The following is a 63,981-nucleotide window of genomic DNA, read 5'->3' as shown; positions in this document are numbered from 1 at the left end:
TGGAGGAGGAGGGAGGGGGAGGGTAGGAGGAGCAGGCATGGAGGAGGGAGGGAGGGGGAGGAGGAGGAAGGGGAAGGAGGGAGTGAGGAGGGGGAGGGCAGGAGAGGGGAGGGGGAGGAGGGAGGGAGGGAGGGGGAGGAGGAGGGAGGGGGAGGAGGGAGTGAGGAAGGGGAGGGAGGAGGGGGAGGGAGGGAGGGAGGAGAGAGGAGGAGGGAGTGAATTCAAAATTTGAATTTTTGAATTTTGAATTTTTTGGTTCCAACCTAGGAGTAAGAGGTGAGGGGGGGTTAGGACTTTTTGGGACCTACCTTGGCCCTTTCATTAGGACTAATCCATTTCTTAATCCATTCCTTATGAGGCCCTTTTGAGATCCCAATTCTCCCCTAATGGAAAGAGGCAAAGAAAAAGTAGTCTCAAGGTGAGGGATCGAGATCTAGTGCTTAGACTGTTGAGCGGCAAGGTAGATGGAAAATCTGTAGATTGTGCAGGCACCTAGAGATTAGAGCACAAGCATGAAAACTCACATCATGAGGGTGTCCCTCTGTTCTTTGAAAAGATGTTATTTTGGCACTTTGTGAAAGGACTCCTCGTAGATTTCTCCTCATATAATGACAAACGTGCAAGGCCTTGCATGGACGTTGTGATAACACAAGAGATGCTCTTAGATGCATTGGTCGGAGAATGAGAGACAATGGAGGAGTAGTTACAGAAGCTTCATAATGAAAATGTAGAGATGAAGTATGTTTTTAGGAGATTTTGCAATTGAAGACCACAATGATAGATGTAGAGGTACGAAAATTGGTCATGGCTCAATTATCAAATTAAACCCGCAGTTAGGGCAAGAATGCATGGACCAAAGAGCTGCATTGCAAGGGGTGCAACCACATGAAATAGAGAGTACAATATGTCACCACATTGCTTCCAAAGGTAGTGAAGGCACATTTTTGTGCCCAGTTTGTCAGACAATTTTTGATACATCTACCAGATTTTATATCACACCTTGTATGCATAGATTTCATCTTATTTTCTTAATACAAACCATGTGAGCAAGAAGGTTGTGCCCAATTTATGTGGTTGAGTTCCATCCTTCTTTGTATATGAGTTTTGGGCTTGGTGATGTGATGCCTCCATAGTAGCTTTAAGCTCTTTAGTCTTGCAAACTAAAAACTTTGTATAATTTTGCATTTGCCATTTATTTGAATATATGACATCCATATGTTTTTTGGGTTCTTAATATCGTCTTTGGAGATTTTAAATATTGAAATGTTTACACAACATATTCAAGTTCTTAATATTAAAATTTCCATACAATGTGTGCGTACTTAACACTCAAAATACTATTTTCAAATTATATATATAGTTGTAATTTGTGCAATAAACAAACCCATTGTTGCAACAACCTACCAAAGCAAACCTATTGGATAAACCTAGTCAAGATTTTGAAAGTTATTCAAATCACAATATGGTTAAAGTATGTGTGTCTCTAGAATTGGATTCTTGGTTCTATATTTGCATGGGAAGCTCCTCGCATAATGAATGCAACTCTCTTGGGTACTGGCCCCCTACACTTTTGGTATTGGTTCTGCTCATCACCTAAGAAGTGCATACTAATTCTTATGATTGGTCCCCTATACTCTTCTCTATAGATGTTACACCTCCACTTTCCCCCGACTAATATTGTAATAAAATCCTATGGCTTTGTATGATTTTGAACTCATCCATGAGCCTTATCCTTGGATTATGGATGTGTTATTCCATCATCTGGGGTGGCTCTTTGCAGAATGGATTCACTCTCTCAGTCCCTGGTTCCCTACACATTTAGATTCACATTTTCTCATTGCCTAAGAATTATTTACTTATTCTCGCCATTGGTCTGTAAAAATCTTGGTTGCAAATATTACATCTCTAATTTCCATTGACTAACATCGTTACATGATCTCATGCCTTTCTAGGATCTCGACCTTGTCCCTCTAAATCCATGATTACTGAAAGAGAAACATAAACAATTCACTCCTACTATTCTATGTAGTTAAAGTGCTATAGATTTTCAAAGAAAAAATCTCAAAGCATAGACACACATTAATACAATCTCTTCAAATATATACAATTAGCACCTCACATGTCATACAAATATAAAGGTAGGATTCCAATCCAAAAAACTATGCAAAAACTACCACTCTTGAAAATCTTAATATCTCGCAAAAACCCCTTTGCATTCATTTGAATTGTTGTTGTGGTTACAATATCCCAATACACAAGATGTTGGAGCAGTTGACCACTTCATCAATCATAATGAGCATTTTCTCTCTCACTACTCATGGCTCCATGGTGGTGCTGCACCTTAACCCAATACACTATAGGAGCTATGGACTATAATCTTGCCAAATGAAGAGTGCTTGTGGCTCTCACAAGCTTTCTATAAATATAAAATGGGCAAGAAAGGCAATGAAATTTACCGCCAATATGAACACTAATACCATTGGTATGTGTACTTATTTTGCCAATAACATAATAACATATACTATTAGACTAGTTGGACGAGAGATTTGCATCAAAGTGCCATTACACAAGTGCCAATGAATGATGCACAATGGACTAAAACACAAATGCTTAGACTAGTTGGAGGAGAGATTTGCATCAAAGTGCCATTACATAAGGAATGATGGAGGATGGACTAGAACACAAATGTTTAGATGAGTTGGAGGATAGCCACTCCTAGGATAGGCACACAACATCATGTAGGATTACCTTCTACAATAGAATAAAAACAAAGCACTAGAGGATGATATAGTGAAAGACACCAAGAGAGGATCTTTTTCATTATTTTAGCTTTACATTTACTTCTACCTGTGTGCAATCAGTGATGGCATGAGATAAAACAGACAAGATGACTCTGTCTTTGAAGTCACAAGGAAATTTTTGCTCTAATTGTACATTGTGCCGAATGGTGATGCCAAAAAAAGATGAACAACAGGTAAGAAGAAAAAATAAAGATGAAATGAAGGCTGAACATATGGCTACAATCAGCAAATTATCATAAGTGCATCGTATGGGAAGCAATCGTAGGCACATAAATTTCTATTTTGATTGTAGAATAGAGGCTAAGGGTACGATCAACATTCATAAGTAGAATGCAAAATTTGGCACACGCTTCTAAAATACATTGATTTATATTTTGATACAGAAAGATAAGACGGCTTGTAAAGTTATGTGTCATCAAGCCTTAGCAATGGAGCTGGAAAATTTGAAATCTATGGTGAAAGCACATGCAAAGAGGATTGTAGCATAGGAGGCAAAGATCATAGCACAAGAGGAGAAGATCCCAAAACTCAAAATGATGTTACAAGCCCAATGTCACACCATATAGTAAAGTTTTTATCACAAGTTATCTTGTCTTTACAAGTCAACCAACTCCACTATATTATCCTCCATTGCTTTTTTTTCCTTTCTAGTATATATGGTAATCTCACACAAATGTTGTGCACATATCCTAGGAGACTTCATTCTCCAACTAGTCTTAACATTTGTATTTTGGTCTATTCTCCATCACATTCATGTAATGGCACTTTGATGCAAATCTCTCCTCTAACTAGTCTAAACATTTGTGTCTTGGTTTGTCATTCATCATTTGTTCATGTAATGGAACTTGGATTGATGTATTCTGCCATGATATATGTTGTATGGAATGTTCATACATGCAACTTGGACAGGTTTGATTGTTGAGTGAAATACATATTTGTTAGCTTTTTCAAGATGAAGATGCTGAACTCTTGTGACAAGCAACTCACTATGTGAGGGCCTGTGAGATATTGAAACAATTTGTAATAAGTGGGAATGTCATGAAACTATTTCTTCAACTTCCTTTTTTTGGTCTGGTTCTCAAGTTCTCCTGCTCGTGCTATAATGAAATTCTATGTTTCATTGTTTAATGTCTTCTGAGACACTTTCACCAAGCTCACCAACTGCTACTGCTAATCCCTTGTGATGAAAACATCACTACATAGTGCGATGTTAAGCTTTTGTAATTGTGTTTCTAGCTCTATGATCTTCTCCTCTTATGTTGTGATCTCCTCCTCCTGTGCAATGATCCTTGTTGCATGTGCTTTCACCATAACTTTCAAAACTTTTCGTTCGATTGCAAGATCTAATTTTGCATTATTTGAAGGTAGAGGGGAGTTAGAAACTAGAGAGAATGTTTGCATCTCTTTTGGAGGGATCACATCAATTTTTGATGCTTAGTTATTTCTTCCTAACCTCAAACACTTTCGCAACTATGCTTCATGTCCAACGGATGTTGTCCTGAGTGGTCTCGTCAAGAGTTCCCTTCATCATGTATGCTGAATCTCTTACGGGTACCATCGCAATGATGTAGTAGAAAAGTGGAATAATTTTTAGTAGAAAGTTATCAAAAGCGTGGAAGAGACTAAAGAAAGCTAGTAGAAGAAAGCATGGATTGCAAAAAGCTAATGCTAGCATGAAAAAGCAAAAAAAGCTTTCATACACCATAAGGCAATTTCCCCCATTTGTTTACTATATATAAATTCACATTAAAAAAAAAACATCCATATTATAGTCGTTAATATATTTTAGTCCATTTCACAAGGCTAAGAAGTATGAGTAATAAATGCTCATAAGTAAGGCAAAAAATTTGTAACTGTATTGATGGAAGAGCATATCTAGATATGGAAAAGAAATCCAGCATTAGTGGATGTGGTGCAATGGGGTGAAATACTTGATTAACCACCAAATCTTGCCCTATCAACGAAAATTTTGTAGAACTCTAGTAAAGGAATCTGACACTGACACTCTCTAGGACCATAGTGAGCTACTTTCTTGCTAAAATATGAATCCCAACCTAGCAGCCAAGACATCTTGTGGCTTCTCTTAGAATCCAAAAAAAAAAAGAGAGTCTTCCCCCTAGATAGATCTTCCTTTGTACTCGTTATAAGCTACAAACTTGTGCCAATTGATCTTTGCCATGGAAGCCTAGCAATAAAGGTGCCTCACTCTTTCTAGCAAGTCAACTTCCCTCTCTAAAAGTAAAGATGTGTCATTTGCAAACTCTGTGTCTAGGAGCTCATCTTTATAAATGGGGAGGTGTTAACCAACCCATATTTCTTTTATCAGAGAGGATAATGCCCTAGAGTGCTACCGATAATGGGAGAAGAAAGGGAGCTAAAGGGAAACATTGGTTTACCAAGCATGTGAAGGATACGGCCTCTCTAATGTTGCAAACAACTAGCTAGAGTTCCACGCATGTAAATCAAAGATACCACGCTCCACTATGATGAAAAACCTATTCATTGTCCTAGGAGAGGGGTCCCAGCTCTCCTAAATGATTCAACTTTTATCGCATCCATCAAACAATTTATCTTTCCATTGTTGGGTTGGGCTTCTCATTTTGATGGTAGAATTGCTATTGGACTGTGATGGCTACCATGTTGATCATTTTTTTCTAGATCTACTAACAAGAAAGTCATGATTATTCCTATGCTCTATTGGTTTCTAAGTTTATGATTACCTTGGATGATTGGATAACCAAAGTCAAATTGGAATATCTTGGGTTCGTTGGCCTCAGGAGGATTTGAATTAAATTAGAGATAGCATAGTTATTGCTATGGTAGGATGTTTAGCCACAATTTCCTATCGATTGTCCCTCAGACCACTTGCAAAATGGTAGTGGGTCATTTGTTGACCTAACAAACCCCTATGATGGAGTTTCCTTGGCTAATTGGGAAAGGTAATCTCTTCTCATGTTTTGGCACCTTTGGGGTCTCAACATAGCCAGAGGGGAGTGTTTAAGTTTGGAAGGTAGTCACTTATTGATCTGATGAACCCCTATGATGGAGTTTCCTCTCGGCTAATTGGGAAGGTAATATCTCCTCATGTTTAAGCACCTTTGCGGTCTCATCATAGCCAGAGGGGCAAGTTGAAGTTGAAAGATAGTCACTTTAGAGTAGAGTTAGAAGTGGTTCAATTATGGCTATAAAAGAAGGACATCCGAATGTGCACCCTTCTTGCATGCATTGTGTTCCATTCCAATAGTTGCACAAGGCATGTGTCTAACACTATATTTCATTGAAGAAAAGGATAATCAAAAGAGTATATTATTGAGGGCCATGTACCCAACATGAGAGTTTGAGTAGTTGCTAGTTGACTAGGCACATTGCACAATTACTGTTATTGTATTCGCTACGTTGGCTTGAGAGATTTTTAGTGTGTACTTTGTGGTGAGCTTTAGTAGAAGATTGGTAGAAGTCCATTGGAGGATCTAAAGTCTTAGCTCATGGATTGGCTATGGTAGAAACTGGTCAGCCAATTTAAGAGTTTTCCGTGATACAGAACAACGAATTTGAGTGGTATGAGTGCTTATCTCACTATTGGAAATTGTACGCTATTGAAGCATTGAATTGTTATGTAATTCATTATGTTAGGATTGATCACCAACTTAAACAAGTAATTGTTTTGCTATCAATTCCAATTGTGGTATCAGTGCTTATCACCATTGGAAATTGTACACTATTGAAGTATTGAATTGTTCTGAATTCACTACATTAGGGTTGTATGACCAGTTGATCACCAACTTTGCCCCATTTATACAAGCTTGCATCCACAATGATTTATACATTTATAAGGGAGTGGGGAGCAAGAAACTACTTTACCAAGAGAGCCAGAAAAAAGGCTCATTAGATTGTCAAAGAGAAGTCAAAGGAGGGGGATATTGACATGCAAGAAAAGGGTCAGGATTTAGACAAAGTGCAAGTTGGACAAGGGAGTAGAATTAAAGGCAGAGGCACCCTAGCCTTGGGGGAAGATCTAACAAAATTCCCAAACTTGTTTGATCTCCTTCAACACCAAAATTTGGATTCCAGATCTGAAGAAGGTTCTATTGAGATAGTTCATAACATGCAGGCCTTCAAGGAACAACTCAAGATGGTAGTAGGAACTTTGTAGAGCAAGAAGAGGAAGAACCCTTTACATTTAGGTCAAAATTAGGAAGGGTAGAAGGAGAAAGACCTACCTTGCAAGAGCTAAAGGACCTGGAGGAGAAGGAGAGAAAGAAAATTTCCCAAGGTTTCCTTCTAGCTCCTAAACAAGGCCTTGGACATTTTAAGAAGAAGGAAAATAAATCTAGTTAGCTTATGGGGAACAACCAAATAGAATTTATTTTTTTGAGTGTCAATGTCCAAGGATTGTTAGATGAATTCAAGCCAACAATTTTAAGAAGATGGTTAAGATCCACAAATATAAACCAAAATTTCTAGGTTTATAGGAAGTGAAGGTAGAAGCGACCCACTTACATTGGTAGCTATAGATAGTAGACAAATAAAGGACATGGTTCATTATAGATGATGACATAGAAAAAATAGCCCTAGGAGTCAGTAAAAAACTACTAGGTTTTATACGAAAATCCTACCCATTTTTGGCAAAAAATGTAGGCACAATAGTTTGAAATGTGATGTTTTCTCCCTTATTCCCCAAACACTGTAAGGGAAAGAACATACTTTGGGGCTCTTTTCTACATTTGGGGGATTCTCTTCTGATGGGGTTTTTCAATATCAAAGATTTTCGCATGGACAAGTGGAAGACCAAGGGCTTTAAGAGGCTCAAGGAATAGGTAGGGTTGGTACACATGTTTAAGGAGTCTTCCTTTACCTGGAACAAAAACCAAGTAGGAGTCAACCAAAGAAAAGAAAGACTTGATAGGTTTTATGTGTCTAAAGTAAGATGACAATCTTAAGTGGGAAAGCAAACACTCCCTTCCTTTCTTGGATCACCTCCTAGTAGGTTTCTCAATCTTGAGAGAGGCTCAGAACAAAGTGAAGAGGTCTTGTTTAATGCGAACCCTTTTTCATTCCATCTATCTTATGTGCAAGAAAAGGTAAGAAGGATCTGGTTTGCACCTTTGGAGGCACCGCTTCCTATCTGTATGGGAAGATAGATCAGCAATAGACCAAGAAATTCTAGGAGAGGCATCCAATCATTACAGTAAAATTCTAGGGGGACAAGAGGTGGTTCACACAGATAAGATGAGAGAAAGAGGTAGATGTAGTTTAGTGAGACCAAAGGTAGTCCCCCCCTTTGATTCCAACTTCTTAAATAGGGTCCTAATGTGTGAAGAGCTCAAAGAGGTTGCTCTACAATGGCAAAAGGGAAGATCCCTGGAGAGGGTGGATTGCTAATACACAAGTTTCTGGGAAACGTTAGGTCCTAGACTATTCGAATTATGGGAGGAATTCATGGGCCAAGGGGATCTTGATCAAAGTATCAATACCAAGATGTTCAAACTCATACCTACAGGAAGACCCAAGGATACTATAAGCAAACTAGAGAGCCTTGACGATGCTCAATACAAGCTACAACATTATATCCAAGGTACTAGCCTTAACGCTCAGATAAAAGATGTAGCTACGGGTACATAAGAGAAAAGGGCTTTGTTAAAAGAATGAACATGCCATCATCACGCTTTGGGAGGGCTGGAGTTAGCTGAGAGGACGTTTGCAACATATGCTTCACAAAAGTGGACTTTAACAAAGCATATAGCAAGATGGAATTGGGCTTCATAATATAGGCATCATAAGACATGGGAGGGGTCAATGTGACCAAGATTCTAGAGGTTTGTTTTACACCCATTGTGTTTGGTTTTTATAGTAAATCGATATCGTGAGCAATCTTGCCCATCCATGAGACACTTGTCACAAATTCAAGGGCAAAGGTTGATCTAAATGGGTTGACCTTGTAGCCCTTCACAATGAAAATATCAATTGGACAAGTTTGCCCTCTATACCCACTCCTTTGCTGTTGTTACAGATGTCCTAAGTTGGCTTATCTGAGAGAAAGTTGATAAAGAAGACGTAAGAGAGATTCAATTGGGAAATGGGACACAGGTTCTCTGTCAATAATTTGTAGACAATTCCTATCTTACACCCCATAATGATGTGGTTTTAGTGGTTCTATGCTCGATTGTTTTAACTTTTTTTGCAAAGCCTTGTGTTCGAATATTAATGATAACAAAACAATGGTACATGGAACTAAAGGATCGGCGGTCCCTAGGATGTAAAGGAATACCAAAATGGATACCCTTTAGGCTCTTGGGAATTCCCACAGACTTTCATTGCTCCATGAATGCCCCATGAATGATAAGTGGGAATGGTTCCATACAAAATTTTAAAAAGGGTACAAGCGTGGAAAGGGCTCTAGCCTTCCTTGGCAAGGAGGAAATCTCTTCTTTACCATTTCCTTTACCCCTCAATGATTTACTTCATCCCTTGCTAGTCCCATCTAGAGCAGGGATTAATAACCTAATCACAATGTTCAAGACTTTTTAGTGGGGAGGTGATGAAGATCACTTGAGTGGATCCTTAGTGCAATTCAAAGTAGGGACACTTGCAAAGTCAACGAGATATTTTGTGCAACTTTAAAGCAGGACCTTGGGCTTAACAAGAAGGGAATTAGAACGTGGGAGATGTTTGGAACCAAATGGAGTAGGACCAAGAGGTGAGGGAAAACTTTAGACTAAACCAGTTTGATGTCTTAAGAGTTCGAGTAGAATTCAGATCTGGGACAGATACTCCCTTTCTTGGACAGCGGGTTACGTAGCTTCATCAAAGGAATTCCATTGGCCAGGGCAAAGGAGCCTAAACACCAATCCCCATTTTCTTTTTTCAATGTAGGGTGGGCTACAAAGGTTTTCAGTAGGAAAGGTTGAGAAGGGACTCCCCTAAAACCTAGAAGGTACGATTTGCAAGATATGGGACAAGAACATTCCTAAAAAACAATCTTTCCTCCTTTGGTTAGGATATTATACATTTGTTTTTGAATTCAAGGTTCTCTAATTATGTGTGGGAAAGTGTTTGCTAGCAAGGAATGATTGTTCCTTTCAACTTCACAGCGATTTTATTAGGGGATGTCCCATCGAGGTACAAGAGCAACTAGACTAAGCTAAGGAGTAATGTGCTATGGTTTATATGGCTACAAAGAATCTCTATGGTGTTTAATAGAACATTCTTAGATGCAATGCTACTCACCACACAAAGATTGTTGTCTATAGGAAAGATAGCAGGTCACTAGAGAGTGCGACAAGGACTTGCAAAAGCTGGTGAAGGGACTTAAGAAGACATTGTTCTGGCCAAAGAGCATGTCACTGCGACCAAGGCTATATGTAACTAATTGTGTGATGTTGCTCAAGACCTCCTGCGTTAGAGGATCTGAAACTTGCTGTCAATTGTTCTTGTGTTATGAAACTACTTCTCTTCGGAGATTATCTACAATTTGTTCTCATGTCATGATGCTACCACTATGTTTCTTACAAATAAATAATAATCCACGTTCTCCCAAAAAGAATGGGAGCAAGCGAAGCAAATGGCTTAGAAGACTATTATCAAAGACACCGTCTTTTGATGAGACAAAGCCAACCAGAATATAATAAGATAATCAATCAAGTTAAGCACTAGCAAAGAATCTTGTATATTATTTAAGGACAAAGCGTATTGATGTTCATTTGAGAAACAGTGCTACTTCGTGAATCTCAACATCATGTGCAAATGTAAATACACACTAACACTCCTTTACTTGTCAAGTATATATATTCAACTAATCTAGTGTATTAGCGCTGCCCTTCCTCCTCCTCCCACACTCTCTTATCCCTCTACTTTGTCAAGGCATTGGATGATTTACAATTTCAATTTATAGCGAAAAATGTTTTGGACTATGAAATTTTGTTGTAATGACCATACACAAAGGGGATTTTTTCTAGTGGAAAAAATGTTCTCTTACTATGCCTATATAATATGTACATAGTCATACCTCTTTGTAGACATTTGAGTCCTCTTCTCCTTGGAGGCTTTTTATTATAGTGTTGCTCCAATATTCATGTGTAAGTGGTCATCATCATGTCGTACTAGAGCTAGACAACCGTAACTCACCATTCACTCGTACATGCAATACCATGTATCTTGTATGTGACCAATTCACTAGTGTGTGTGGCATTGAAAGGTGGACAAATTTACAAGTTCCACAAACAAAAAATGATGTGATAATATGAGGAGTACTTTTTAGTTTGCTAGTAACAATCAACATCATTGCTTCAACAATTTCGAAGAAACCATTTGTGATTGGTTGGTGATATTTTGTAGTACACTTTTGAACAGAACTACAAGATTCTCCAAGATGAAATTTTTTTTTGGTGAAAGTTCTTTCCGCGACTAAGTAATATAGAACTTGGGCAACTAAGAACCAACAGATACCAAATACATCAAACATTATTCTTGGTGATGTAAGATTTAAGACATATGAGCAAATGCAATAGAAGAAGATTGAGGAGCACCTAGTTTACATATTAGCAAATACATTAGTGAATAAAGAAATGCACAAATAGTTTGAAAGTCAGCGGTGCAAGATAAGGAGTAATCAAAGGATGGCATAAAACTTTTATTTACCACTCAATTCCATATTTAGGCTCCTGTCACCTGACGAAACGACCCTCTTGTTCTTTATCACAATAGCTTTTTGCAAGGTTTTTTAGGCAAACGAATTAGGCCTTGTACGAGCATATAATTTCGCCTTGTATAAGCATAACATTACCCCTTCTTCAGGTACATATACCAGGCCAGTTGATCAGGTTCAGTATTTCAAACAGCCTTCATAATAGAATAATGGAAAAGACAACTTAGTCATCACGATGACAAGGAAACATGCATGATAGCAATGTAAACAAAACAGCCTTATTAGGGTACCAATCATTCTGTGCAAACAGAGGGCGTACATAACCTATCCAAACACAAAATTGCCCAAAAAATGTCCTACACTACTGACCATGCAGCTAAATATTTCCAAAGCTGAGTTGTTTATTTAAGTGAACAATATAAGAACCCAAGAAAAAAACTTCTAGAGGAAAGAGATTTCAAATATATTTATAACAATGACAAGGCACGTCAAGAAAGGTATTAAAACAAGCAGAAACAAAGAAACTTACTTGGCAAAGCAACATACCCAATCTCTTTGGTACCGAAGCATGGGCCAATTATTTATTCCGTTAGTATGTAAAAAGATTGCTCCACTAGGCAGAGGGGCTGCTGTATGTAAAATGTATTTTTACAGTGCCCATTCTATATGCCTGGAACTATCTCCATTATACTTGAAGAAGGCCCAAGGATATAATTCCCCTTTTACAATGCCCTTTTTATTCATCAATACCTCGATAAGGCTCACTATTAGGAGTTTATACTGAACTCTGAGCTACTCCGCAATATTTGTTCCACCACCAAACGTGCTTGCTGGTTGAAAGAAAGAGTACCAAATAAATCACGGGAGATGGTTTTGATGTCATGATCACTTGACCTTGAAACGTATAACAAGGCACTATTAGCATTAGATATTTGATCATTCAAAAGTCATCCAGTCAACTTATTTTTATAAATGTCACAAAACAAATTGCTACTTACTTCATCAAAGCTACCAAATCTTTTACTGCACCATCTGTGTTAGCCAGTTCACACTGTCCATCAGCACTGCCAACATGGCACAGAGAAACTCTCAGCCAGCCATTGTCAATGGTCAAAAATTCCCACCAGGCTTTCACAAGACAAAGTTAAACGTCATCAGAGGAGAAACTCTAGAACACCTTGATCCGCACAACATGCCGAGTGCCAATAAAACTCTGACACAAACTTCAGAAGAACTCGTCCCTAAATGCCGCGCCAACTTGGACACTGCCCCCTACAGTCAAAGGCTGAATAAGTATATGCTGGTTGTCAGAAACAGACTTGCAAACGGCATAATCAAGGACCTTTTTTTGCAATTGTTCCTACGAGGAGTACCTTCAGCTACCCTCTACAACTAGAGAGCAATATCAGCAAGCCACAACATGGAAGAAAACTTCACAAGGTGAAATTTGCATGTCCGCTAATACGGTGGGAACATAAATCTAGATCCAAGAACATGCCCAACTCGTCCTCTAAAACCAAAGCACACAGTGCAGTTTTAATATCATGACAAGCACTCATAATGTTGAAACCCATAAACTGCATCACACATAGTGTTTGTTTTTCTTTGCCTTATAAAACATTAATCTTACTCCTTCAGAATCCAGCGTCCTCCATGGAAAGAATCTTAATGCTTATTTTGTAAGATAAAGAGAAAGGAACAAAGAGGGTCCACCTTTTGAAGGAGAATTGGAAGCATTTGTTCATGAACAGCTAATGCACAAACTGTGTCGACCACTTCCTCTTCTAGTCTAGCTGCAATATGACTGGAGCATTAGCATACGAGTTAAGGACAAAACCTATACCAACGATCAAGCTTTAATCTTCTCCCTCGATTCAGCAATTTAAAAGACATCCATCATACCATCAACATTGGAACCCAACAAAGATAAAAGAGAATCCTCAACTTGAGCTTCTTTAATCAAAGTTAAACCTGGATCCCTGAAAACTTTCCGCATGACAAAATAAGCTATTAGATTTGTGACCTTTGTCACTTCGTTAAAAGTCAGAACCTTACAAGAAACCCCCTTCTTCATGAATTCAAAAAGTAACAAAAATATCTTACTGTTGGGCCAGAACACTAAGGGCAGCTGAAGCATTGAGCTGCAATCCAGCATCATCGTTCTCTGGTTTCAAGCATTCTAAAATTCCCGCTATCTGAGAGAGCCTGAACATTAGCAAGCATTTTCAAGAATTTGCTATAAGGAATTAAGAACTGACAGCGCGTGTAGACATGAGCCTACCAGGTTAGGAGTCTCAGCCACTGAAAGGTAAAGCATATAACTTGCATTCATCACAGAAGTTAAAGCCGCACATGCATTCCTCTGCATTTTACCATCACTCAAGACATGAGCTCCTTTTACAAGACTCATAAAATCCATACTGGCTTGAGAATAAAATTGACTAAACCAACAAGAACCATAAAACACGGTTGGCACAAGATATGATAGTATCGCCCATAGGAAGGGGACCATAGCTTTTGTGTCTTACCAGCAAGAAGAATAGAATTACATAACAAATCTCACCTGCACGTGTACTGAATAACCACCATTAAGAAAAGACACCAGTCGTGGCACCTGTAATGATTGCACCACGTCAATTAATCAAATGACAGCATCTTGATTGCCAACATGAACAATGTAATAAACACATGACCAACACAAAGGGTTCATTACAAAAGGTTCATGCAGCAAACTCCATACACATCCCAAAAATCGCATCATCAGCTCAAACTAGCGTCCACAGGTAGGTGCTTGCCACATATATCACATACATAACCATAATTCCTTTTAATATTCAAAAATGTATGGAACATACAAGGTATAGAGTAGACTCAAATATGATTAGAACTACCAAGAGAAATACAATTAGCTGCAATCCTTTCTTTCAAAGCTACATTGACAGAAAACACTTTCATCCATCAACCTTACTCACTCAAAGGCTACCCGTGGAACAAATCAATCACAAAAAGAAAGAAGCTCAACAGCTCTATGGAACTAGGATACAGATGTGTCATGGGATGCAACGCATGAAGAGTATCGTTCATACAGGGAACTCTGCCCAGTCCATCACGCAAAGCAGGGCTAGCTACTAGATCCCAACGGACTTCATCAGCACCCAAGCAATGGGGGGAATTGTGAAGACGGTGAAAAAGACCTTCTTAAGCAGCTTCTGACATCCTCATACGTCACCACAAGAACATCAAGCACATCTTTCTAGTTGACATGATCAGCCTATTAAAAGCCAGCAGAGCAGGTGGTCGTGAACTAACATAGGTAGAGGCCTGAGCAAGAACGAGGTGGCACACCATCAGCATCGAGCAAAAGTTCAAGGCAATGGCATCAAGCTTGAAGAAGCGGTGCCTAAGGCACCCAACAACAGTCATGGTGACTCAAGCTATAGCAATGGAGAAGTCGATGAGGCATGTTGACTCATTAGGCAGTAAGCAGTAGCTGCGGTGAGTCAAGCTACAGCAACGGTGGAGTTGCGTGGACGTTGACCAAGGACAGAACTAACTTGCATCGAGCTAAAAGATGGCATTAACGGCATCGAGCAACAACAATGGCATTGGCATCGAGCAATGCTTGCAAACTATAGAGGCATCAAGCAAGGAGGTGATGGCATGCATCGAGCAACAACCCTTCATTCACTATAATTGAAAAACCTGTGTGTGGTAATCCCATCCCCAAATCCGTACTCTATACCCCCTTCTATTCCTTCCACAATAACCCTTCCTCTAAATCGTAACTCAATCCCTGGTCGTGACTCTAGTCTATCGTCAGCTACAATCTATCCACTCAAGTCCCCACTCGCTACCCATGCAAGCCTATCCTAAGCCCTCGCCTGAGTATTAAAACCTTCATAAATCCCCTTCCAAGAACCATTGGATCGTTTATATACCTTTGTAAGACTAGAATATATCCAATCATACAAATTTATATTTTTTGTTCTAAAGTCCAAAAAACTACACAGAAATTAAAAGAGAAAATGAAAGAGAAGAGAAAAGAGGTAACAAAAACTTGTTGAAAAACAAAAGGAAGACATACTTAGCAAGCAAAGAAACACTTATGTCATCCTCAGTAATACATCAAATAAACACAAGAGAAAGAAAACAAGAAATAAAGAAGAAAGGAAGAAGGTGACTAAGCAAAAATAAACAAGCAAAACAAGAAACAAAATCTTTTAAAAAACAGGAATAAAAACACACACACACACTCTCTCTCTCTCTCTCTCTCTCGGATCATTTATGCCCATTGCAACTTCCTTTTATAAAACATTGTATTATGCATATAAGGCCATTTTAAAACTGTATTCTAAAGCTTTTCTCCAAAACTCCAAGGCCACATTGAAGTATCTTAAAAGCCCACATCAATACATTTCGAAAGCATTCAAAAGCTTCCCAAATCCTTTTCAAGAGTTCCTCTCTTGGACATGCATTCATATCCTAAGACATATTCAAAGGACCGTTGGGAGTGAAATATACAATCCAACAATCAAAAAGATGTTCTACAATTGGGATATTGGTTTTTAAATATGTTATAGGCATCATGTCGCAATAGATGAGATGCATTTGAAAAACAATCCAACAACAAAAGTAGAACAAATTGATGATGTATTGAACAAATGGGGGAAGCAATGAAGGAGATGTATGAAGATTAGACTACATCAGATGTAACTCCAGGTCAGCAACGACTTGACACATCAAGTTTTCGTTACGGAGAAAAGTTGATCAACCTGCATCAACATCAACACCTCCACCTAGATGGGTGAGAAAGCTTGTGAAAGCACATGACAAACATAGGCAAGGAACTTGATATCAAGGTCTATGTTGCTTACTAAAAAATGTCAATGAGCTCAAATGTTTGGAAGAAACAACCCTATCAAAAAATTGGATTCAAGCCATGGAGAAAGCATATGAAGAAAAGAATAAGTTCTAGATCCACCTCCATACAAAAACATAGTCAATTGCAAATGGGTTTATAAATTTGAATTGAATGCAAATGGTACAATCAAAAGATGCAAGGACAAATTGGTTGCAAAAGGTTACTCTAAGCAAGATTTGAGAAAAGTTTTACACCAGTAATCAAAATGAAGAGGTTGGTGGTCGATAGGCTTATAAGACAAGCTTGTTTCATTCCCACCAACCATCTCATATTATTCCGTAGCTTGTAGGCAACACATTGAAACCCCACAAGTTCCCTTAGGTGATTGTCAATGACTAAAGCAAAATTTAAGAGGTCACTTTTGGTGAGAGCTATTTTATTGGCTGTGGGCAGCATACCATCCTAAGACAGACCATCTATTTCAGAAGGTGAACAAATGGGTGGAGCAGTGTCTGAGGCACTCCTACCATGACATAAGAAGACTTGGGATGCATTGGTTTAGACTGGCAAGATTTTATTACAAACAGCCCAAGCATTTATCTTTTGGGATGAGCACGTTGCAACCTCAGGATGGTGTAGAAAAGATGAATGCCCTAAACAATAACACCAACATCAAGCTTGCCTGTAGATATTATGGAAACAAAATCCAACTAATACTACCCCCGGTGCTAGGTCTACTTCCCTACATGGGCACATGTATCTCAAAGCTATAGAGCCCCCCTCTCAGGTCCAAACTCGTACACTGACGCCAGATCGATGAGCCTTAGTGCTCCAATGACAATGGTCATATAACAGCTCACAAGGATCAACCAACTATGTCTGGATTCCCGCACTAGCGATCTTCTGATCCATTCGGATCTCCAACAACTCATCAGACAATTGCTGCAACACAACACTAGGAGACCCCCTCTTGATCTGCCATGTCATAACGTCCAAACAAACTGTATACTCGTAACATAATGCCACCTAAGTCAACGGGAACAAATCCTCGTGGCTCAAGGTCATGCCTAAAAGCCTCGATCAAAGACCCCACTGACGCTGCACCTGTCCAGCAGGTACCGCTACCACAAACAAGCAAGCAATCCTCCTCCTGGATCTAGAAAGCATGCTGGCAGCGCATCTTGTCGCATGCTACTAGAAGGCTGGAGTATACGTCATAGTGACGGTAACACTATCCAACTAGGTATTGGTCCCCTCGCTTTCTGCTGCCAAAAATGACCTTTTGGCTACATCGGTTACATGTACTTGACGCCTTGAGTGCTTCCTGTTCCTTAGCTATCAACTGCTTCCGTCCTTTCCGCTCAGTTTCCAAAGCCTCACGATGACTCTCATAAGTATGATCTACAAATCTCTCCTCCCGGTCAAGCACCATCGGGACCAGTTCCTCCCAAGTCAACACATTCATCTTTCCCCTTGTAATCAAGGACCTATAGAAGGCACCACTAACTGTTGCTCGAAACTTGAGTGTCCTCCCAAAGAAATGGGGAATAACAGTCTGACACTAGAACTATGACTGTACTGTTGTAGATTCCTGGAAAAATAATGCCCTGCTACAGTAAAACTGTGGCTCAATGTAGACTCTTTGCCGGAGAACAAATGGTCCTCGATCTACCTAATGTGGGCAGTAAGCATGGTCAGTGCCGTTTCTATATTCAAGGGAAGCAACATCGAGACGCGTTTCTGAAGCAGGCCTCATGGCGGGTCTCTTTTCCTCAGGAGTTGGTCGATGCAGATTTTTGTGGACCTACAAATGTTGCCAACCTTAGAGGTGCTCTTTATTGAATGCTGCTAGTGGATGATTTCAGCAGGTTCATGTGGATCTACTTTCTGACTCAGAAGTCTCTGGCTTACTCTCGCTTCCGGAATGGTGTGCCCTTTTGAAAATGAATCTAACTTTCATGTTAAAGCCCTTCCATCTAACAAAGGAGGCCAATTTTGTTCCCATCCCGTTGAAGAATTCTGTGTGACAAAGGGCATTCGGAGGGAATTTACTAATATTGGCACTGCAATGTTGTTGAGCAGAAGAATTGCACAGTGATACAAATGTCTCTGACCATGCTTGCTCACCAAGAGGTTCCTCGATGTCTCTGGGCTGAGGCGACTGCCACCGCAGTACATATCCTTAATCGTTCTCCAACCTCTGCCGTTCCTAAAGTTTTTTATTTTTTTTTGCAAAGAAAGGAACCTTTTATTAATGCTTGAAAAACTTTCACACAAAATAGCAGCCCTGAAGGTGCTGAGTATGGAAAAAATCGGGGATAAAGGCTGAAAGAAGGAAAAGCAGCCTGTTCCAGAGAAACCAAGCTCACTACCTAGGGAATCTCTAGTACAGGGGCTAAGAGCTAGGTGGGGGGACTATACAACCCACGAATCCCTCGCGGAGTGAATATGTAGAAAACTCCTGCAGGCCAAGCCTTGCAGAAACGTGCGTGCCTCGCAACAGTCACCCTAGAGCCCGGGGTCCCCTGCTATCCGGTGAAGCGTAGGGTGTACATGATATCCTGCTAGACGGCGACCAAGGTAGCCGAGGGTGGAACCACATGCTCACCCATCATTAGACTACAGCAAGCAACCCAAATGTTCCACGCAGTGATACTGGCTACTATCTCCCACACGCTATCCTTTGGAGGGGAATGGGGATCTAGGATATCAAGAGGGACCGCCTCATGGAGCTCTATCCTCTGAATGCTCTGACCCTGTATTGAGTAAGTTGGAGAGACCTCATCAATCTCGAACGCGTGACCCCCCTCAGTCAACCAGGCCACATCCCCCATGTGTAGTCCCTCTGAAGGCTCTGAATGCAGGTCATGATCCTGAGGGCTTCCATCCAGATCCTTACTGCGCTACGACAACTCCAGAGGCAGTGAGGAATCGTTTCCAGAAATCCAGCTGAACAGTAGTGGCACTGCCCCTCCACCCTCATCTGCTCCAACCACGGGCCTGTGGGCAAGCCTCCATGGGCGGCCAGCCAATAGAACTAGGAGATCTTCCTCGGCCGCAAACTGGACCAAAGACGCGCCCAAAACCTAGAACGGACCTCCTGGGGCACCCTCTGGGCCACCCAATGCCTCTCTCTCGAGGGGGTCCAAGTCAAAGAGTCCATTTGAAGCCACCTACCAATCCGAGTGGTATAGGAAAAGAAAGGCACTTGCTCGGCGAGGCCTATCCTAGAAGGCCAAAACCACTCTCCCAGATCCCACTGGACCTCCCTCAAGGGCCTACCTTCCCAAAGCTAGAGACGCCATCTTGGGGCATCCTGCTTTGGGATGCTGGGAGGATAGATGTGCCACTCCTTTCCACAACTCTGATCATCTACCAATGAATCCCATCTAGACACCCGTCCATCTCTGGGACTCTCTCAATAAGTGCCCGAAGTTGACCTGCAGGCCCTACATGGAAGAAACCCGGCTGCATGCTACCTCGCTGGATCATCATCCTCAAGGGGACCCCAATCGAAGAAAATTGACCCGACCATCTGCTGTCCATCCACATGCGGCAAAGACTCAGGGATGGCTAGGTCAATCTCCCTCATTCGCTGCCCTGCCCCTCGCATATGCGCTATGGCTCCAAGCCTTGCCTCTGCCTCCATGGGTAATCTGCTCCATCTACCAAAGGAGCAGATCGGGTCACTGTCCCACTGTGCCCAACCAATGTGAGTCCGTTGCCCAAGCATACGTCCATCCTAATCCTTGATCTCCGGGTGCCAAATGAGGGGCTGACGCTCGAACTCCTCTCTGCAACGAGGTTGAGCACGGATGAGGCCCCCTGCTAATCTCTGCCAGACCCTATGGAGGCTCCTCATCATGGGGGAGCCCTTCCCCTTAAGGGAGGCCTCTGAAAAGATCCATCTGTGTGAATGTTGCCACTGCCCCCTAGTGAGTGGGGTGTTCCTGGGAAGCCCTCGTTGTAAGAGGAGCTTCCAGGGCTCTGTGCCAGGGGTGAGGCCGCGCACAACCAACTTGCCCAAGAGGGCTCTGCTCTGCATCTTCGGATCAATGAAACCCAAGCCTCCCAATGCCTACGGCATGATCACCGTCTGCCAAGCAACCCAAGCTCTAGTATTCCCCGTGCCATCTGCCGACCCTGCCTAAAAGAAATTCCGAACCAAACGTCGGAGCTATCCAATGCACCCTCTAGAAAACACCAGCAGGAAATAATGTACTAGGCCGTGGCAAGAAGGACCTCGTTTGCCACTAAGGCACGGCCCGCTAGGGAGCATTTGGCCGAGCTTCAGTAGAGAAGCTTGCGCCGGACACTCTCGAGGACCGGGGTGATCTGCTGCTCTGTTGTAATGTCATCAATAGACCTTGAGATATCCAACGGAAGCCAAAGGCACTCCCCCACTCTCGAATCTCTTGTGCCTCCTCTGAGCCTGTGAAGAAACTGATGGATTTTGTCTAGTTGATCCATGCACCCAAGGCCTCGCAGTAGATAGCCAGGGCTCCACTGACTCTCTCCAAGCTCACTGTGTTGCCCTCTACGTACAAGGCTGTGTCATCGGCAAACTCTGAGTCTAGCAACTCCTCCTTCTATCTCATTGGGAGGCCCGTCACCTACAATCTTAAGTAGTAGCCCAATGCCTCCGCCACAAAAAAGGAAAAGAAAGGAAGCTAGGGGACAGCCCTGACGGACCAAGAGAGAGAGAGAGGAAAGGCCTCTCTCATGTGTCCACCGACAAGCATCTGACTAGAGCTCCCTGCATAAAGCGCAGAGACTCCTCTAATCCATATGTCTGAGAAACCCAACCTCTACATAGTGCCCTCTCAGAAAGACCACTCCACCCTAGCGTAAGCCTTCTCAAAATCCAAGAGAAGGCTGGCCAAAGGCTATGACTCCTCCCTGGCCCAATCCACTACCTCCCAGTAAGTGAAAATGTTGTCCGGGATGCTACGCTCCTGAACAAAGCCGGTCTGCGTGTCATGGATGACGTCAGTCAGATGAGGCCGCAACCGCGAACTCAAGACCTTAGCGAGGATCTTGTATGCGGTGTCAAGAAGGGTGATCAGTCTCCACTGCTGAATGTTTGACCTATCTCCCCCTTTCGGGATCAAATAAATCCACCCCCTGCTCAGGGACTGAGGAAGGGAGCCTGTGTCAAAGATCTCTAGGAAGGCTAAGTGGAAAGGGGTGGAAATGATCTCCCAGAAGTTTCGGAAGAAGGCCGGAGTCAAGCCATCTTCGCCAGGACACTTTAGCGGACAGGAGAGCCTTGAGGGCTTCCCACAGTTCCTCATCCATGAAAGGCTCCTCCAGACTCCTACACAACTCCTACGAGACTACTATCGGCACGTGATCCCAAACTAGCTCACAGGCCACAAGGCAAGCTGGAGTCACCCTCTCCGCTTGAAAGAGCTGGCTGTAGAAAACCGTGGTTAGCTCTAGAATCTCCTGTGTCGGTGTGCTTAATGCCCTACGCATCCAGTAGACGCTGTAACTGTGTGCCTGCCGATCGAGGCCTAGTGGTATGAAAGAATTGCTTCATCATCTTGTCCCCCTATTGTACCCACTAGGCCTGAGGGGAGTGGTAGGAGAACTCAGCCCGCCGAACATTCGTGTCCTGGAGCTCTAGGCGTGCGCTCTCATATCTGTGTCTAAGCCACTGGGATCCTAGGTCCTGCTCCCTGAGCCTCTCTATGGAGGCGAGGTCTTGTCGCAGTGCACGCTCACGCTCTTGAAGAGCCCTCCTCCGTCTAAGGGCGTGAGACTGCAACTCCTCACTGCTCCTCTGAATTGCATCTGCCACCCATGAAGCCCAGCCCTCACAAGGTGCTATCTCTGGTTGCTGCCAATACCATAACTTGTTGAACCTCCTCATCTTGCAGGAGGTCCTCTAGAATGCGGACCCCCTTTTGGGGAAGACCACGGCGGGGCTGCTCTAGGTAGAGTATTGCTGGAGAGTGGTCTGGTTAAGAGCACAGAGTCCCTCCCAGAGTTGATCCTCCTCGAGACCCTCGAGGGAGGTACACTCCGCCAGAGAGTGGAGATCTCTGGTTTAACAGGCCAGTGTCTTCGTTGTAGGCAAATGGGCCATCTAGCCCACAATTTCCCTCGTGGTCAGGGACGGACTCCTTCCCACCCCCACCCCCACCCCCACAGGATAGGCAAGGTCAGCAGGCCAGAGCCCAACACCCCCTCAGACAGAAGCAACAGGAGTCCCAGACCCCTTGGGGTGACACCTTCAGAGGGAGAGTGGACCCACGTGGGAAAAACGAAAAAGAAACGAAGTAAATTGGCTCGAAAGCGCCGCATGCAACGGGCTAGACGCAGGGGGAGAGAGAGTAGGTCGAGAGGCACCCGCAGAGGAGCAACCGAAGGAGCCCTTGGTTGGAGATCCTTCCCTCACAGCAACAGGACTCTACTAATGGAGGAAAGGATGGCTCTGTACTCCTTTGGAAGCCTCGGGAAGCGGAGCGTCACCAAGAATCGGGGAACATGGTGTGTCATATCCATGTCCTCCACTATGAAGCCATGGTACTGAGGGAAGAGGTACACCAGATGCGGGCCAAGGAGGATAGGACTCTACTCCACGAGTGTCAAGGCGGTAGCGTGAGAGCTCGGCTGGATAAGGAAACGCCTCTTCCATAGATGGTGACCTTCTGGATGTGGTCCCCTTCTAGTGCTAGACTCGCCTGAATCCAGTCTCTCACCTGTCTCCTCTTGGGTGTGAGACCAACTATTCTGCCCACTACTGCCTTGTCCTGAAGTAACCGAACTGCATGCTTTACCTGTTGCTTGTCAGTTGGGGAAAGAAGAATCTTAATGGCTGTGGGAGAGCCCTTGAAGAGGAGGAAGGCGAAAAGGACGGGAGCAGGCAGAAGGGAGCGACGAGGAGCGGGGTGGAGGCGGGGGCTGCAGGAGGGAGGAGGCGGGGTGGGTGGAAGGAGAAGGTGGGGAGGGGCAGCCTACAGGTGAGAGAAACCTAGGTAGGAGGAGAAAAGAGGCGGAAGGAGGCAAGGTGGAGAGGATGCGGGACGGAGGGGGAAGGGGGAGGGGGAGGGCGAGGCAGAGAGGAGGCTAGAGGGAGGAGGCTGAGGCGGAAGGAGGCGGGAGGGGACTGAGACAAGAGCTCAGGTTGCGGCGGTCCGTAGGTTTTGCCGTTCCTAAAGTTACTCCTTTTGAGGCTTACTTTGGAAAGAAGCCAGATGTATCTTATTTCCGCGTGTTCAGGTGTGATGCCTTTGTTCACATTCCCAAGAATCAGAGGGGCAAGTTGGATGCTAAGTCCAACAAGACAATTTTGTCGATACAATGCTCAATCGACAGGTTACCAGTTGTATGACCCTTCCAGGAGGGAGGTTATTCTCAGCAAGGATGTTATCTTTGCTGAACATATTCCCTCTTCTATGATTGATGCCGAACGTCCTCTTATTGCAGGGCTAGTGGATGTTAGATGATGACAATAGTGATGATCCTGTTCCTGAACCGCCCCAGGTACCAGCAGCTACTCCGAATCCGCACACCGAGAGTGACCCGGACAGTGATCTAGATGATTCCCCACCTCCTCAAGCAGCAAGGGAAAGTTCTGGGTCTGGCTCCTAGAAAGTACCACGCTGGTTGATTGAAACCCCTCATGACTCAAGTGTCACAGATATCCCTTCTTCGTGGCTTCGAGAAGAGGACGGTCTGCGTAGATCCCACCTGAATAAGGAAAAGGTTCTGGAGGTAGTTCCACTCCATGTCAATTATTCCTTGATGTCCCGCATTCTCAAAAACAAGGAGCCTGCGACTGTACGGGCAGCACTCTCTCAGACACACTGGAAGCAGGCCATGGAACTGGAGTTGGATTCTATTGAAAGAAATGGGACCTAGGAGTTAGTACCTCACCCAAAGTGCCATTCAGTCATTGGTGTCAAATGGGTCTACAAGACCAAGTACGCAATGCTAGATGGGTCCATCATGGAAGACTGCTAGACTCATCAACTGTTAGACAATGCCTGCCAAAAAAAATTCCCTCCCCTTACTTTGCCACAAGGCGTAAATGCACACAGGTGTAGACGGGAGCTGACCCAATGTGTGATGGAGGGAGGGAGGGAGGGAGGGAGGGAGAGGCTAATGGAGTATGGTACTACCACTAGTTCGGGGTAGGGACAAAATACAAAATTAGAGAACATACCGATCCCCATTACTCCATTTTGCTGCCAGGACTCCCTCCAACCTTCTTCAGATCAGAAGGAGCCACGCTACTCTGATACTAGTGTAACATGTGGGGACTTGCTGTGCAGAAATAGATGAATGCAAATGAAGAACTCAAGCATGAATGACACCAAAGATCTTCCTAACTATTGTACATTGCTTTATTTATGATGCTGGTGACAATGCCCTAAATACAGTCTGTACATGAGTGCCAAATCAGCATACCAAACTGAGCTGAAAAACTCCCCTAACTGTGACTGTGGGAGCAAATAGTGACACAATTTCTGCACGCTGAAAATCATGCTCCGAGCTTCGCGCACGGTAGTGCTATAGCTACATTTTGTAAGTGTCAACAACCGACTGGCATAATACACCGGGTAATCCAATCTACCATCTGGTTGTGCCAATATAATCCCAAAGGTATATCCAGAGGCATCAACATGCACATGAAAAATGACATCCCATCAAGGTTGCCTCAAAATAGGTGTAGCTTTAGAGATAAATAGGAGAGAAAAAGGGATGTGATTGGGGTTGGGCGGAAGAGAGGGGAGGGGGGGGAGGGGGAGGGGGGGGTGGGGAGAGAGAGAGAGAGAGAGAGAGAGTTGTATTAACCTCTTCAGAAGGCCTCACAAGCCTATGAGACAAAGTACATATACCTAGATGAATCACATTCCCAAACCCATCCTCTAAAAACACAGTGCAGTTTCAATCTCACGATAGTCATTCATAAGATTGAAAATCATAAACTCCATCACGCATAGCAGGGACTAGCTACTATGACATCCCCACTGACGTCAGCCCAACGAGTTGGGTGGTGACTATTTCCTGTACTTTAGTCACAAGCTCTGGTGCAGGTGCTGCTGGAGTGTATTGTTGCAAAGCCTCTTTAATTACGCTCATGTCCAAGACTTGCTTCTGCAAAGAAGCATATCGAAGCTTCGTGTCTCTGAGTTCTCACTGCAAGAAATAAATCCGCTCATGCCGATTGAGCTTTTTTTTTTATGTCTGTGGAAAGTCAGGGCATAGGGGGGAGTGGGGGGAGGGTGTCGAAGAAATAAGTAAGAGGGCTTCTTTGCTGCAGGAATGGAGAGAGAGAGAGAGAGGAGGGGGGCGGGAGAGGATAAAAATGATGGGTACAGATAATTGGACCTGAAATATATAGTCCTCGTTCTATAGCCCTCACTAATTTAGCTTGTTTTCTACCGTTATTACACAATCTATGATTTAGCTTTGATGTAGAGAAGGGGTTAGGGACAGATTTGGAGAAAGGGGGATAGAGGAGCACAAGGGGGAGAGAGAGAGGGAAAGAGGGAGAGGAAGGGTAGGAGAGAGAGAATGAGGTAGGAAGAGAGGGAGTAGGGAAGAGAGAGGGAGAGTGAGTGAGTGTAGGCAGGAAGGAGGAAGGGAGAGTAGATAGGATTAGATGTCACATCAAAAAGTACATAGTAGTGGGTGGTGGAAACTTATATAGTCCCTCCACATTTTCCACCTAAAGGGCCTCTAACTTGGCCTCTTTTTCTCCTTCATTACAGCCATCCCTTCCCATAGACTTTTGCCCTCAAAATTTCATATGCGGGCTGTTAAATCGGTGCTGCAAACAGCAAATAATAATCAGCCCGGTAGGAGATAGGGATTGTCCTAGACAATGCTCTCTGGCTGCCATGAGTTCTCATCCTCAAGGAGTCCCTGCCACTTGATAAGATACTCGGTGTAGACTTTTTTTTGGAGTACGTGATCCCTGAAACCCATGATGCGCTCCGGAACATAGAGTATGTGGCCCTCCTCATCCATAGGTGGTAGCTCAGGAAGGACTTGGACATGCTGTCCGACATGTGGCTTCAGCAAGGACACATGGAAAACATTATGAATCCTGGAGGTCCTGGGTAGCTCCAAATCATACGCCACCTCGCCAACTTTGCGGATGATCCTGTAGGGACCGTAATACCTGTGAGCAAGCTTCGTGTTGTAACCCTTCAGCGAGGCATAATGGTTCTTATGGAGGCGTAAGTGCACATAATCCCCTTCTTCAAAAGAAAGATACCTCCTGTGTTCATCCGCATACTTCTTCTGCTTGGCTTGGGCATCCTGCATATTCTTTTTAGCCAATTGCAGAAGGGCATCCATACTCTCCAAGTCATTTCTTGCTTGCTGATTTTTCACAGCCATGTCTGCAACTAAAGATGGCATACCCACTGTGCATCCATACATAGCCTCGAACGGGCTCATGCCAATAGAGATGTGCTTGGTACTATTGTAACAAAATTCAGCAAGTGCCAGCCACTTATCCCGAGACTTCTGTGTGTCATGACAGAAATGCCTCAAATACTCCTCCAGCCATTTGTTCACCCTTTCTGACTGTCCATCCGTCTCAGGGTGGTAAGCAGTGCTAGGTGTAAGAGAAGTACCCATTGCTGTAAATAATTCCTGCCAAAAGTGACCCATAAATTTTGCATCTCTGTCGCTGACAATCTCCTAAGGGAAACCATGATGCTTAAAAACATGCTCGATGAACTGCCAAGCAACCTGTGATGCTGAATAACGGGTCTTAGTGGGTATGAAATGGGCCTGTTTTGTCATTCAATCAACCACCACAAAAATGATATCCCATCCTCGCTCTGTGGAAGGCAACCCTGTGATGAAATCCATAGCAATGTGAGTCCATTTGCCTTCTGGAATAGGTAATGGCTGCAAGAGACCCGCGGGTAACCGGCTGTCCACTTTATTTTGCTAGCAAGGCAAACATTCACAGACAAATTTAACTACATCCTGCCACAAGCCATCCCAGATAAAGCTCTGTTTAACCTTTTCATATGTCTTAGTAATACCCGCATGTCCTGCCATAGGAGATGAGTGCATTTCCTGTAAGACCAGCAGTCGGTACTTTGAATCTAGCACCAAATAAATTCTGTCCTTGCACCACAACAGCCCATTATGCACCTTAAATTCAGCATGCCCCTAGCTCGATGGCCTCTGTAACTCCACAAATATGGAAGCTGCCTTAGAATCTTGCATGTATTCTTCCTGAATACCATGAATCCACTCCTGGTAGATGGTAGAAATGGCAAACAAACTGCAAGCCCACATACGGGATAAGGCATCTGCAACCACGTTTTCTTTCCCCTTCCTGTACTTGATGTCAAAATCATAAGACTGAACCTTAGCCAGCCACCTCTTCTGCTTCATTGACAAGTTGGGCTGCGTAAGGAAATACCTGAGTGTCCTATGATCTGTCTTAACCTTGATTTTGCTACCGTACAGGTAGTGGTGCCATTTTTCGAAAGCATGGAGGATAGCCAACATTTCCTAATCATACACATGATAATCTAGTTACTTGGCATCCAATTTCCTGCTTTCAAAGCAATTACCCCGTGTTCCTGTCTTAGCACAGCCCCTAATCCTTTGCCATTGGCATATGCCTCCACAATGAAAGTACGTGAAAAATCAGGGCATACCAACACAGGAGCATGAGTGAGGGCGAATTTCAGGTCTTCAAAGCTGCACTGTGCATTTGTAGACCACATAAAAGCATCCTTCTTCAAAAGGTCTGTCAGAAGGGTTGCCCGCTTGGCAAACTTGCGAATAAAGTGCCTGTAGAAGGAAGCAAGACCTAGAAATCCCCTCAACTAAGTAGGGTTGCGTGGCTGCGGCCAATCCACAATGCATTTCACCTTTGTAGGATCCACTCAAATGCCATCCTTGCTCACAATGTCACCAAGATACTCAACCTCTTGTGCCATAAAAGAGCATTTGCTGGCCTTAGCATAAAGCTGATGCAACCTCAAAATTTCCAGCACTTGCTTTACATGTCTGATGTGCTCATGCTTATCCTTGCTGTAAATGAGGATGTCATAAAAAAATACCAGCACATATTTGAAAAGGAGAGGCTGCAAAATCTTGTTCATGAGTCCTGGAAGGTAGCTGGTGCATAGATTAATCCAAAAGGCATCACCTTGAACTCATTCAATTCCCTCTCTGTGCGAAAGGTTGTCTTGTGCTCATCCCCAGCTTTCATTCTAATCTGATGATAGCCGGACCTCAAATCAATCTTAGTGAAAAACTGAGCGCCCTTGAGTTCATCCAACAGGTCATCTATCCTGGGGATTGGAAACCTGTTCTTGATGGTGACTTTATTCAAGTCTCTGTAGTCAATGCACATACGGTAAGAACCATCCTTCTTCACCACGAGCACAGGGGATGCAAAAGGAGAAGTGCTATGAGTGATGAAACTCTTCTGACGTAAGTCCCTCACTTGAGTTGCCACTTCCTCCCGTTCTACCTTAAAGAGTCGGTATGGAGCCTTATTGATTGGCTTACTGCCAGGTTCCAGGACAATGGCATGATCTACATCTCTTCTCGGAGGCAACTGTGATGGCAAATCAGCAAACACATCTGCAAACTCTGAGAGCAATCACTGCATATCACAATCATCAACACGGGGAGTGCCACCCTCTTTAGTTACTTACACATTTAATGCATATATGGCGCTGCCTCTCTTGAGCTCTCTAGCCAACTGCCTTGCTGAAATGACCTGCAATTTAGGAGCTGCAATACCATGCAATGTAATTGATCCATCCCTGTGGACAAAGCTGAGTGTTAAGGCATTGAAATCCATGCTGATTTTGCCCAGTGATTGCAACCAATCACAGCCCAAGACAACATCTATTGGGCCCATGTCAAGTGCCAAGAGATCACCTGCAAATGTATAGTCATCAGAGAACTTAATCCTTGCATCTTGGCAACAAGATCTACTGATCATATGCTGTCCATTGGCCACTTCTACTCTCAGCCCATGGTCTATCTCAGTAGCAATCAGTCCAACCCTCTTTAAGGTCTTGCAATTAACAAAAATGTGGGTGCTACCGCTGTCCACCAACACATGCACAATCCTACCATTAATCATCCCTGTTAATCTGATAGTATCAACACTTTTGGCACCCATCAAGGCATGCATGAAAATAGTATAAAGTGTTGGCTGGGCATCCCAATAAACCTCATCCTCGTTCACAAGAGCATTACCACCTGCATCTTCAATAAGGTATGGCATCGTGATGCTCCACAGAAAAGAGTGTTGGCCCTACGGCCTCTCATGACACCAGTGGGCAGAAGCTCATACGAATGTGAAGCATGAGTGTCATGCGCAGTAGCACCACCAGGATCAAAAGGAAAGTCAGTGCCCTTCGTGGCTCCAGTGTCAGGAGCCTCATTTGCATCATGTGTATTTGCCATCTCATCCTGAGACGTATCCAAAGAACCTGGGGCATCAAACAAATCCTCATCATCTGAGAGGTCAATGATCATGCTGAGCTTGGCAGTACCACTGTTGCGCATCTTGCACACATTCATGTGCTCAGGAGTCCATTTCTCGCCACATTTAAAACATAAGTTGGCTTTCTTTCTACTATCCATTATTGCCCGTGTATGCTGTTTTATCTCAGCCTGCTCATTTCCAGCAGTAGGCTTGCCTCCCGGCTTGGCATCAAGATTCCTGTAAGGCCTGGCATACAGCATCTTACTACCCGAGACAGTAGGAAAGCGAGGAAATGGTGCTGCTGCAGATTTCTTGTCAGTCCACTCAGCAAACTTAGGCTTCGACTCAGTGTCATATCCCATAGCATGCGAACTGCCCATGGCATTTCTGTGCTTGCCAGCATATTCATATCTTCCTAACGTACAAATTTCTCTTTCATTCGCCCTGTTTCCTGCAAAGCCTAGCTAATCCTTCTTTATTCTATAATACTCAATTCCAAAGGAATCCAGAGCTATATCGTTTTGGAATTATTATTTGGAATCGGGAATACCCACAGGAAGCATTCAAAGGATTAGTGGCAAACACAAGGGCACTACAATGGAAATAAGAGAACACCCAAAGCACTCTTGCAAGAGAAGAGGGAGCTTGTATTCAAACTTGTGCAAACAATAATGAAGACCAAATTCAACCATTTGGTCTTTTATACAAGTCACCTTTTGAAGGGAGGGCCAACCCTAATCTCTTTACACCACTCTCCCTTCTCATTATTTTACCATCCTCTTGGGCCCATCTAGCTCCAAGACACATTCCTAGATCTACGGACTTGCCACTGTCCATCAAATCACATCACTTAACCATCAGTGGCATATTGTTAACCAATTTGTTAACAATGATGGTATAAAGATTTTAGGTCCAGCGATGAGAGACGGGGGACACTTGTCACCAATCAAAAGATCCCTAAAATGTGAAAATGGATCTTAGGGTATAAGTGTTGTACTTTTTTACATGCTCATGGTAGTTTTATAGTAACCCTTCATCTAATTATTAGTAAAATAGGCAAACTAACTAAACCTAAACAAGGTAACTCAACCCACTAACTAGCTAGACCTAACCAAACCTAAACTAACCTAACCAACCAACTAACCTAGCTAACTGAACCTTAGGAAACTAAGGCTTTTGTTGTAGGCGTTGCTTGGCGGCGGGGCGGTGCGGCGCGGCGACGGCGACGGAGCGGGACGTGGCCTGGATGGGGTGAGGCAAGTAGGAACGACGGGGCGGAGCGTGGGCTGACTGGCTAAGGCACAGGGTGACTAAGGCCTGGCTAAGGCAAGCGGGGATGACAGGGGAGCAGGGACGCAGGGGCTCCGTCAGAATAGCAGGAATTTGCAGCATCGAGGGGATTCATGACAGTTGAGGGATTCATGGCGTCGAGGGAATTCATGGCAAATCTGTTATACACGACGGCGATGGCGATCTCCTACACCTTTTTTTTTTGGAGCTGGTGGCTGGCCTCGCTATCCATAGTGTGCTTGTCTGCTCCGTGACCGCGTGAATGATCAGTTGGGCTGGCTATCCCTGGTGCACAGCGGAGAGACTATCCCTAGAGCACAGCTTTTGGAAGATTTCATTCGTTCGTTTCTGTCCATGGCGCACAGCTTTTTTGGAGGTTTCATCTTTGTTTCAGTCTGGTTATCTAGGCCAGTCTGCTGTGCAGCATTGGTTTCTCCACTTAGGCAACCTGCTAGACCATAATTGTTCTCTCTCAGGTTTGCGTAAGAGTTGAAGTGGACGCTGAGAGGGGAAGCAAGGGTGCTAGAGTTGGTGCTCTGATACCAATGTAGAGAAGGGGGTAGGGACAGATTTGGAGAAAGGGGGATAGAGGAGCAGAAGGGGGAGAGAGAGAGGGGAAGAGGGAGAGGAAGGGTAGGAGAGAGAGAATGAGGTAGGAAGAGAGGGAGAGATTGAGAGAAAGTAGGGAAGAGAGAGGGATAGTGAGTGAGCATAGGCAAGGAGGAGGAAGGGAGAGTAGATAGGATTAGATGTCACATCAAAAAGTACATAGTAGTGGGTGGATGGAGACTTATTTAGTCACATTTTCCACCTAAAGGGCCTCTAAGGGGCTTAGCAAAAGAAATAGGATGGGAATGGGAAAAGGTGGTCCCAAGTGGTCCCAGGCATATTTCTATCCTATTCCCATCCCACCATGTGCTAACAAAAAAAGAACTAGGGATGGGTTTAGGAGGAAGAGGACACATGGCATCATTTCATGTGTTTAGGAGGTGGGGACCACGTGGGGACAAGGATACATGTCATCCTTGCATGTTTTGAATCCCTAAAAAAGGGGAACCCATTCTCGCTGCCAGGGTCCAAGATGGGAGAAAAAGTGGCTACTCCCATTCTGAATCCATCCTAGACCACTTGGTGTAGGATGGGAGTAATGATGACAAAAAGATTCCCATCCTAAACCCATGCTAGCCCCATCCATGTGCTAAGGCCTTTACTTGGCCTCTTTTTCCCCTTCATTACATTTGAATCGTTCATTAAAAGCAGATGTACTTATCCTAAGTCCCCCCGCCCCCCACGAAAAAAAAGCACAAATGATCCCTTGAGTCGGCCTACACGATGTCAAGTAAACCTGGAGGGCTATAGAACATCTCAGCTAATGTATTTGAAATTTCTGAAGGAATATATTACCTACGTACCGCTAATTCTTTGCACAAGTTGATATAGGGAAAATACAAAGCTCTCAATAGCAAAGGAGGAACAACCTTAAGAGTGCCTCAATTACGCAAACAAATAGAAGGTTCACCGTCGTGCTTCTCACATTAATCCAATACTTGATCCAAAACTAGACTCTTAAGCAAAGGACAATAATTGGATACTACGTTGTACGCCTGCTATTAAAAGACGGAACCTCGAGCTCAATTGTCATATAGGTTCTGCAAACATTGGTAATGGAATTGATCGAGAAAACGTAAAAAGGGCAGGGAGAAGACTAACTGACGAAAGAACGTGCGGTTCAGCTTCGGGCAATGACGCCAACATAACGAGGGACGCCGCTGCCTTCATGATCGTAATCTCGTCCTGAGGACGATCAACGATAGTGAGTAACATGATTTCCTCCGGTAGAGAGACGATGAGGTCTGATGGCATTTTGCCAATTTCTACACTTAAAATTCCCGAAAACCACCGTACCTCTGACTGAAGGTTCCTGAGCTCCGTTTGGACCTCCCGGGCAACATCCTTAGCTAGAGTAGAGAGACGGGAAAGGAATAAGAAAGGCAATTGAGCAAGAAATTTCGGTCTGAAAACGAAGATCAAAATGCAGCAAAGGAAAGAGCTTACGAGGGAGGGAAGATGGAGGTAATGTTGGTGCAGAAGCGATGAAAGAGGGAGGTGGAGGAGCTGAAGGGCCTGTAGGGCGAACTGGCAGAGCTGCTGCCATCCTTTGCAGAAGAATCACGATGAAAACAAAATAGAGATAGAGAAGGAAAAGGAGCTACAGAGTTATGAGGGAACGGCCGCCAGGACGCCCTTCTTTCTCGGAACGTCGTTCCCCTCACGCGTTCCCACTCTCAGCCCAGGCCCTCTTCACACCATCCCCACGGCCATCCTCCAAAAAGGTCCTCGAGTGCACCGGAGCGCCATCCAATAGGAAGAACGACCTTTCCATGTTGCGCCTATTGTCACTCTCAGGCCAGGTTCACGTCCATCCTTCGTGCACAGGTTCACACCACCCTCCCAAAAGGTGAGGTGCACCGGGGCTAGCTGGCCCAATTAGAGAAAGGACCTTTCCACATTGCGCCCAATGTCGCCCCTTGCACCACCCAATGGTCATCCTAGGACGCCATCCTGGTTGGCGTATCGAAGGAAGGACCTTTCCACGTTGCGGCAATTAAAAAAACTTCGCCCTAGTTGGTGATGGAACCTACACGACGTCACACACACTTTATCCTTAATCCACCCCACCAATCAAACTTTGTTGACATTGAGTAACATCCTTATACATAAAAGTTAGACCTCTTAGAGACTATCTTCCTTTTCTTCTCCCTCCATTGCCATCGAGGGTGTGTGAACCGGGCCTTAGAATCCAATATGCAATTACTTGTTCTTAAGACCTTTTCCAACAAAAAAACTCTTGAGCTGTCGTCGCTCACGACGTCACACACACTTTATCCTTAATCCACCCCACCAATCAAACTTTGTTGACATTGAGTAACATCCTTATACATAAAAGTTAGACCTCTTAGAGACTATCTTCCTTTTCTTCTCCCTCCATTGCCATCGAGGGTGTGTGAACCGGGCCTTAGAATCCAATATGCAATTACTTGTTCTTAAGACCTTTTCCAACAAAAAAACTCTTGAGTTGTCGTTGCTCACCAAGTTTTTTTTTTTTTGGGTCAACCAAGGGTCTTTTCACGAACGTCGAGGGCCCACGGGAGGCATATTTTAACCAGTTACAAATCAACCATGTCAGCATTCCAAGCATCTTCTAGCTTCAACAGCAATCTTCTAGACTTCTTCTAGATTCGACAATGACTTATACGCTGAAACGTGTTGGGCCTTGAAAAATAGGAGGTAAGATCATCTTCTTATCTTATCTTATCTTATCTTATATTCCTTATTTTGGGCCTATTTTTGGCTTTGAGGTGTCAATCAGGGGTTGTGCCATGTGTCAATCAAGGGGCAATGGTGATGCCATGCCTCCCTCCCTCCAACTCCTCAAGCTAACCGTCTCCTCCCACCTCATCACTGTACTTGCCCCCCGTAACTCCTTCCTCAACCACCACCTCGACCCCGATTTTCGAAGCTTCCTGATCGAGTCCGACAACATCGACTAGCAGTTTGATAGAGTCGCAGACTCGCAGCCAGGGCAGAGTCGTAGTTTGAGAAACTGCAATTTGACATCGCAGCACAATCACCTTGCCTCCTCTCACCACTCAATCACCTTACTCGACCTCATTCAGGTTGTGATCAATTGCTTTAGCAGAATTGGGTATGCAGAGGGCACTATGCAATGTGTAATTATGTAGGGAATGTTGTGGGAAAGAGAAGTGAGAGGTTTTACATTGCAATAGATTATACAACTTTGAACAGAGGTAGTGTCTAGCGTAAGAAAGAAGGATGGGTGTGATTCGTGAACCTTGAAGATAGAGGAGGATGGGAGCCCTCAGCCCAGCTAACAGAGTTCATACAAAATTGCGAACAAGGGAAGGGATGTTGGAGGTGTTGGATTCTAGGTTGGGGGTGGTGAAAGGTACAGAACAAATGGATGAAGTGATGTGGTGGTATTGAGGGTGGCATTCCATTGCTTGGCTGATTATGATCGTGAAGTGGTGCAAATGTGGACCAAGATTCCAAAGGGCAAGGCCACTGGCTCGAGCGTGATAGTGTCAAAGAAATCCACATATTCAGTAGTATCTTGCTCCAAGGTTAATCCCCCGTTCATTACAGCAGATTGGGCAAACTTCTTACGTAATTCGCACCTTGGTGAGCCTCTTCAATCTGCAAATAAGGCTGAGTTCACATTGGCAAATTTTCCTAAGTGATGAGTGACAAGATTTTGGCTGATTCGCTTGCTCACAAGAGGAGTGTTGGCGACTAAGGGTCTAGTTTCTTTGGAAAGCTGTACATATTCAGACGTGATTTAATACGAATTTATGGAAATACAAAACGATGCATCCGGATGATTGAGAGAGAGAGTTGAGAGGGAGGACTCGCGAGTGTTCAAAAGTAAATAAAGGAACATCCAATTTAACAAGTTGAGCGTAGCATGGAGCGTAGTTGAGGTAACAACAATAAGAGAAAATGACAGCCAAGATTAAGAAAGAAGAGTGGTGTGGTAACAGCCTGCTTACACACATTGCATCAAGCAATGAGATTTTTTTTGAGATTTCTTTATTGTGGCAAAAGCTAGATGACAACCTTCTCAAAGAGGCAAAACCAAGAATGTCAAAAGGCGAAGGTGTTGGCGATGGTGACTTCCATAAGCAGCACATGCAAATCTTGGAGAGCCCTTTCAAGAGTTCAAATTTTCATGCTTCTTAGAGTTGTTGAGCGCATGGAATGTCCTTGCGGAGTTGTTTAACTATGGACAGAAGTCCATAGTTCTACATCTGGAGATTTGCCATGGACGTCGTGTAGAAAAGATGCCAATGCTTTCGACAAAATCATGATCGTCAAATACTTCCATTTCGCTTAACCTGCCGGTCACTTTTCATTGATACATAACGTTTGTTGAGATTGTAGGGTAGCATAACTCTATGGCAAGCCCCCCAGAACTCATCTCAATCTAAGGAAACAGATGCATCAATTTGTATGTTGGAAATGAGTACGGTATCAGTCTGTATATTGGGAATGAGTGCATTAGTCTAAATCGCTTGCAATCCTAGCCAAGAGTGTCGTTTTAAAGCGGAGTGTAGAGAGGTCTGAGGTCACTCTGCCCATAGAGGAATGGGGAAATAGGTGATGGGCATGCAAATAGAGGGTTGTAGGGAGTGTTCTGGGAAAGAGAACCCACCCATGACCCATCACAAGTGCTTTTACATTGCAATAGTACAATATAGAATAGAGGTATTGCCTACCTTAAGAAAGGAGGACGGGTGAGGAGGATGAGAGCCCTTAGCCTAGCCTACAAAGCTAGGCAATGGAAAGAGAGAGAGAGAGAGAGAGAGAGAGAGAACAAACCCATCGTAGATGGGTCTGAGTACTCGTTAGGTTAAAAGCTGGTGTTGCAAAACTTCCCCCCCACGAATAGATTCACTTTCAAAGAATCGGGATCAGATTTTAATCCATATGTCTTAGAATAAGAATATACCAACTTGAGGAAACATTCACGTCTAAATCACAGAAGCTAATATGCTTTTTAAAAATAACCTGGGAAACATTCGTGAATGGCCTTTCTGGATCAATCAAGAGAAGTGTGGCATGGCATGAAAAGTGCCTCCATTGATTGGCATGGACTTCTTCCAACCAATAATTATCTCTTAGTACCTTTAAAAAACCAACCTTATCACTCATGTGACAATGGTTGGTTGCATTTTACCATTAAAATCATATTTTACATTGTAAAAGACAATAAGGAGAAAGCAATACATTAATAAAAGAATAATGGACGATGAGAAAGAAAGAGTATGTGAATTGCATGTGCATATTTGTGAATGCCTAGAGAGGACCCAATGAGGACATCATTATAATTAGGAATGCATGTAAACTCAAATGCTTTCATTAATAGGAGTTAGTATGGTAGGTTGCTTACTTCTTCTTGTCCATTATATGTTGAGCAGTTATACTTAGACTTGGCACAAGACATGCTACTGGTACAACTACTTCTAGACCAAATGTAAACCAAATGCTCGTTGGAATAGTGTGTGCTTTCATCATGACCTTTGAATGCCATTTGGTAGGCCCCCATGTGGAGCTTGTTGTCCTAACCATTTTGGCGCTCGTTCACTATTTTATGGAGAATCATCTTAACCACCTTATTTGTTGCTTTAGCTTGACCATTGCTCCTCAATGATTTCTTATACTAGATTAGGCATTCCTTTGTTAGGATCTCAATCACCCAATTGATGAAGTGTATTCCTTGGTTCAACATAATTTTGATTCAGCCCGACATAATTGGTTGCTACCACAATGTATTTGTTTCTCCCTACATGTGTTGGGATTTTGAATGGGCTGATAAAATCCAATCCACTTTCTAGAAGGGTTTCCATGGATAGGTCAGTCATCTCACAACATCATTTGATCTTGAAAAGTTGGCCTTGGCATGCATTACATTTGTGATGCCTTGTGACATTTGTGTAGATGGTACTCCACCATAGTCCTACACTTATAATTTTTCTTATTGTGACATCTGTGGAAAAATGTCCCCTTCATGTGCTTTGCCCATAATGATCACTCTTTCATGTTGGAAGATGCATCATCAGATGATCATGTCTCCCCTATTCTATACAAGTGGCAATCATTGTGTTTTTCTAGGATTTGAAGTGTAGTTTTTCATCAATTGTCTTAGGTTCTTTGGGAAACATTGGTACAAAGAGGTACTACATGATCTCTTCAAGCTTATTTTTGTAGATTCAAATTTCACACAACTAATAGTCCAACACCAAGAAGACCATCGTCCATCCTTTCTATGGATTTATTGTCCTCCATGTGAGACAAGTAATCAGTGCTGCAAAATGAGACGAACCAAGTTTACGGATGATGCTCAAGAATGTTTGGATTGGATGACCAAATCTTTTCATGGATTATGACCTATTCTTCCCATGTTTATCCTAGTTAGAACTTGTTGGCAATATCTAATCACGTTCACCACATCTTTAAATATTTCCTTAGCTATGATGTTTGACCTTCACCCTATCTATTACAAAAAGGTTTTTGGCATTGTAAGTATATGTAGTTTTGGAGATTGGAATAACTTGAGAGGGTCCAGATCCAACAAGTTGAGAGGGCATAGTGAGCACGATGATGATTGTGAATGTTTTTACACATGACAAGCTTTCACTAAGAATGCACAATGGGATTTTTGACAATTTATGTTTCCCTCTCAATCTCTTGTAAATTTGTGTTTGCTCATTGCTATAACACTTGTGCCTATATCCTGATTTATATTTGGATACTAATTATTGACTATTTGGTTGGATCTGATTCATGAAAAAGTAGCAAAGGTCATTTGTCTCACTGATGCTATATGAGGAGTGTTTTCTAATATAGAATGGGTTAATGTCAGTTATATGTTTTAATTTGTTTTGTCAAAGAATTCATATACTTTGAGTTAATTTTTGTGCAAAAAATGTTATGTACTTTTTGTTTTGAGTTTGTCTTCTACTAGAGAAATCTTTAAGCTAAAATGTTGAAGGGATGACTTATTAGCAATTTTGATCCTGTATCCATGGTTTGTGGAAACATGAATTCACCATTCCATTGATCATGTGTGTGAAATGAATGACATTCAATATAAAGCAAAGAAATTAACAATGTCCTAATGTAGGTAGTTTGGAAATGTTGATATTACAATTGACATATATAAAGAAAGGTGTTTTTGAACACCACATTTGTCTGATGGATGTCAAAGATCTACAATAATCCTATTGTAGGGGTCAATATTGCAGATCAATGACACAAAAACACTTGCATTATCTTTTAGTTTGATACACCCATCAAATGAAAAGTGACTCTCTCAATTTAATTTACTACAACGAATCCTCCTAATGCAACTCTCTTTGTTCTCTTTGGCTTTTTTATATGTCGTTTCACCCCATATCTGATATGGAAACAATAGACATCTTTCACTCATGTTCAATCATCATTAGCAAAATTGATAGGTCCAAAAATTTCATTGAAAGAGTGGTTACTAAGTCTTCACTGAATGTTATAAAGTAAGCTACCAATGGCCAACATAAGGAAGCTCACTACCAAGGTTATAGGCATTGGGCCAAATATTTCATTGGGAAAGTGGTATTCATGATCTAGAAAACCCTAACATAATCAAACTTGGGTCCCCAATGGAGCCAACGTTTCAATCAAAAACATCATATTTTACACTAGAACTGGCTATATTAGATTTTTTGGAGATCGGGATTTTCCCAAATTCTCTACTACGGTGTTAAGGACAATATGTAAGAACTCTCTCTCTCTCTCTCTCTCTCTCTCTCAGGGGCAAATTGATGTGTGTGTGTGTGCCTATGGGATTGGAATCCTATGCAAGAAGTGTGTGAGTGTAGGTGTGCTAGAAGGTTCCAGTTAGGTGTGTCAGGTTGGTGTGATGAGTGAGTGATCATGAATAGGAGGTGATTGATTGAGATAATCAGGGAGATGATTGTGGATCTGGGATCTACCTACATGGAGGCAGTTGCCTATATATGTAACCACTCTATGAATAAACAACTACATTTTGTGTCTCATTGTTTCTACATGGAATTACACGTGGTATCAGAGCCACTCAGCCTCCATGAGCCTCCTTGAGTTCTCTTCTTTGTGCCTCCTTGAGTCCTCTTGGATTCCAATAAGATTCTCCTAGATTCTTCATCTTCCCCATATGAAGATTTTCTCTCCCTCCTTCCTTCCGGAATTTCCTTAGGCTTCTTCTCCACCTACAAGCCACCATTTCCCTAGCCCTTTCTGCTGTAGCTTCCCCTCACTAGGGCGCATGTCCATCTTGAAGGAATTGTGAAGTTAGTGCTCCTACAGCCCGTGCTGACAATATATACAGTCCACACAATTTCTTTAAGTGCGACCTACTGGAGATACATTTTGGTATTTCCTCTCAGAGGAAGTTGGGCAACACCAAGAGCTATCCACAACTCAAATCTGAAGGCAAATGCTCTAGTAATTGAGGCGTACTGATGAAAAAACTAGTCGACTTTGGAGCTTCTGGCTATGGCGACTTGCCGCGACATTTCGCCCAAGCTTGGTACTGGGTCTTCTCTAGTCCTATATCTTTCATTGCACAACAAAATCCCTCAAAGATCTGCTCTCATTTGGTTGAATTTCATCCTCCAAGTTTACATGTACTCTACAAGAATTTCTAGTGTATTTTTTGGAGTTTTTTATGCTACACCAAATGCTTGAGGAGTAAAGCACTCAGTTCAGAGATTATTCTTCCAAAGATCAGTTCAAAGTATGTCATTTCAGTTCAAAGAATGTTAGTTCAGTTGGTGTTAATCTCTTGACAACATGCCAACCTCAAGTTCTCAAAGCTCTTCCAAAATCAAGAAGACTACAAAGACAAAGTACAAGGTGAAAAAGACTCCAGTTAAGAGGTTGTGGGAGAAGCCAACTGGTTATGATTATGCTAAACAATTAGGTTTTTCAGAATTCTTATCTTGCAATTTGCATCTATATGGTGAAGGTGATTTTTTTGTTCAGAAAGATTGACCTTTTGTAAACGGATTAGACACTGCCATTAATTTGGTAAGACCTTCCTAAATGGCTTCCAAACTGAAAATAGATAAGTTTCAAGGAGAGGGGTTCCACACTTCGCAAACAAAACTGAAGTTTATTCTCATGGAAAAGGGAATATGGAAGGTGGCAAATGGCAAAGAAACTAAACCTACAACTAGAGAAGGAGAAGCTTCATGGCTTCCAAAAGATGAAAAATTGCTCTTGGTCTAAGTGATTCCTTTATTCATCACATTGATAGATGTGAGACTGCTCATGCTACATGGACTCATCTTGAGCATGTGTTTGGAGCACAGGGAAGATGCTCTAAGTATAGCTTGCTTATCAAGTTTTTTGACTTAAGATTGGATATGGGGGAGACCATCTCTTCACATCTTAATTCAATGAAGAGCATTTTGACATAGTTATCTAGCATCAAGTTTAATCTTGATGAAGATATTGTCATTGCCATCCTACTTAGAAGTCTCAATGAAGAATATGGCACTATTGTAACCACACTCACCCAATATTCCAGAGATAAGTATTGTAGAAATTGAAGCATCACTCTTGGAGGAGGAGAGAAATATCAAACAAAGAAGTGATTACAAAGAAGGGGCATATTTGGCCAAAAGCAACTTAAGCAACTTCAAGGGAAAGAGAAAAATGACATGTAACTTTTGTGGCAAACTTGGACACTTTGAAAAGGAATGTTATGCCAAAATGAGATGTTCAGGCAATCTTGTTGAGGAAGTAGAAATTGAAGAAGAAGAAGAACCAGAGAATGTCAAAACTCAAGCTCTCATTGCTTACGACACCCAAGTCAAATCTAAAAAGGGTAAGTATCCATATGTTTTCTGAGTTATGTGTATATGAGGTCAATAGTGGTTCTTTGCCATGGATAGTCCATCCTTAAAGGATTGTTAGTCTTTTGAGATTTTTCCTTGTTGGACTCATTGGGCTTTACATACATAGTCTGTGTCCATCTCCCAGTTGTAAACCAAGAATCCTATGAGTGAGTCATAGGTTGGGGCCATGAGTGTTGCCACATGATAGTGGGCAAGCCATGGAGCATCCCATGTACTACTGCTAAGGGATGAGGTCATCAATTTGTGAGGGGGAATGAAGGGGCAAATTGATGTGTGTGTGTGTGCCTGCCTATGGGATTGGAGTCCTATGCAAGAAGTGTGTGAGTGTAGGTGTGCTAGAAGGTTCCAATTAGGTGTGTCAGGTTAGTGTGATGAGTGAGTGATCATAGGAGGTGTTTGACTAAGATAATCAAGGAGATGATTATGGATTTGGGATCTACCTACATGGAGGCACTTGCCTATATTTGTAACCACTCTATGAATAAACAACTACATATTGTGTAACAGTCCACTAAACCATTAGTTTTCTATTTAATCTTATAAGCCCACTTAGTTCCAATGGCATTCTTGCTAGGAGGCAAGTCACATGACTCCCAAGTGTTATTCTGATAGATAGAGTCCAATTCAGCTTGCATAGCCTTCAACCAACAATCATTCTGAAAGGCATCCTGATTGCATAATTGCTTTGGCCTCTGTGTTTGATGACAATTTACAATGTTTTGAGCTACCTGTAGAGGTTTCTATGAAGGAGGTGCAATGTTTTCTCGGAACCTACCCATCCGACCTAATCAGCCCCTTCAAACTCCTCGATATATATCAGTTCATGTCATGTTGAGCCACAAGATCTTCTTTCAATAACGTATTGCCCTTCTCTTTGGCGCAAATCGGCTTGCTGAGATTATGGCCTCTATTGATCCTTTCCTTCTCCCTTTGCTTGAGTACAACATCACTTGGGATGTTACCGTCTTCATTCTCATCTAAGGGAGGAAAGTATGGTGTGGTCTCTGGGCATAAAAGCTTCTTTTTAATGTCCCTTTCCCAATGATAAATATCTATGTCACTTAGTTCAAAAGCAGTAGGAAGTGAAGGGGTGCGTGAAGTTTATTACCCCCAACTTCATGTCACACCACCGATCGTCATGTACGGGCTCTGAATTCACAGCAACTCCTTGGTCTTCCATATTTTGCCAACCTCTATGGCCCCTTTGCATGTAGTCCTCTCATTGCTTTCTTTCCTCATCGAGCATGTGGCAGGCATCCTTATGATAACTGAAAAATGTGTAGAACTACCTGAGAGCACTCCTCAATCCAGTTTCTAGTCGCCAAATAAGCCTGCGAGATGCCAATATCCTCGAACTGTCTTAAGAGATTGTTTGTAGTAATTTGCCAAACTGTGTAGTTGTTATAACTCAACTAGGGTTAACATAGAGTGTTGCTAGTGCAACTTGTGCACTCAATGCTATACTTCTACACTCAATCCACTCAATTCCACACTCAACACTTTCATCGCATCATTCCTCAATAGGATCACCAAATGTTGACGGTCTACTATTCTCAACTTTAACTAGCTAACCACTCTTGGCTCGGTTTCTCATGCATACACCTCACAACGAAGATGCTCACTCTTGCAATCTACTGGTTGCTATATAGGGTTAGAAATTGTTCCAAGAACAAATGAATCTGATGTCGGAAGACTATCATAGGGCAACACACTGAGCAAGGAACTATATGAGCAAAGAATGCTCAAGTGCAAAGAAACAAATAGTTGTAGAAACCAGCATCAATTATGTTATAAAATAGCTCTCTATAATAGCTTGTGGCTACATAGTCACAACTGCTCCACTGAGTAGTTCACTCAAACTCACCTTTCCTATGCCTTGGCTGGGGCTTAGAAGCTCTATGAGCCACTTTATTATTAGACTCACTAACACACACAACAATCTATCTCTGATGTCCTACATCGACTTTGTACTTCTGTCAAAACTGAATCCTTTATCCTCCCTTTATCTAAAGAAATGCCTGATGACTTCCCTAAGCTAGTTCACCACCTTCTATACTAGCTAGCTAATTTGGTGGACCACGTTAAACTATTGCTGGAATCTTGCCTCGCCCTGAGTCCTTGGAGCTCATCCTTGTCAGCACCTCCTGAATATTGGATGCTTCATCATCACTTGCCACCTCATCTTGGTTTTGTTTTGCAAGTTCACCAACCCAATTCTCCTATTTACCAAGGTTAACATTTATGAAGTGCATCAATAATAAATGTAATTTAAGAGAATCTAGTTATATTCAAAGACATTTCTTGAACACAAACTGTATCCCTACCACATGATTTTGCAACAAGAAGAGGTTTCCATGAGAAAAGAAAAGGACAAGAACAGGTATTTAAAAAAATATACATCAAATGAAATGCATTAATTAACAAGTTAATAAGTAATAAAGATACAAAGTATGATGGCTCCACCTTTGTCGAGCATCAATGCTTTGAGCAAGTGGTATAGTTATTAGTGAGAGAAGATTGGGTGAGGGGGACATGTACTATATTTTTAGTCAGTGTTGTCATTGGATGAATCTTTCAAGATAGCAGTATGGAAGTGTATGTCATTAGAAAAAAGTTTTCCTAATATAAAGTAACATGTATCAGCCCTTGCTGTCATTTTCAAGGCTTTAAAGGGTTTAATTATACTTAAGCTTCACATACATGTATTTTAAAGAGATTTTAAAGCTAGAATTTGAAAGATATAACTTATAGATTGGTCAAGATAACTTGTGCCAATCAAGTTGAGTACTTATAGGGCTAAATTTAGAGCTTGGATGAGAAATTTAGGTTGAGTTTTGGGCTATAGATTCATCATAGGGCTAATATTCACCCCCTATTTATTTCCCTAACATCACCCCAAAAACATAATAAATCAATTAGTCCCTTCATCACTCACTAAAAGCAATAAATGAGAGGTAGAAACAAGTCCTCTTCTTCCTGTTTTCATGCTTTTCTTCTCTTTTCTTCCCATTCAAGGTTAAAAAGTTAAGTGTTATATACCATAAAAATGCATAATTTATTGAGATAAAGCTCTTGAGCTAAATTTTTTGAGCTAGTAGTTATAGGAACCTCCCACACCTATTAATTTAAAGATTAGCAAATGCAAACCTAGAGACTATAATTCTCATAAATAGATTCAAGATGTTGAGTGCAAAATAGGAACCTTTACCAATTGTCAAACTAGATACCTACACATCTCATCCCAATATCCACCATTAAGTATATCCACACATATAGATATATCTACATGTATGCATACACATATAACTTCATGCATGTATATGTGTATATCTATGCATTATCAAAATGTATATGTAGTCTTTTGTAATTCATTCACTTGATTGAGACTTGACTTCACAAGACAGAGAATGATAGTCTCTAACAAAACCAACTAAGACACCAAATTAAAAATATGAAAGTATAAGTTTGACTATCAAATCATGAGATGTAGCTTGCAAAGTACAAGACCCAAAATACAAATCATTTGAAAGATTGCCATGAACTAGCCTAGATAATCTAAGAGCATATAAATAGAAAAACGTCAAAGTGTAAAGGATCCAAAATATAGCCATCAATCTTCCCTTACCACATCATCTGTGTAATGTAACTGAGCATGTCATAATCCACCATAAACTAGCCTAGAGGGCATTTACATATCTAAGACACTGCATTCGTGAGAGACACTCATAGAAGTCTTTCTTTGTTAAGGTTTCTTGGTTGATCAATTTATGATTCTCAACATCCACCCCTAAATATTACAAATAGATGAAGTACAAGTGTTTGCATGACATGTATCTATCCAAGCAAGATAACCTACACATGAAATCCTCATAAATCTAGGGAATGCGAAGACTAATACTAAATACTCTAACCCTCTCTTACATGACCTAGTTGTAGCCACCATGGACTCTACAGGCTTTCTAGCTCTGACAATATTGAACCTTACCACATCACACTCTAAATGCTTTACTAGATCAATTATTTTTGGCCTTGTACTTCTCTGGCACAAGTAGTGCAAGGATGAGGTGTCCCTTCTTTATTGTTAGCTATGGTGGGATATTGTAATTCACCAAGACTATGGGCCATGTTGACCAAGATGTTGAGCGTAAGCCAAAAGGATTCACACCATCCATGGTGAGCCTAAGATGTAAGTTGCGTGGCTCCCTCACAAAGTTTGGCCACTAATTGTCTATGTGCTTCCAAGCTACACAATCTGCAGGAATCCTCAATGTGTCATCAGTGGACCGATGAGATGCATGCCAAGTCATCAACTCCGCTATGGATTTGCATCAGAACATGTGCTGTATTCTTGCAATGATGGGAAAATGTCTCAAGACCTTTACCGGTATCTGCTCACCTTGCAAGTCATCTCTATATCATTGTTCCCCACACTTCGGACAACTAGCCAAATCTGCATGCTCACAATGAAAGAGAATACAGTCACTACGACAAGCATGGATGGTATCATAATCCACACCCACCGTTGTTAGCATCTTCTTCACTTCATCTCTTGATGTGGGCATGGTATTTGATGCAGGCAACATCCTTTGGAGCAACCTATCATAATTCAAACATACATAGGCTTCGAATAATGATGATTCTCAAACATACATGATGATTCTCACATCTCTTTTCCTGTTTTCTTTCTCTTTTCCCCTTTTCTTTCTCTTTTTCCCTCTTTCAAAGCAACAAAGAAGTCATGTCAATAATATAACATAATCATAAGTACATAATGTAAGACATTGAGCAAGCTTAGAATCCTATAGAGCAAGCATTTATAGACTCTTGCATTCTTTGAATTAGAGTGACAGAAGATTGTATCTACTTGCTCAATGGTAGGCTATTGAAGTTCCATGAGGGGAAAAAGAGAGAAGGAAAGAGAGGAGAAAAGAGAGGAAAAGAGAGGAAAAGAAAGAGAAAAAGAGAGGAGAAAAAGGAGAAAAGAGAGGAGAAAAAAGACAGAAAAAGTGAGGAGATAAGAGAGAAAAAGAGAGAAAGTGAAAAGAGAAAAAGTGGGGATAAAAGAGAGAAAAAGAGATGAGAAAAGAGAGGAAAATAGAGGAAAAGAGAGGAGAAAAAAGAGAGAAAAAGAGAGGAGATAAGAGAGAAAAAGAGAGGAGAAAAGAGACGAAAAGAGAGGATAAAAGAGAGAAGGATAAAAGAGAGTCACAATTCAAACATACATAGGCTTCAAATAATGATGATTCTCAAACATACATGATGATTCTCAAAACAAACAATTTTCAAACAATGAGTCAAATTAATGCGGGAGTTAACCTCATTAAGGCCGAGACACTTGTATTTGACCACCCATACTTTGCTTGTAGATTCAAGATTGAGAGACAAGCCCGTAGTTTAGACATCCAAGCACCCTCATACAACTGTGTTGATTGCAACTCGTGCATATTGACCTCAGACTCTGACATCACGTGTACATGTGATGTAGTGCCCCTAAAAATAGAATCCATCATGTCCACCATACCCTCGTCATCATTTGGCACATCTGGGAGACTATAGTCTTGCTCAAAGTGTGAAGGTATATGTGCACCCTCGCCACCCTCCTCATCCTGTCTCAAGGTTTCGTGTAAATATAAGATCTTGTCTCAAGGTTTTGTGTCATAATGGTATCCAATATTAATCACGAACTCAAATAGCATTGACTTACCGATGATCTATCACCATGTGCAACACCAACTGTGGGTACTGGTTTGGGCTCCTCCCCATACATCTGCAAGTGGCGCATGACAATATGACGTTGATGTCGTACTTCTTGCTTGCAATGAGTGGAGCGACAATACAACCTCTTTGCAAGCCACTCTGCACTCCTAGGCATTGGCGCATCATCTAACGAGCTTCCACTCCTCCCTTTCATCTGCACACTTCTAAAATCACAACATGAGCTGCAAGGAAATCAATTAAGATCCAAAAAATAGCCACCCATGAGCTCCTTTTCTCTACTCTAACAATAAGTGCCTTGAACCGTCACTATATAGTAACACTTTACCCTATTCCGTCGCTATATAGCGATGCTTTGCCCTATTTTGTCGCTATATAGCGATGCTTTGTCCTGTTTTGTCGCTATATAGCGACACTTTTTGGATATAAACATCACTATATAGCGATGCTAGGGGCTTAAACCTGAAACCCCATGCGACGTCGTCTTTCGTATCTCTATTGCGAGAAAAGCAAAAAATGATGACCTCGCTTTCCTCCTCTCTATTCCCCACTCCTCACCCCTACCCAACCTCTCTCCCAACACTTGTGCTCCCTCTCCACCCTTCTCCCTCTCTGCTTGTGTGAAAGGAAGTTTTTCAAGAAGGTGGGTCTCTTTAAGCAATGTAGGTTCATTTTTTGTGAGATTTCGTTTTGTGAAAGTTGAAGCATGTTTCTCCTTATATTGCTAAGGCTATGTGCTAATTTTCATGCTTGATTTTCAGAGGTTAAGGATAAAAAACGAGATTTGGTGAAAGAAAGAAGACTCACCTCTTCTTTTTTTGGTATTTCTCTTCCTCCTCTTTCTCCTTGTTTGTAGGCTTATGCTTTCTCCTTGTTTGTAGGCTTCTCCAAACTCATCCAATCCCTTTGAAAAGTTGCTTCTCCAAAGTCCTCCTTCCTCTAACTAGTTATTTGAAAAAATGGTATATTTTCTCTTTTTTGTAGGGCCAGTCCATGAAACACGGTTCGGGACTTTTCTAGGTAAGAAAGTGCTTCCTCTTTTTCCCTCCTTTTTCCCTTTTGTTATTTTTGTAATTTGCATTGACATGTAGCTAACGCCTTAAGTGCTAGCTACAGTGATGGGCATAGGAACCCTCTCTTTCCCTCTCTTCTCTTATTCCCTCTTATCCCCCTCTTTTCCTCTTTTCCTCCCTCTTCTCACCCCTATAGAATTAGTTGCTGAGGGTGCATTCAATGAAGAGGAAGACGTCGATGAGATAGATGATATTGTACCTATTTTGAATGCAATATAGAGTGATAGAAGAATATGATAGGTGATAGAAGTGGTGGATGAAGCTCTAATTATATTGGATATAATGTTGTATGCGAGGGGATGGATGGGAGAATATGTCAAGCAATGGAAGAGCGCATATGCTCGTATTCATCTCATCTCCTTTTGTACTTGAAAGCTAGAACCTTGTGGGCTACAAGCGATGTTGTGTTGTAATTATTGAGATTGTGGATGATTTTGGTATACATAATAGTTAGAGACAACCTTGTGACTTGCAAATACTTTCAAGGTAACATCGAAGGCATCGGAAAGTTGGAAAGAATAATCGAATATGTGCAATCAAAGATTATATTTTCAAGTCTCAAGGGTTGATCTAGGTATTATGTGCACTAATTCACGTCGATATATTTCAATATTTTTGCATTAACTTTACAAGTCCACCTAATCCACTGAAACCACTTAAATCACTTATACCACTTAGTTCACTTAGATCACTTAAATCACTTAGTCCACTTAAATCACCTAGTCCACTTAAATCACTTAAGTCACTCAAATCACTTAAATCACTTAGTCCACTTAAATCACTTAGTCCACTTAAATCACTTAAGTCACTTAAATCACTTAAATCACTTAGTCCACTTAAATCACTTATATCACTTATATCACTTAGTCCAATTGAGTCACTTAACTCACTTATATCCCTTAAACCATCATTGCATAAGAAGTTGGAGAATGATAAAAATTGTACAATGAAACAAATGCACTTAACCCAGATCATTATATTCAAAGAAGAGTATTACAAAGTTATATATGAAGTTTACAATGTAGGTAATTATGCAGTAGGATCCACATCTTCCGTTCCCTGAGTGCTTGGTCCTGCACCTTGCGAATCTATATTAGTGAGGTCCTCAAAATCAAAAGTGTCGGTATCCTGAGCTGCATTCAAATCTCCAAAGGTATGTATGTAGTGTGCAAGCTCAGACTCCAATGTCTATATGCGTGCTTGCAAGTCCTCGATCTCTTTGGCTTGTGATGCAACACAATCTTGTAACTCCCCAGCGATAACACCTTGTTGATGGAGAGGTATGGCAGATTTGGTCAAGTCAACAAGATCACTGGTGCCTAGGGAGTTAGCACGTGAGGTCTCTGAGACACGGGCTCTCTGTTCTCTATCCTTGCTTGCATGTGCTCTGCAAGACGTTCCTTTCTTATTCCTGACAAGTGATGCTTATCATTCCAATATATGTGTCGATGCAAGACATCGTAGACGTACACCTGCTGAATGAAATACATGGGTATTTGTTGGTTGTTGGGGATGCTTCCTTCCACCTCTATGAATCATTGGAGAAGGATATGGGCTAGGGTTTTGTGCCATAAGTTTGACAACTTGGGCTATGCATATTTATTCGTAGCATTTCTTAAATGAAGAAACAAGGTGTTTCTTACGAACTCTAATGGACATAGTCTTTGTACTTATCGAAGAGAGAGCGGGTCGCCTTGCATGGTATCGTCATCCACTAGACCAGCAACGGAAATACCTAGCCCCTCTCTACCCAACATCTCTCTTTGCGCTTGTAAGATAGCCTGAGCCTCGACGTGATTTAGCTTGTTTGCTAAATCAGTCTCTTGAGGCAAAAAAGCACCTTGTGGGCCCTCTTAGACTAGAGGTTGCTCTGGTTGGGGAGGATCCTGTGGGAGAATGTTCTTTAAGTTCTCTCCCTCCATGCTCATACTTAGCCTAAAAAATGACAACAAGATAGAATTAATTTGTAACCACAAATAATATTAAACAATATTAAACCTATACAAACAATATTTAAATATTTATTGTCGCATCATTTATCATATTTTAAAATTGGACCATCTTTTTGCATCATTCACTTATACAAATAATATTTAAACATTAATTATTGCATCATTTATCATATTTGACAATTGGATCGTCATTTTTATTGCATCATTTACTTATACAAACAATATTTAAACATTACTTATCGCATCATTTATCATGTCATTGTAAATATACAAACTTGAACAATGGAGTGGATCTAGACTTGGATGATATATAAAAATAACAATGTTACAAGTATTCAAGATTGGTCACTCATGTTACATCCCATCCAAGAAAGACTCAGTCATTTGGTGGTCTAAGGCCTTAGTTTGGACTGAGCTATATACCACATCTTGGAGCAATGTTAAAACCCCACAAAAATTTGCAGTACTTGGACGTTTATTTGGTTTGGCTGACTTTCCTTGAAGTGCAAATCGTCGTAGATACTCGATTAGAGTTTCTGTCGGTCCTGTACTTGGCGATGGTGCACAAATGTCCAAGATCTTCAGGATGTGATGAGACATGGTGTACACATCTTGTGCAACATCGAAAGGTGGGGGATTGGTACAGAGGCACTCTAGAGCAACATGATGAAATCTAGCAATGGAACTCTACACAATGTTGGGGCTATCACTGAGTAATGTGGGATAGTGCTTCCTAGTGCTACATGGGTCATCATTCCCTAATCACAAATGCCCAGATACACTTTCTCGGATGACTTTGAGAAGTGTAGCATAATGTTTTGCGCATGCAGATCATTATGCAGGACATTGTGTTGGTGCATGTACTGAATAGTGTGAACTAGTGCACTTAAAATATCAAATACATGCTGATGGACCCGTGGAACTCTAGCAGGAATTTTTGCATCATCTCTGTGAAACACCGGAGATGGTCACTTTCTGTCATGTTTGAGGTAGGTTAGCCATCTTTCCAAATGATTTCCATTCCAGAATGGAAATAGTATCATTGGGTTATCGTCATGGACTAGACTTATTGCTCGGATGATGCTCAGATGTATGACATCGCCCGAGCACGTGGCTTCTTCCAATGCTTTAGCCTTCAATGCATCAGTTGGCATAGAAACCCTCAGCACCTTACCTGCATAAATCTTGTGCGACGGATCAAAGGGAGCGATAAGAATATTGCACGTGTTGATTGTGCCTTTCGTGCTTGTGCCCACAGCTGCGGATGTCTCATCGCTGAAGCAATATGGGCCGCATGGGTCTTGGCACTGCTACATGATCACGCAAGCCATGTGATATGCACAGGCGAGAATGGAGATGGGAATGTATCTGCTTATGCAGATAGATTGTGCATTTGTGGTGCAAGCAAGTATGCGGGAGATGGAAACTGGTCTGCACATACAGTAGGAGGCACAAATGGAGAAGCAAAAGATGTGGCGAAATGTGGTCATGTGTGTGGTGGGAGATGTGGACCAGGAGGAGGAACTTCTTCTGGGTATGGAAGATCTTGGAAAAAAGGGATACAGGGAAAGACATGTTGTGGTTGATGCATTGGTGCATATGCGTGGCATGGATGGAGTGGTGCTTGCAGCTATGTTGGGTGGAATGCGGCATGTGACTGGGGATGTGTGTGCATTAGTGCTTGTGGTTGCGGTGGATGCAATGCGGCATGTGACTGGGGCGTGGATGCATTGGTGCTTGTGGTTGCGGTTATGCTTGGGGGCGTGGATGCAATGATGGAAGGGAGGTTGAGGTAGCTCCTTTGTGTTTGTAACCTCGCCACACATTCTTGATGTACGTGATGGCATTTACAGCAGGACCCTCCCACTTCGTGTCACAAGAGTTTATGTCTCTATCTATTTGACCGAGGCAGCGTCGACCCTCCATCGTTAAGTGGTGCAAATACTAGTCTATAGACTCTACTATGAAAACATCTGGAAATCGGTCATGCAAGGTCCTTCCTCCATGCTCTGCCATTGTCCTCACCAAATTCTGTACGCCGCTTTTACCATTTTGGAAAGCTATCTCAATGATGTCCTGATCGACATTCATTAAGAAGTGTACATTCTCATTTTTCAGCACCTTCCTCTGAATCTTAGCGAGATCAGGTTGCTGACACTTCCTCTTCTCACCTGCTTGATCCATCTCATATACAGTAAGCTGTAACACAAAATTCAAAAAAGAATTCAGTGCCAGGTGCAATAAGAAACTCATCAAGCCATAACAATTAGCAATGCAAGCAGTCTAAGAAATTACCTAGATATAATCTCTCAACTCAAGCTCACATCATGTAACGGACTACAAAAAATCAAAACACAAAAAATAAGTGTGTAACCTGCATAGAAAATTACCTAGGTATAACCTAGTCATGGACTTCACCATCTAACACTAGGCTTCAACTATAACACACAACTATCAAGGCACAATTGAGTGCTAGACTAAGTGTCTAAGAGCACATCGCATGATATCTAACTTAGACTGCAACACACAACTATCAAGGGACAGTTGAGTGCTAGACTAAGTGTCTAAGAGCACATCGCATGACATCTAACTTAGACTACAACACATAACTATCAAGGGACAGTTGAGTGCCAGACTAAGTGTTTAAGAGCACGTCGCATGATATCTAACTTAGACTGCAACACACAACTATCAAGGGACAGTTGAGTGCTAGACTAAGTGTCTAAGAGCACATCGCATGACATCTAACTTAGACTACAACACACAACTATCAAGGGACAGTTGAGTGCTAGACTAAGTGTCTAAGAGTACGTTGCATGATATCTAACTTAGACTGCAACACACAACTATCAAGGGGTGCCAGACTAAGTGCTTGAAAACATCTCTAAACTTAGATTGTAACACACAACTCTCAGGGGAGAGATGAGTGCTAGAATAAGCATATATGAAAACATTACTAAGCTTGGACTGCAACACACAACTCTCTTAAGAGAGATGAGTTCCAGCCGAAGAGTTCCTACAAACAAACATTTTTATACAAACTGAGACCACAACACACAGCTCTCTTAAGAGAGATGGGTGCCAGCCTCAGGTATAAAACAATTATTTATATTATAATTGAAATTGAAACAGATTGCAACACACAACTCTCACAAGAGAGATGAGTGCTAGCCTATCTACACACTTAAATAAAATACAAAATAAATATTAAACAATTTAAAAAGACTGCAACACACAACTCTCCTAAGAGAGATGAATGCCAATCCTAAACAAAATAAAACTAAAGAAACATTAATTACTAACGAAAGACTGCAACACAAGCAAGGGTGCAGTAAGGTACCTATGAAGAGAGCTGGTAGGTATGGAAGCTAGTAGGTAGGCAAGTAGGAGGTGGCACGGCTAGCACGCAGGTGGTTGAGGTGGTAAGGAAGACAGGTGGAGCCAATCCTAAACAAAATAAAACAAAAGAAACATTAATTACTAACGAAAGACTGCAACACAAGCAAGGGTGCAATAAGGTACCTATGAAGAGAGCTGGTAGGTATGGAAGCTAGCAGGTAGGCAAGTAGGAGGTGGCACGGCTAGCACGCAAGTGGTTGAGGTGGCAAGGAAGACAGGTGGATATATTCGTACAAATACAAAAAATGGCAGTGGTTGCAAGTTTATACTATGTTTATTCGTACGAATAAACTTAGTTATTCATACAAATAACCTATTTGTACGAATAAAGTTATTCGTATGAATAGTTGTTTATTCGTACAAATACATTATTCGTACGAATATGCAATTAGTACGAATAAAATAGCAAGAAAAGTTTAAAATGTTTTAAATCACAAAAAATGCGTATTTGGGCGTTTTTTTTTAAATTAAAAAAAAAAAGCCCAAATTAATGCAACTTAGTTTTGCATCAATTGCAAGACATGAGATGTACTCATTCATGGATGGCTATAATGGCTATAATCAAATTTTTGTTGCACCAAAAGATCAAACCAAAGCTACTTTTGTGACTAAATGGGGCTTGTATGCCACTAAGGTTATGTCCTTTGGACTCAGGAGTGCACCTTCTACTTTTCAGAGATTTATGGTGGACTAAGTTTATTGCTATTTATTTGGATGATTTTCGTGTTTACTTAGCTATCACTACTCATTTGCATTATTTGAGGGGGGTGGTGCTTTTTAGAGAAAAAATCTCTAAGCGTCTGGGCAAAGGACAAAATTTTCATATTTACACTTCAAAAAAGGCATATTAGGGTATGTTACTAAAACCATGTTTCTCAAAGAAACTATATTTTTATAGTTAATTTTAAAAAAGCACATTTCCACTTCAAATGAGAATGTCTATTGTGTCCATAAATCTTGGCACAAAGATGAAAAACTTCATCTAATGATGACAATGATGTTAGGAATGGTGGATACCAGGATGGAAAGGATTTTGAAAAGACCCATGTATAGGGTGGGTTTCTCATAGAAAATCCCCTCATAAATTCTTCCATAATTTCTATTTGATAGGGGAGTATACTTGAAAACCTCTCATAACCCCTCTTCATGGGGGGTTTCTCCAAAGAAACTCATTTGAAGGAACTAGTTTCATCATGAAACTACCTTGGACTTTGAAGAAATGCTCTCATCAACTCTTCTTATGGGGAATTTCTCCAAAGAAAGCCATTTGTAGGAAGTCTTCCAAGGTAGTTTCACTGGCAAAACTATATTGGAAACATTTTAAAAATGTCATAACTTTCACATCCAATAGTCGAGGCATTGGAAGGGTGAAATTGAGTGAACTACTGAGTGGAGTAGTTGTGACTGCATGACCACGAGCTATAACCAAGAGATATTTTATAATATAATTGATGCTAGTTTTCTAATGCAACTATTTGTTTTCAACTTGAGCATGCTTTGCCTGTCTTCATAAAGTTTTCCTGCTTGGTGTGTTGCCCGTGTTAATTTTTTAACTTATGTTTCGCTTGTTCCTCTAGCCCTACACAACAACCCATAGCTTGCAAGAGTGAGCATCTTCGTTGTGATTTGTATGCATAGGAAATCAGTCGAGAGTGGTTAGCTAGTCAAACTCAAGAACATGGGAAAAGACCATCAACAATAAACTTTTCCATTTATGTTGTATGTAGCCTAACCTAGGTGGTAGCTCTCCTTAATGAATAGCTATGGTTATTAGGTGTTATATGGATTTTGAATTTGAATTTGGTGTTAGTTTAGAACCATGAGGTTGTGAATGTTATATTGGCTTATTTGTTCATATTCAAATTTCATCCATTTTTTGTTGTATAGAGGTAGATATCAAGGTCACCTTGTTGGAGGAGCCAATTTTTTTATGATGGGTAGCATGATGATGGAATCCTCTCTATTCTCTCCCTCCTTGCTATTATGATGGGTAGCATGTAGCTATGATAATGGAGTCCTCTCTATTCTCTCTCTTCTTGCTACTATCATGGGTACACTTTTAGATGTTGTGATGGTTGGGGCAGCTTGGCTAATGCTTTTTGATGGAGCTGGGGGCAACTTGGTTGGTGATTTTATCCCAAGACTTCTAGATTTTGGCAAGGATTAAGATATTTAGAAAAGATTTTATGATATAGGTGCATAGGAATCGGGTGCTTAGCCAATTCTTTTGTCACATGGTTGAGTCTCTTTTTGGAAATGTTTTTGTTGCAATATGCTATGTTACATTGGGCCTTTTCTGTGAATGATGCTTTTGTCAAATTCAATCACATGGTTGGGCCACTTTTGCTAGCACTACAATCTACATAAATAGAGATGTAGTTGGGAACTACGACCTTAAGGTTATGCCCTATTAGCACAAATGTTTGTAGATGACTCAAACACTACTGAAACGTTTTAGGCTTAGTTTGCAAAGGAAACCATGATCAAAATGTACATACAAGTGTGATATTAGTTGGGTGGATACCTAGAGGACAAGGATGTGTGTTGAGACACCTTGGGTCTCTATTGGGATATGCATTATAGACAAAATTTTGAATGGCTCATGGAACAAGTGAAGGGCAAACTCAGCATTGGATAGGTAAGCACCTCAATCTTAAGGCTAATACAAGCACTTTAATCTTAAGGCTAAGACAGTCGTGGTGAAGCACAGTTTGATTGCCTCGACTAGATATGTCTACTATATTTGTACTTTTTAATAATCTCAATGGACTATCTTAGAGAATCTCCTCAGGAGCTTCCTTTGTAATGACTATATAGGGGTTTGAAGAATACACAATGATTTCTCATGGGGTTCACTCATAAACATATAACATAGCATGCTAGTGCATGGAGGGGTATTTTTTAAATAGGGCTTACATACATTAGGGGATTTATAAGATAGCAACTTAGTGTAATTTATACATGCACATTTATGGAGGGGTTAATATTGAAAAATGTGTACATGCAAGATAGGGTTAATCAATAATACGAGAAAATAAATTAAGAAGAATGCAAGAATAGGCGTATTTTAACATTCTTACTTGCATGTGCTATATGGGGTTTAGGAATTTGAGATAATTGAGAAATTGGCTGTCCCTCATTGGGATTATTGACTAGGCCTTTTGATTTTGGGGGACATAAGTGACAAGTGCAAAACAGAGGCGCATTGATGCTAACATTTTAGAGAAGGTGTTGGCTTCCAACCCTAAGTGCTTATCCAAAGCAATTGTTTTTGCACTCCCGATGATGTTTGGTCCAACCAAGAAGATTCTTCTTGGAAATCTGGGAAAATTGCGTCGAATACAAGATTCTGCAGGCCTCCATTGTAAGTTCTGAGGTCCCTATAACTATTGTTTTTGCAAGGTTCTGAGGCCTCTATTGTTTTAATAGTTTGCCGACTCTTACTATTTCATCAATTGTCAGCTTCCTGGTTCCTGCCACCGTTCCAATCTTGTCTCAGTTTTTTCTGCGCTCTCTCTATTAATTGCTGCTTTTCGTACATCAAATCACCCTCTCTTGCCCCTTCTAGAATCCTAAATGCTGTTGCAATATCAACGCAAGCCGCCGGATTGCAACTGCCAGCTAATATCAGCCGAGATTGCAAGCCTGGATGGTGTCTGCAATCAGATGCTATCGTGAAGATGCGTCGACATTGTTGAACACATGACCAGGTTGGATCGTCTCCTTACATTGTAGGTGCACCATCATTTTGCACCATTGTCAAGAACCTGAAATGGATTAAAAGATTTGTTGCTTGTAGAATCCCAAATGCTGTTGCTGCTACTTTGATAATACTGCAGCTGCGCTCTCTCTTACACAAAAAATATGTCGTCCTCGCCGTCGTCCATAGCATCAATGGGACTCTTTCTTCCCCTCCTCTTCAGCTTAATCTGGGCAGTGAGCAGATCCTCCGCTGCCGATGAGTCGCATCTAGTTACCAATTTGCCCGGCCAACCTGCCGTCAACTTCAAGCACTATGCAGGTTACATAACTGTAAATGAATCGCGTGGCCGGGCCCTGTTCTACTGGTTTTATGAGTCGGAGCTCCCACCTGCAGCGAATCGTCCCTTGGTGCTATGGCTCAACGGAGGTCAGTCCTTCCTGCTGTTTTGCGTGATTTGTAGAAGACCGATAGGGATGCACCAGGACTCTCTCTGTCTCTCTGTCTCTCTCTCCCTCTTCCAAGCTGGATTCCATAAGATTACTTTTCTAAGATGTGAAATCTCGAACAGGGCCAGGCTGTTCCTCGGTAGGCTACGGAGCGCTTTATGAATTGGGTCCCTTTTTCCCCAATAGCACTGGCGATGGACTCACTCTCAATAAGTACTCGTGGACCAAAGGTCAGGCACTAGATTCGATTCGGTTTTTTTCGTGCTATCAGAAGTCACTTTTCTGGAGAAATATCCGTGGATTTGTAAGGAAGTGGATTCCGCGTTGTTTTATTCCATGACACTCGTGGGATGTTGACGTGATCCTCTGCGCTCACAGCCGCCAACATAATTTTCTTGGAATCACCCGTTGGAGTTGGGTTTTCGTATTCCAACACTTCTTCGGACTACTCAGACGAGCCTACTGGTAATTCTGACGTCCAAATATTCCTCTTCAGAAGAATTATGTGCCTCACTCATCAGCTAAAGGCTAAGGTCTTCTGATTACTTGCAGCTCAGGATGCGTATGCATTCCTTCTCGGTTGGTTGAAGAAATTTCCGGAATACAGGGATAACGACTTCTACATCACGGGTGAAAGCTATGGAGGTGAGTGACCAAAGTCCGATAAGTTTGGGCTGTTCTTTCTGATCTGATTTGAGGAAGCCTCATAGATTAGGAGAGTTGCAATCAGATCATCCCTTTCAGCGGTTCGTACATTTGAATTGATACACGCCCCTTTGTATTCGTTCTTTTGAAGGGCACTACGTACCTACTCTGGCGCGCGTTATCGTGCAGCAGAACAAATTGCATCAAGATTTTCACATCAATTTTAAAGGATTCGCTGTAGGCTCTTTCACCCTGTGCTTGTATGATTGCTCTTCAGAGCTTGTAAGGAACAGACTCCGATAAAGCCTTTGGATTGAAAGATGTCGTATGGCGTCCGCAGATCGGTAATGCATGGAGTGACCCCTACAGTGACAACTCCGGCACGTCACTGTTCTATTTCTCTCACTCCTTCATCTCTGATGAAACGTACGCACAAATTGTGGCCAACTGTGACTTTGTTCATGATCTGCCCATCGACGAAAAATCATCTCACAAAAGCTGCGCCCAGGCAGTTCAGCAGGCCGACGTGGATATGAGGAACATTGATTCCTACAATGTCTATGGCCTCTCCTGCAATACAAAGTCATCCTCTCGCGTACAGGTCAATTTCAAGTCCAATCATCCTCTCCAATAGCTAGTCTAATTCATTTTTGGAGCAAATATAAGCCAGCCATTTTACCCGAGTCACTAACTCTGTGATTTGCAGAAGGCCTTCTTCTCCACGGGAGCTTACGATCCGTGCCTTGATTCAGTTACGCCATTTCTCAACATTCCGGAGGTGCAGGTTGCTTTGCACGTGACATCGCCAGTTGTATGGAAAAAATGCAGGTATTCGCACTTCCGTCACATCCCAACGTCATTTCGTTTGGCATTTGAGACATACTGAGCAATCTTTTCTCGTGTGGATACCGTACCCAAGGCCGAATGAAATGACTTTGAGACCTGCGTATAACTTGCAGTATCTTAGTGTTCCAGAACTATACAAGAGCAGATATCTTGCAGCCAATGATACCAATATATCGTGAGCTACTCAAAGAAGGCCTCAGGATCTGGATCTACAGGTATCGTTTAGCTGTAATTCTTTTGAGACTTGTCGAGAAGAATTGAGATAATTTTACTCCAGAGAGCAAGATATCATACTGTATGCAAGTGCCATGGGTAAGAATTTAGTGAATCGGCAGCTGCCTCGTCTTGACATATCTTAAAGCCAGTCGATTACGATTATCAATATGGCTAACTGGGTTTCTGTAGCAAATGGCAACAGCTTCCCTAATTCAAGATAGTGGATCGGCTGGGCAAAGCCTTGGATTGGAGAGCTTCTAACCACACTTATTGTGTCTACAGCGGCGATAACGACGGCGTTGTGTCAACATTGGGGACTAGAAGATGGATTGAGAAGCTGGAGCTTCCTGTGGAGATTCCATGGTACGCATGGAGCTACAAAAATCAGGTAGGAGGGATCATGAAGCTAGCCTTGGGGGAAATTAACGTGGATGAAGATTTGGTGGGATAAATGAATGAAATGGATGAAGATTAACGTGAATGTATGTAGCAGGTGGGAGGTTGGACGCAGCAATACAAAGGGTTGACGTTTGCGACCGTGAGGGGAGCCGGGCATGCTGTGCCTGCAATACAACCAGGACGGGCACTGGCTTTGTTTAAGAGCTTCCTGGCTGGGAAACCACTACCCACATTCTGATTTCTCACGCGAACTTTCAACAATCAAACCATTCAACATTTCTACTCACTATTCCCGTCCTCGTGATTCTTCATTCATTATATCATTGCCACTTGAACACTTAAGAAGCTAATCTCTGTTACTTATTTCATATTGAATGAATGAATGTTTACATAGTTGTTGATACGAGTCAGTGTTGATACAAATGGCAACCAATGAGTGAGTTACGAGTGCAGGTAAGCCCCATGTTTTTCGAATGAGTGAGGTGAGTTGACTTGGTTTTGAGTTACGAGTGTAGGTAAGCCCCATGTTTTTCGTGTGAATTTCAAGTAACGAACAACATGTAAAAGGGCTTTCCAATGTTTATAGCCAAGATTGTGCATAAAACGTGATAAGTAATTAATACTACGAGTATCCCATTTTTGTGAGAAGGCGGGCGGTTATTTTCACGAGAAAGGAGAGGAGAGGAGAGGAGAGGAGACTATATGAGATATCCATCGCTTTCAAGGCACTCCTGTGAGATTGCTCCGGATAATCTCAAACATATTGAGAGACTCCTCGATGATCACAAAAACAATTACTCATCGAGCTTGCCTCATCTACAATTGCTACTCACCTTGTGAAATCATTTAGAGCCTCATCATCAGTGTAAATCAATGGATATTGCTCTTGTAATTGCGATTTGTAATCACGACTATACCCTGCCACTCTATATTCGGTGTAGCATATTCTACCAACTGTGGACCCCTATTCATGCAAACTCGAGCTTCGACTACTAACAACTTTCATTAATTGGCAATCGCAAGCATTATTAACATTGACATTTAATTTCATAAATTATCAATCTCAATCACACCTTAACATTCGGATTTGTTCGATGAAGGTGAAGGCATATGGCAAGACAAAATGCATTCTGCTTGGACCTTTAACTACATCGTAGATTTTGACCTTTTATGCTTTAAATTTGTAACCTTCGTTGATATGCACCATTCAGACCGCTCACTCGATCGTGTGTAGCTTCTTTCATCCGCTGACCATCTCTCCGTTATGAATTAGAAATTGGTCTTCAGAGATGTGCCTTCTCTCCTGCAATTGTCAGTTTAGCTCATTTGTCCTGGAATGCCAAGATGCATCTTGCAACCTCATATCTAATTGTGAATCCATCGAAATCTTAGGAGCATTGCTTGCTCGTGTAGATCAAAACCTCATGTCTGATTGTGAATCCATTGAAATCTCAAGAGCATTGCTTCCTCCTATAGTCTACTTCAAAATCTTTCGTTTGTTTTGCAAGGAAACTTCAAAATCCTTCTTTATGATCACATGTGCCTCAAATTCGATCAATTTGTGCAATCCCATTCAATAATCTACATTGCCATTTTTACAATAACTACCTGTTAAAATGCCACAGGCAAGTAGCATGCATACTTTGTCGACCAGACTTTCTGGATTCCAATACTTTGCGCACTTTTTGGTCTTGTCCGATTTGCAGGGGCCACATTCTGGTGCGTAAGTGGGGATGACATGGTCCCCTGCCTTGAGATGCTCAATGGCTTCACCCAAACTTTCAACGATCCTGTTGGACAAAGCGTCCATGAGAGAATCATAAGCTAAGCCCACAAATGACTTTTAGAATGGAAGAGTCTGAGAGTCCTCAGCCACAACCACATGCTCCGGATCGGGCCTCAACTTCTATTTCGACTGCAAATTCTAGACACGCATCATTGGTCTAACCATCGAATTAACCGGTTTTAAATACATTACAGCTGTGGTCATCCTCATGATGAAGGATCGACTTTTGGGTTTGACATCTTTGGGTCCAACAGGATTGGGATTCACAACTCAGTGAGGTAACCTCTATCATGCCTCAATCAAAACACCCGAGCATGCAGAAGGCATCCATTTAATTATCTATTATCTATATGTGTTTCTTCCATTAAGGAAGAAAGCATGATAGAAGAAGGATGATTGAGAAGCCAAGTATGTTGTAGTTCTCCGTTCTATTGGGGAGGAAGGAGATGAGGCAGCTGGAGGTGGAAGATGCCTGAGGATAATCTCCATCGTGTTCCGTTTGTCGTTTGCTCAAGGTGCTGATAAGCCGCTGAGCTGGAAGTGGGGATTGTCTAGCTCATGGGACCCTCTCGTCTTGAACGCCGAACCCGTGAACGCCAAACTCTGAATCCCGTTCAAACCCTTCCTTTACCGTGCCCTGCTTTACCATGCCCTACCCGTCAGACGTCACAGAATTTGAAATGTCTGACAAAGCCAACTATTGATGCCCGGACCTTCTCCAGCTCTATCTTCTCCAGCTTCAGCTTCGGATCTTGTCCAGCTTCAGCTTCAGCGACACTAGGATGTTCTTTACATTGCCTAGCACAACTTTTACTTCTTTCTCCTGTGCGTTGCAAGATTCACCGTGGTAGGCTGCGACCACCATTTGTGCGCTTGAAAGCCTTACGTAGTGAAAGTGGATCACTGCAAGCATTAGGAGGCAAGCTCATGACTTTTTTGCTCTGGGAACTTGTTTTGCCAAGACTTCTGTCTATCTTAGCATTCTGCAGGGGCTCAATGTAGACAATATGCAAAAAGAGATCGATGAGCGAATCCAACAAGCGCTATTCTAGTTCAATATGGGTACTAGGTAGATCTCTGCAGTCCAGCGATGCATGGCACGACAATTCCATCCATGCTTGGAAAAGGTTTGCAGAAAAGCATAGTTGGTATTTGTACAGCGTGTGGTCTTTTCGTCTAATGAGGGACAATCCTTGGGGGTGTGGTAAACGATTCATTGATTGACAGGCGAATGGTCTTTTGTCTAATGATTGTGATTGCGAGCAAGTGCCCAGTAAAAATGTTGACCTCCTTCACATTCCGTTCAGTTGATTAGTATCTCATGAGGTTTTTCTTTGGCTTGGCATCCGACGCACTATGGAAGCTTTGAATTACCGTTGAGGCTTCCCTCAGTCTTCTCACTCAGATCCAACCAAAATTCTAGCTTTTGGTTGCAAAATGTCCCTTCTTAATCACGTGCCATGATGTTGTGATCTTTGGAAGCAATGGATGTGTGAAAGATTGTTCTAGAGATCTCATGGAAAGTTGCAACTCGGAAGCTCGCAAATCCATTGAAGGTCACACCAAAGGGCAACAAAGCAACAATTCCAACAAGGTGTTTCCAACAAGGGAGCTAACAAAAGGATACGAGCTAACGTAGATTTTTGCTGGACGTTCGAGCTTCCGGATCGTTGATGGAAAAGAGGATGGTGTCAAAAACTAGAGCTGAAGGAGCTAGAGCTGCGTAGAGCGCAGCTCTTAAGGTTGGTGGCACTCCCTGACATCTAAGAGGGAGGGCATAGTAAAGGATGTAAAAGGTGAATTCCTTTCACCTCCCTTGAACGGGGTTAAGATTTATAGTTTTCTCAGGTCCATTCAACGGGAGAGGACCCCTAAACTGGACCCCATCTCAGCGCTTTCTCAGTAACGACAAACATAGCACGATAGAGATTATGGAGGTGGAAGATCAAGATGATGGGGGAAGATAGAAGGTCGAGCATCTACGTGGAAGAAGGTCAAGCATCTACCTATAGCATGAAGAGGAGCGGAGGAAAATCAAGATGAGGGGGCCCGAAGTTAGAAGTTCAATCACCATATTCACCAAGCTTTTGGAAGCAGTTCATAGCATGGTACGTAGACAAAGCCAACCAGATGAGGGGGAAGGTTAAGGATCGTGCGAAGGTGTTTCCTTTGCCAAATAACTCCATCATGACTCAAGTCGAGGAAGGCTTCCAATTGGTTGATATCCCCAGTAGCACGCAAATGGTTTCTCCACATAGCGGTAGCTGTTGTCTTTTTGATTCCAAGAAATGCAGCCTCCTAGAGTTG

The 63,981-nt window shown here is 42.1% G+C and overlaps 2 protein-coding genes across 3 annotated transcripts; one reads left to right on the top strand and one right to left on the bottom strand.

Moving 5' to 3' along the window:
* Nucleotides 1-11,463: 11,463 nt before the first annotated feature.
* Nucleotides 11,464-33,298, bottom strand: LOC147900801 (uncharacterized). 2 transcript variants are annotated; one of them, XR_015541186.1, is made up of 12 exons: nucleotides 33,093-33,298; nucleotides 32,943-32,995; nucleotides 32,748-32,831; nucleotides 14,009-14,059; nucleotides 13,727-13,807; nucleotides 13,549-13,640; nucleotides 13,348-13,424; nucleotides 13,159-13,238; nucleotides 12,623-12,717; nucleotides 12,444-12,509; nucleotides 11,975-12,339; nucleotides 11,464-11,639 (listed from the first exon to the last, which is right to left on the bottom strand). XR_015541186.1 is itself a non-coding variant. In XM_087376112.1 (11 exons), the coding sequence occupies exons 1-11, from the start codon at nucleotides 33,190-33,192 to the stop codon at nucleotides 12,213-12,215; spliced, it is 906 nt and encodes a 301-aa protein (XP_087232238.1). In that variant the 5' UTR covers nucleotides 33,193-33,298; the 3' UTR covers nucleotides 11,929-12,212. The 2 variants fall into 2 exon arrangements, 1 of the variants encoding a protein (XP_087232238.1); XM_087376112.1 differs by lacking the exon at nucleotides 11,464-11,639 and having other exon boundaries at nucleotides 11,929-12,339.
* Nucleotides 33,299-57,527: 24,229 nt separating this feature from the next.
* LOC147900800 (serine carboxypeptidase 24-like) lies at nucleotides 57,528-60,126 on the top strand. The gene is made up of 10 exons (XM_087375752.1): nucleotides 57,528-57,762; nucleotides 57,905-58,012; nucleotides 58,161-58,247; nucleotides 58,335-58,427; nucleotides 58,579-58,664; nucleotides 58,768-59,028; nucleotides 59,134-59,255; nucleotides 59,387-59,488; nucleotides 59,772-59,877; nucleotides 59,983-60,126. Exons 1-10 carry the CDS (start codon nucleotides 57,528-57,530, stop codon nucleotides 60,124-60,126), a joined length of 1,344 nt encoding a protein of 447 aa, XP_087231878.1.
* Nucleotides 60,127-63,981: the final 3,855 nt, after the last annotated feature.

Source organism: Dipteris shenzhenensis, chromosome 6 (genome assembly GCF_047967505.1).
Source record: "Dipteris shenzhenensis isolate YYH24624 ecotype China chromosome 6, Dip_SZ_1.0, whole genome shotgun sequence".
NCBI classification, from domain to species: Eukaryota; Viridiplantae; Streptophyta; class Polypodiopsida; order Gleicheniales; family Dipteridaceae; genus Dipteris; species Dipteris shenzhenensis.
Note: the sequence above shows the minus strand (reverse complement) of the source record. Positions and strands in the feature narration are given on the sequence as shown.

What these genes read in the sequence shown, in the direction of transcription:
- LOC147900801 (XM_087376112.1), bottom strand. Translation starts at nt 33,192, where the DNA reads ATGGCAGCAGCTCTGCCAGTTCGCCCTACAGGCCCTTCAGCTCCTCCA. An exon ending in AACCGCACGTTCTTTCGTCA is followed by an intron (nt 14,060 to 32,747) that starts GTTAGTCTTCTC and finishes CAATCATTACAG; the next exon opens with GTGCCACGACTGGTGTCTTT. An exon ending in CTTAGTGTTCTGGCCCAACA is followed by an intron (nt 13,425 to 13,548) that starts GTAAGATATTTT and finishes GAAAGTTTTCAG; the next exon opens with GGATCCAGGTTTAACTTTGA.
- LOC147900800 (XM_087375752.1), top strand. Translation starts at nt 57,528, where the DNA reads ATGGGACTCTTTCTTCCCCTCCTCTTCAGCTTAATCTGGGCAGTGAGC. An exon ending in AGTCATCCTCTCGCGTACAG is followed by an intron (nt 59,029 to 59,133) that starts GTCAATTTCAAG and finishes TGTGATTTGCAG; the next exon opens with AAGGCCTTCTTCTCCACGGG. An exon ending in CATGGAGCTACAAAAATCAG is followed by an intron (nt 59,878 to 59,982) that starts GTAGGAGGGATC and finishes TGTATGTAGCAG; the next exon opens with GTGGGAGGTTGGACGCAGCA.